Here is a 62,349-nt window from a genome sequence, read left to right on the forward strand (position 1 = left end):
ATTCACCAGGATTCCGTGAGAATCAAGTTCTCAGGTCAAGGCTCAATTTGAATCACCCAAACTTAATTGATCACAGGCAAATATAACAAGATATCACAAACTGATGTAACAGGTTACAATATGCAGTAATTGAACATATCAACATAGAGGCATATATACATAAAAGCAGTGTTTAGTGAGTGTGCAGTCATATAGGGTTCAAGAAATGCAAACCGAGGGTGGTTAAGCAATTTAACCACCAGCTGAAATCAGGAACAAATTATTGCAGCAAGGATGAATTCACTGCAGGTCACCAAGGCACAAAACGTGCCCTTACAGATTCAGGTTCCTCCAGTTTCAAGGCCTGGCAGCTCCAAACAATTAGGGTTCCAGCACAAAACGAACCCACAGGATCTCGATCTTATGGTTCTTTTACAGATCACATCGAGGATTCACAGAAAATCCCTCGCATTCCACAGTCCAGATTCGAATCAACATCACAGACCACTAGGTCAACACAAAATCAAAACTAGGGTTTCGCGATCTACGGTCGAACACCTGGAAATTAATTTTCCAGCGTTCAACCTTCAATCGAAGACTCAAGAATGAATGCCAACAGCTCTGATACCACTATTACAAACAGGATCCGAAAAACATTGATGATAACATGAAATCGCAGATTACATCATAAACCCTAAACCACAACATCAAGGTTTAGATCTTTCAATTGTAGGCTCGGACCACGCCCATTTTACCATCACAGAGGCACCGAGACTCAAACACAAGCCCTCACAATCCAACACATCAAGGTCGCTTCACTGGAACCAAAACAAAAACTGCCTACCTTCGGTCGATTACTCACACAAAGGAGAATCTCACAAGAACACGATTATCACAAAGATAATCAACCAGAAATCTCACAAAGAGAAGAAGGAAGGGTCACAAAGACAGAGAACATGAAGGTTCCAGAAGGCAGAGAGAAAGACAGAAAACAGAAATGACGATCCTAGTGCCAAACAGGGGCTAAGGATGATATTTATAGGTAATATCATCAACCGTTGATCAGCGGGTCAATCCAACGGACCAAGAGCGACTAAGATGTGTGGGCTGGGTATTGGGCTCGATTAAGTGGGCCTTCTAGGTATATAATTAATGGACCAAGTATTAAATCCATATTTGGACCTTTTCATCATTGTCTAACAGTTGGACTGAATCAAATGGCATCAAAGCCCAACAAAATCTTTTGAATTTTATTAGAAGTGACCCGCTTAGTTGAACCTCATATTTCATTCCAAAGGTCACTCACGAGACAAGCAAGTTACAGCACAAGTCGAAAACCCTAACCTCTCTTCCATCTCTCTCTCTCCCTGCCCACAGTCCCACTTCACTCTCCACGGTGCCGCCTCTCTTGTTTTCTCAGCAAATCGCCAACATCGGCAGATGCCGGTCGCTGATTGTCCACGGTCAAGGGTCGCCGGTAAGTCCTCTCTTAATTTCATGCATTTTTCGTTAATTTTTACTTTCCCATGCTTATTATTCTCAATATCTTACAGTCTCTTTTGATTTGGGGTTATTAGGAATTAACCCAGTGTTTTTAATTAATATATTCTGTGTAATAAAATGAAATCTGGTAAGTATTATCGTTAATTACAAGAATTCTGTTTTCGTATTTGAATTGATAGCATTTGGAGGTATCACTTAGCAATTGATAAAGAATGGTTATTTTTATTGATATTTTTTTCTCATGACATTCATGCTTGCTTTAGTAATTTTAAATTTTGGATATTATATAAAAATTGCTATGTATTATGTCGGCACTGGAGATGGAGTTAGATTTCTTTTCGTTTTAATTTACTTGTAAGGAATACAGATACAGATGGACATACAGAGTTAGTTGGCTAAATGAGCAGGCGTAGATGATGGGATTTGCGAACCATTAGTTGCAGGTATTTTTAATTTTGAAGGAAGCTTAATACATGGAGTTAGTGCATTTCCATGTTTAGCACTTTTATAAGTTTCAAATAAAATTCAGTTTTCTTAAGAAGTTTCAATTTTATGATGCTGGGTGGTAACGTTATTTCCAAGATACTAATAGTGTTATCTACAACAGGTAATGAATAGCTGGATTTGAGCCGATGACTTCATTTTATCAAGCCATTGAAGGATCCAGTTGCCAAGGTTTTGCCCAACTTCAATATCCCTTTCTTGTATCTTGCAATGAACTGTGAGTGCAACATCAAATGCAGCTCCCTAGCTTTTCTTATTTCAATTGACACCTACAAGTGCTAATTTTAAGGGAATTTGAAGTGATCTGGTGGCACTCATTCCTGTGTTGCTTGCCTAAAATGTCATTGAAAAGCTGAAGGGGAAAGGTGGAACATGGCCTCAATGACACCCATTAATAAGTTTACATGCTGAAGATTGATAGGCCCCAAAGGCAGGTGAATATTTCCATTTAGTTAGTCAAAGTAAGCGGGTTGTATTATAGGATTTTGTGGAATAAAGTGAATATGTGTCTAATTATAAATTGAAAGTGAGGTGTTCATTTCATTTTAGGCAGGAATTATTGTGTCAAATTGGATACTTGACATTTTGTTAGATATTTGAAGCATTACGCTTCCCCTAGTTCCTGATCTTTCATTTTAGACTTTTCCTCAACCTGCCCCAGCTTTTAGAGCTGATTTATTTTTCATAGCCAAGAAATTTAAGGTTGTGGAATATTTTAAACACGGTCAATTGTTCGAAACTGGAAAAGAATTGGAGATTATAGAAAGCGTAGTTAAAAGCCCATACCTGCTCTAGTACTGTACTCCTACAGCTAAACTTTGAACCCCTCAAAGTGATGTTACAATTTGTTGGAGGTTGATGACAGATTGCAGGTAGCATATGATGTGTAACTTCATGCATTTTCTCTTTCTTTTTCTTCCTTTTGTTGTATGTGGGTTCATATTTCCTTTTGCAGTCTTTAAGTAATGAAAAACTAAGCAATTAGTTATTAGTGGTTTTAGTTATAGTTATGGATAAATGGCCTGGTCATGTGTTTGCTACTTTGTCCATCGTTTTTATGCTACGAGTTACATATTAGACTTTTAATATTGTTGAAATGTTTTACTATTGCTTTTTTTAGATGGTTTATCATTTACGAGTATAATTTTTGTTCTCTACATTTTTCAAATTTTTTCTGAGAGTTTTTTTTGCAATGTTACTTATGAATCTCTCATATTTAGCACTTCATGTCTGATTCTTACTTTCTCCCCATCTTCATTGTTGCTGTGGCTTAGACTTAGTTCATACACATCCTACCAAATTTTAGCTGCATAGAGAACAGGAAAACGTTGACATGGCGTCACCCAACAGAATGCCTGTAGATTAGGAGCTTATGGCTTTGGTTAGAACATCTGGGATTCAGCAATTTAATGAGCAAGATATATGATCTATCTCAGTATTCAATGAATGAACTTGCTGATGAGGCTGTTACATGTCTCAAGTGTGTGAATGATCCACAATTCCTATTCTCAGCACAAGGCATTGAAATTTCAAAGAGTTGTAGTTGTGGGATGTGGAAATTCAGGCATGGAAGTGTCCCCTGATCTTTGCAATTATGATGCAAAACCTTCAATGGTTGTTCGGAGCTTGATGAGTAATACACAACACATAACAGTGACTTTCATTCATCCATTTTCTTTCAAGAAAATTGAGTCCCAGTATGTAGATTCTAATGTGGTTTATGGGTTTTCTTTTTAGGTTCATGTATTGCTAATGATTCTTACTTATTTTTCTTTGCTTTTCTTCTCGATTATTAATTGGTACAAATGTCTAAAATGTGGCATCTATCTTTATCTCCTTTTTTATAGGACAGGACCAATATTTAAGGCACAACTCATGTCGAAGATTACTGAGAAGAAAATTAAGGAGACTGATAGTATGGTTTCACTTACTACTTAGTGGGTTTTTTTTTTTTGGAAAAATGTATAGGATTTTTAGGTGTGTGAGAATTTTGGATCTGGATTTTGTATGAATATTGTTACATTTTAAAGTTCAATTAATAATGATTATTGAAGTTATTTGATATAGTTATTTTCGATTATGTTTTGTGGTTGATATATGTAAATCACTCTACAAAAAAAAAAAAGACATACAACAACGCTTGTTAATCGTTGCAGAAGCTTCTCCTTTGCAACGCTTGACAGCATTTGCAACGTTTGTTAAACGTTGCAAAAAGTCACTTTTCGCAACGTTTAATAAACGCTGCAAAAACTTTTCCCTCAACAGCAACCTCTGGTTTTTCAACACATGACGTTTTTTGGCCGCTGCAAATGCTTGTTTTTGGTGTAGCAGTCATACTGTTTGACTCAATCGACTCCAGTGTGAAGCAAGGGCATCTCGTGTCCTCTTCGCACTCTCATCATCCTCTCCATCAAAATCGGGAAGCTCTATATTCCCTCGAAGCTCCACATTTTCATCTGGCAGTACTTCACTGCACTCGATGAGAAAATTGTAAAGCAAACAACAAAAAACAATAACAAATGGAAAAGCCTCAATACATTGTTCTTTCCATTTCTTGCCCACAGCTTTCCACCTTTTCTTCACCTTCGCAATTGCCGTTGCAACCAACTCCATACCTTTACCATGCACCTCATTAAATGCCAATTCAACAGAACTCAACTCCCCATTCTTCTCATTGAAGGGCGTCAAAAGCCAAGGTAAAACGGTGTAATAGGATTTGCCCAAAATATATTGTGGGATTGAATTGCCATTGTTTAGCTCGAATGGTGGTCCGTTTAAGTACTCCTTTGAATCCACAATCCCAGAAAAGAGTTTCATTCTTTTTCAATAAATCTTTCGGTGTCTCACCACCAGGCCAACCAATTTGGCACATCCAAAAACCTCCATTCAGAGTCGACTAAAGCCTGAACTAACAACGACCCACTTTCATCCATGGAATATCCATCCAATTTGAATTCTCAATTCCAAAAACTCCACAAAAATTACGAAAGGAAATCCACCCGAACTCGACTATAATCCTATTGTTATCAGAATTAAACTAACAAATGGCCAACATTATCCACAATGGCCTTACAGATAATATAAAAAGCCCTGCAGATAGTCGGGGAGTCAATGGTGAAGCGACGGGAGATTGCAAAGAAGAGGGCAACGTCGGCTAGGCAAAAGAGGGTGGTCAAAGAAGGAGTAAGAAGCCGAAGGAGGAGTGTGAAAGAAGGCTTAAACAAATTAAAAAATTAAACCCAACTAGGATCATAATCAGGAGAGGACAAAAATTGGTAGAACCAATTTTCTTGTTGCGACTGCGGCTGCGACGATGGTGGGAAGGTAGGTGGTAAGGGGAAGGAGACGAGAGAATGGAGGTTGGTGAGCGAAATAACGGTGGAATAGAGAAGAGATTCCAAGGTGAGAGATTGGGAATGGAGTAGATGGAGGTCATGGTGGAGGAGGAAAGAATGGGCAGCAGATGTGATAGAGATGAGGAGGGGGATTAGCTCCGAAAGGTGTCTATGGTGGTAGCAGGTGGAGGAGCTGGAGCTAGAGCGGAGGATAGTGGTTTGGGGTTCGAGAATTTTCGTTTTGGGTTTGGCTTAGAATCTCTGAGCAGTCTTCTGCCGCTTCTTTCTGGTTCTCTTGGTAGCTTCGTCGGCCATGGCCATTCCAGATGTGGCTGGTTACAGCAATAAATCTTAGGATTGTATTTTGGCCATTCCAGGTCTTGGTTGGGTGCTTGCTCCAATTTCTATATTCTGGTCATATGAGCCCCGTTTGGTTATAAATGTAAGGGTAATCCACCACAAAATTTATTTCCTACACCACATTATAATTACAATTTTACTCCCAATCCAACAAAAAATAAATTAACAAAAATAATGTTGTGGTGTACCCATCAAAATCCATACCCTAAATATCTATACATATAAATAATACAAACATGTATACACATAGGCACTTACTTTGGATCTGGGAATGATATGAATCTGCTATTATATTTTCCCTGCCATAAATCAATAAATTTCCTCTATTTCATATCTTCGATGCAATTGGAAGATGTTGCTAACTTGGTTAATTGCACTGCAAGCTATTGTAGTTGCACCCATTTGTATGGTCGCATTCATGGATACATCAATAAGGAAGAAATATACAGCAAGCATTGGATCTCGAACCGTATATGCCTTGAAAGCTACAAACTCAATTGTCCCCTGCATAGCTCAAGCCTTTCATCAGTATTCCTACGCCTGCCATCTGGACGAATTAATTCGATCAATTTCATCGTTGAAACATAATTTTTTTAATCGTTATCCTTCTATGGAATCAGTTTAATTTCGATGAGAGAGATTAATTTCTTTAATGGTCAAACTTAATTGAAAGATGAATTTTGAGGGTGGGGGTTGGAGGAGGGATTGGGAAGAAGATAAATTTTTAAAGGTTTTATGATTGTAGTGGAAGAATAAATTATTTTATGCGATAAATATATTGAAAACCCACAAATGTAATTTTATTTAAGGTTATTTAAGTAAATAAAAAAATTGTGGTGTAACTAACAGTATTTGTAGTTGTAATATAACTTATACATTAGAATTTTAGTGCTTTGCCCGAATTTTATATTTTTTTGCTAGAATGGTTGACATCCTCTCATATGCTCGTGGGTCCCGCATGAATGTAAAAGTCCCAAAAAAGTGGGGCCTGCCATTGTGAAATTCGTTCACCTCCTCTTCAACAAGTGCTTAGAATAAATAAATAAATAAGAGCCAGATTGATGCCTTTTTTTTGGCAAAAAATACATTTTGGAATAGTGATTAAATGAAAAATGTATGGTTAAAAAATAAGATTTTTTTTTTAATTTATGTATAATATTATTTTATTAAGGTATGTGTGCTTGAAAAGAAGAGAAATAATGAAACTTAAACATGGCCAAAGAATGTTATTCACATCACAATTATTCCTGGTTAGCACAATATTTTAGTTTCAAAGAATACTCTTATTTTTGCTTATTCTCATATTTATATCCTCAAAATTTTTTATTGTATTTTTGTCCTTAAACTTTAATTAATACATCTTGTTTATTATTGTAGTTTCTATTCAAACAATCTTTTAGTGTACTATGAAACGAGAGGCAAATATTTTGTCGAATATGTTATGTTTCAAATAAGTCTTTATGTGACCTCCCGACGAATTTATTGGATTAAGACCGCGATTAATGAGAAATGACACTAATTAATAGAAAGTTGAAAATAAGAATGTGACAATAAAATGTGAGAGACGCAAGTACAATAATGACAAAAAGGTTAGAAACGTTAGTTGTGGTTAAAATATAATGCAGCTAACAAATTTTTTGCTATTAATAAAAATTACCCTTTTCACAAGGTTTTTGATCATTTGGAAGTACATTGACTATTGGAAAAACAATAACTTTCCGTTACTACCGTAAAACAAATTTGAGAGTGATTATTGACCAAAAAATTAAAATTAAATGAGAACAACGAAAAGTACCGTCCTAAGGATGGCAATATTTTTCGTCACCAATCCACTTATGGGTATTAAATGGATTGAGCTAAACCGCTCAACTCACCTACCACGGGGCTTGGCTCTATCCAATAGGCGATTTGACTTGTGCTTGTCCATGGGGATCGATATTGAAAATGTGTATAAACTTGGGAGTCGAACTTTAAATGCCATGGCATTTGATTTGCAAGAATACCATACGTTCAAGAGTAGTAGGTTTAAAAGAGGGCATTACAACCTCAATTTGCTCGTTAAATCCAAACTCAATTCAATGTCATCTGAACAATCAGATGTTTATCAAGGGTTAATGAGGTTTGAAAGAGGGCATTACAATCTCGATTTGCTTGTTAAAACCAAACTCAACTACTTGTCACCTTAACAACCAAACCCTTGAGACCAATAATTGTGCGGGGTACTTTTTAAAATGGCTTGGTCAAACAACCAATTTTTCAGTTTGACCATTTTTTTTTTGTATTCACCACATTGGCCTCTTGTCACTAAAAAGACAATTCTACCCTTATTCATGTTTGATAATTACAAAAGTATATCAATTCTTTAAAAGACAATAATACCCTTAATAGTTTAAATAAATTCAGTTACTTCCATACGTAAATTTCAAAATCAGTTTTGTTTATCAGTTTCTCCAATACAGTAAAAAAGAATTTTTTCCTTCCATCTGCTAAAATATTGAAATCTCCCAAAATTATCAAAGGTTCAACAAAGAAACAATACTTACAGTCGGCACTGGAAATTGATAAGTGTAAATACGTATTTTTAATTTTGTTTTAGTTAAATTTACTGTTTGAATCTTTAAATAATTTTTTTGAGAAAGGCAGATGAATTTTACAGTATTTAAACACAGATTTATAATTTTTTTATAGCAAAAATAACAAAAAAATTCATCTCTGTATGCATATATTTTACAGGAAAAATTTATAGGTGTCTGTAAAATAAATATTTAAACATTATTTCATTGAAAAAGGGAAAAAATAAAAAATTCGAGCGTAAATTTCAGATGAAACGGACAAAAAAAGTTGGGTCAAATGTTTCCAGTCGGCCCAGTTGTCTGGGCCGGATGGAAACAGCCGACTGTTCCCAGCCGATTGGGCCGGTTTTTTATTTTTATTTTTATTTATTTATTTATTTTTTTCCTCCCCTCCCCTTTCAAATTTTAGAATTTATTTGTTCATATTAATGTGTTTATTGAAATAAATATTAATGAATATTTAATTACTAATTGAAATAAATATTTTTGAAACAATTAAAATAATCAATGAATTATTTAAAGTATGAAATTAAATTAAATATGAAATGAACAATTTAAAAAATTATATATTAATTCCTTATTTTTAATTTGTGGCAGATATGGCATCAGCATGTGTCCCAATTTGTTACTTTGGTGAATTTCAAATGAATGAAAATGCTCAGTGGGAATGGAAATGGACAAGTGAAGGAGATGGGGTTAAAGCAATTTTTATAACAAGGAGTACATCGTTCGCAGAAATGTACAGTGATATACAAAACATGCTTAACGTCGATCCCTCTCAGTACGATATGGAATTGGGATTTTTGTTTCATAAGCATTCAACCATTTCAATTCCACCTATAAAAGTTACTTCTGAAGTGAAAATGAAACATCTAATTAAATTGAACCAAGGCCTGAAGTCGATTCCTATTTTCGTAACTTTATTGGGGAAGAATGTCCACGAGGGTGAACACGAAGTTTCAAATGAAGAGAATCGTAATGTAAATGATATTTGGGATACAATTCAGATTGTTCGTGAAGATGATGTGGTTATTCCCGAGACCACTGCTACTCACCATGGTCACACTGTTACGCACAGAATTCCATCGATAGTTGAAGACAACGAGAATGAAAATGCATTTGCAAACGAGAATTTGATTGCTTTATCTCGTAGGAGACATGAGTCGAGTGGGAGCTCAGAGGCCGGACCGAGTACACGGTCCTCTAATTGTTCGCGTATAGTTCTCGATGATGAAGATGTATATATCGAGCAACTATTCGAATCAAAGAAAGAATTGCAAGAAGCTTTGCACCGGATTGCTTTAAAACATAACTCCGAGTTTAAAGTGAAGAAATCAAACAAGTCATTATACACAATTATCTGCGTTGACGACAGTTGCCATTGGCGTTTGCGAGCAACTAAGATGGACACGAATGAGTTCTTTGTAGTCCGTAAGTATGCACGGGAACATACTTGCGAAATGGGTATTCGTTGAAATGATCATAGGCAGGCCCGATCATGGTTCATTGGTCGAAAAATAATGCACAAGTTCCAGGATCCATGAACGATCTACAGACCTTCGGACATCATTAATGATGTTCGACGAGAGTACGGGGTGGTCATGAGCTATCAGAAGGCTTGGAAGGCTAAAGAATGTGCATTGGAGGATTTGATGGGACTGAGGAGAGTTATGCTAAATTAGCCAGGTATTTCATTGTTTAAGTGTTTATTTCTTTGTTATTTTAAATTTTAATTATTTAATTTCAATTGTTTATTTATATGTAATTAATTATTTAATTGAATTGTTTATTTTTCTGTTCATTTAAGATTTAATATATTATCTAAATTATGATTATTTTTATTTACATTGGTCAGGTATTGCTATAACATGGGAAGAATTAATACTGGGTCGGCATTTTTTATTGAGAAGGATGACGAAAATCGCTTCAGATATTTCTTTATGGCCCTTGGACAATGCGTTCGAAGATTTCGAAATGCAATGCGACCCCTAATCTTAGTCGACGGTACAACCCTTAAGGCGAGATACGGGGGCAAGTTGATTATTGCTATATACAGGGAAACTTGAAGACCAGGTATCGAGGCAATGGCGTCGTTGCGTTGTTTAGGAGAGTTTCAGAGGCTTACAGTTTTGAAGAGTTTGATAAGTTCATGGTCGAAATAGACAGTAAATCGCATGCTGCATGGGAGTATCTAACAGAGATGGGGATTGAATATTGGGCACGATCACATTTTCCAGGACGTCGATACAACATGATGACGTCGAACAATGCGGAGTCGCTTAACGCTTTATTCAAGAAAGATCGAGAGTTACCAATTCTCGCAATGATTGAGAACATTCGTGACAAGCTACAACAGTGGTTTCATGATCGACGTGAGGAATCACAAAGTTGTGCAAGTGTGCTAACCTCGGCTCAAGAAGATAAGCTCTTCAAGACTCTAGATGTGACAAGAAAGGTATATGTAGAACCACTGGATCAATTTCGCTTCTCCGTGAGATGTGCACATAATTTCGGATACATTGTGGCCTGAATGATAACACGTGCACATGTAGACGATTTCAGTTGGAGAGTTTTCTATGTACACATGCAGTGGCAGTGGCTATGCATAGAGGATTACCACCACACACCTTATGCAGTGTGTGTTACATGACTGATTATTGGAGAGCAGCATATGCAGAAACAATATTTCCTGTACCAAATGAAGTCGAGTGGGAAGTGCCCGACCACATTCTCCCACTGAATAACTTGTTGCCACCAGCAGTTGGACCACGTACTCCTGGATGTACACGTACGTCTATAATACCATCTACCGGAGAGTTTCCCCAGCCTCGTAAGTGCGGTAGGTGCGGTGCAACAGGGCATACTAGAAGATATTGTACAAGTCAGATTCCTCTACATGACAATGTAACGGATGTGTAATTTTAATAAATGAATGAACTGTACAATATTTAAATAAATGTAAAAATATGTACAATTATTTACGGATCCCCATTAAATTCAAATAAATCACATGCTAGTTTATTTCTCCAATTTTGTATCCATGCCTGGTTGATTGCATCTACCATTTGTATGTGCCACACTCAAAAATTCTATGTACTTGATGACGAACATGCCGCAATCACCCTTACAATTAAACAATATTGTATTAGCACATCGAAAATTAGTTAGAAACTAAGATGTAAATGACAGAAAGAAAATTACAAACACTTACGATATTTGTTGCCTCGTCGTCGTCGTGTTCCGCACGGTGGCCAATCTGTTTTGTACAGTGATGTTCGCTCGTCTAACCATCATGGGAACGATCACAGACACCGACTCTAGATTTTGCTTGAGCTGGCCTTGTGTCAGGCATGAATGATCGGGGTACACATACATCGTGGAGTCGGCGAATACGATTTCCACTGCAATGTAGTGATGATTCATACATACTGGTACGTACATATGCGTACAGCCATCCCATGGCTTCCCACCGACACTCGGCCACATCCCTACGACCCATTCCATCATATATTCCGGCACCGTGTACTCGCTACCCATAGCCTGGAACGACTGGTACTCAATGTCAACGGCACGGATGAACTCGATGTTCAATATGAGTCTGCCAGGAATGTTGAACGATTTTGGATGTCTTTCAGCACGATCTCGTAGCAAATCCATGCTCAAGTCGATGTGCTACATCAAGAAACACTAATAAAGAAAGGAGTTAATCTATGAATTTCATTCAAAAAATTGATTTTGAACATACATAATAAATAACAATATTTTCATTTCACTTATATCGTCGGCGAGCCATGCCCCCGAAGTGGTGATGTCGTGGAACCACTTGTAAGCATTTGAGATCGTCTTCTCAGCAATCGTGCGACTGGCCCTGAAAAAATAAGAACAGAATTTTTAGTTATATGAAGTATACATGTGTCAGCGTCTACGTCTGCATACTATAGTAATTACATAAAATACAAAACTTACCCAGGCTGCAGTGCTCTCCACTCTGTCTCAAAGGCTTTCCACTTGGCGTGGTCCACCTCCCTGAATAAATTCGGGTGCGTCCTGTCGACGAACCTTCTCCTCTTCGCCTTCGCGGTAAAGGGAGAAAGAACGTATTGTGATGGCACCCTTGGCCTCTTGCCGACCACCCGCTCCACCACGTCAACAGCCATCGTCCTCTCCTCATGCACCTCGAGAATCTCCATCTCCCCAGCCATCGGGACGACCCCCTCGCCCTCTATCGAGACCACCTCCTGCGACACAAAGACCACGGCCGGCGAGTCTGGCGTCTTCTCGGGTACCACCTCCACCTCCGGTACCCTCTCTTCCTCCGGTGCCCCCTCGATATCCCCGAATATCCCGTGCACGGGTACCACCTCCAGCTCCAGTACCCTATCCTCCTCCGGTACGCCCTCGACATCCCCGGGTATGCCCTGCACGGGTACCACCTCCACCTCCACCTCCGATGCCCCCTCGACGTCCTCGGGTATCCCCTGCACGGGCACCCCCACCTCCTCGGGTATCCCCTCTGCATCGGGTGACGTCATCTCGGGTACCACCTCCACCTCCATCTCCGGTACCCTCTCCTCCTCGGGTACCCCCTCCACGTCCTCAGGTATATCCTGCATGGGCACCCCCTCTACCACAGGTATCCTCTCTCGCTCCTCCATCCCTATCGTGTCATCTAAAAATGAATCAAATGCAGCAACTGATGGCCACGATGAGTCAACATACCCCATCTGACCCCCTCCCCCCTGATAACCACCGACCCCTCCGTCACCCCTTCCGTCCCGATAACCGCCAGTCCCTCCGTCTCGATAGCCACCAGTCCCTCCGTCACCCCCTCCGTCCCGATAGTGACTTGTCCCTCCGCTACCTCCTCCATCTCGATAATCGCTCGTCCCACGCAGACCTGCTATGTCACCCCGTATCGCTGCAACCTTAGCATGGAGGTCTCCTAACCCAGCTCGTAACATCGCGACATCATATCGTAACTGTGCCATGTCCCCGAACTCAGCTCGTAGTATCACGACATTATCCCGTAACTTTGCCATATCTCCTCTCATCTCCATCAGGAGGTCGAACAAATCAATCGTCGAAGCACGGGGACTAGGTGCAGGAGGCGATACTGGACGGCCCTCCTGAAAAAATAACTATTACAAATGAATAACCTAACAAATAAAATAAAACGACAATCGAAGAATTATTTTTAAGTAACATACTCTATCTCGATCAACGTTGGACTCAGGCATCTGAACTTCTGGCGTAGCTGGACGTGATCTTCTCAGCGGAGGTGACATCCTCGCTGGACGTGCTCTCCTCGGTGGAGGTGATATCCTCAACGGAGGTAGTACTGAACGATCCTCCTAAAAAAATAAATATTACAAGTGAAGCACTTAATTACAAGATCGAAGCGATATTCAACAAATCCTGCACAGTGACATACCCTATCTCGATCCATCCTGAACTCAGGCATCTGATCGTCATGCGCAGTACGAAGAGGCAATTCGCGAATATAAAACTGACTCTCCTCCTCGATCGACGGTGCCAATTCAGTGAGAACTTCAAGCTGTCATTTTGATATGTCACAGTTAATGACTATGTATTCAGATTGTAAAAGGACGTACAACATAAATAGCAATTGTATAATACGTACCTCAGGATCGTCGAGGAGAGCCGATAACTGTCTGGCAAGCGGCTTGTCTTGTGCTCGCCAATGATGTATCCGAGGATAGCGTGTCTCTCCTCTCCTTGCATATCGACTAACCAAAATGGGGATAGTCTCGTACACCCATATCTGAAACAATTACAATTATTATGTATAGAATTCAATAAAAAAAAGTGTAGGTAATTCATTAACTTAAACATATACCTGCAGCGCCAACGGCAGTCCATATGCATCATACTTGTGCTCGGGCTTATCCCCCTTTGGCATTGAAAACCCCCTCCTAAACGCGCGTAATGTATCAAGAAAACATCTCCAACCCCATGGGTAGTTGTTGAAGGCATCAATATCATCAACAACCTCCAAATGAAAAATGTCAATCGATGTCTTCTTGTGATGACACCGGAGTATGCTCTCGATGATAAGCACCAATCCTAACTTCAACCTATCAGACATCCGATCACATCTCCTTAATGCATCTCCTAGCTGCGCTAGAGTAACCGTCGTCTGTCCATGAAAATATTTGTTCAACAGCCTCCTGTTCCTCGGAACACAGGCCCTCGCCTCTGCATCATCCGTACATCGTAGTCCAGTGACGAGAGCAAACTCAAATATAGAGAATGTGGCTACCTTGCCCCCAAGATCAAAATGGAGGGTGTCTCCGTCAACTGGCTTCAGCAAGCGACATAACAGGGCATCCAGCAGCTGCCCAGACCACTGTACATCACGCAACGAATACAATGGCCATAAGCATGATCGACGTAATATATCTGCGTGATCGTCGTCCAGCAAATCCAATACCAAAGCGAAGCTGGTAAAGTTACAATTCGAGGTAACTTTACCAGGGATCTGTCTGACAGCGTCGTCCAGATGATATTCCATCCTGCAAAATTTCGAATATTAGAACCCTATGCAAATAACGTTCGATAAACAAAAATATTAAAAAAATATACTAACACACTGCTACTAAATGCAATAACCAACCGATAACGGAATAAACAAAATGAACGTAAATTACTATTTTCCATATACTTAATTTACTAATTTGATCGTTTATTTTAATATTTTAATTGCTTATTTTAATTATTTATCTAACACTAAATTAACTTTTTCATTTTTAATTAATGTTTAAACACTTATTTTAATTCTTTACGCATATCTCTTATTTCATATTTACAAATTTATTTTAATTGCTTCGTAAAAAATTAATATAATTGACATTTTCATATCCTAATTTAATTGTTTATTTTTATTATTTCACAAATGTTTATATATTTATTTAAATTCTTTATGCATATTACTTATTTAACATGTAATTAATTATTTTAATTATTTTAATAACACTTATTTTGATCGTTTATTTTAATATTTTAATTATTTTTCTAACACTTAATTTACTTTTTCATTTTTTATGAATGTTTAAATGCTTATTTTAATTATTTACGCATAATGCTTATTTCATATTTACAAATTTATTTTAATTGCTTTGCAAAAACTTAATTTGATTAATATTTTAATTTTCAAATTTAATTGCGTATTTTTATTGTTTTACAAATGCTTAAATATGTATTTAAATTATATATATATATATATATATATATATATATAAATATTTCTTTTAATAATTTTACTAACACTTATTTTGATATTTTAATTGCTTATTTTAATTTTTTTTCTAACAGTTAATTTACTTATTTATTTTTAATGAAGTTTTAAAACTTATTTTAATTATTAATGTATAATTATGTATTTAAATTCTTTATATATATCTTATTTAATATTTCATTTTTTAAAATTAATTTAGTAACACTTATTTTTAAATGCTTATTTTAATATTTTAATTATTTTTCTAACACTTAATTTAGTTTTTTAATTTTAATGAATGTTTAAATACTAATTTTAATTCTTTACGCATAATGCTTATTTCATATTTACAAATTTATTTTAATTGCTTTTCAAAAAATTAATTTTTTTGCTAATTTACTTTTCAAATTTAATTGCTTATTTTTATTATTTTACAAATGTTTAAATATTTTTTTAAATTCTTTAGATATATTAATTATTTAATATTATATTATTTCTTTTAATTTTTTTACTATTACTTAATATAAAATAATTAATTAATCTAAATTAGCAACTAATAAATATTTCGATAAATAATATAACATTTACATCTTATATTTACTAATAATTTTAAATACATAATAAACATTCAAATTAAGCAATTCAAATAAATAATTACATATTAGAGAACACAATATAAACCATTAATAATTATTTAATTAACTTCAATAATTACCGGAAAAAAAAAGAAAAAAAAACCCAAGGCTTAACCGACGGCCCAGTCAACTGGGTCAACTGGGCCGACCGGCCCAGCTTCCCAGTTGACTGACTGGGCGCCCAGGTGCCCAACTCAACCCAATTGACTGGGAAAGGGCGCCCAGACGGCGTGCCCGGTCGCCCAACCTTGCATCCAGACCATTTCCGGTCGAGGAGATCGTCGGAAAACTCCATTTCCGGCGATCTCCACTCCTTCCCAAGCAATAACAACCCAAAATTTCACATTTACACAAGGATTTCTCAACAAATATGTCTAAAATCATACTTTTTTCCAAAAATAAAAATATAAACATGATTTTTTTTGTATAAATTTCTTACCTTCTTCAGAGGGAAATGGCCAAATGGGTCTCCTGTTTTTCCTTATTTGTCGGTGACTGGGTCGACTGTGCTACAGTATTTTCCCGTTTCGGCTTCTGCTTCTTCTTCAAGTGAGGGTAAAATTGGGTTTGTCTTCATTTTTTTTGGTTTTCACTGTTTTTAATAATTTTGCCTTTTTTTTTTCATTGGTCAAAGGCCATTTTGGAAAACTGGCCGGGTCAACCGGCCAACAGCCACTAATTCCTCTAATTGTGCTTTATGCCCATTGCTAAGCAAAGTATCGATACATCGGCCAATAGAAAGAATAGTATTGGTACTTTATGAAGAATTATTGAATGATTTTTCCATCATACACCTGAAACGTTGCTTGCATAACTTTCTTTGGGGAACTTGGTACATTTTGTGATCTATTGTTGTTACATTATGAGAATGTTTTTTTGTTACCTTTAAGGCATGGAATGTATCCTAATACGAAAAGAAGATGCTTTGGAACTTTATTGCAATGATGTTCATAGTTATGTACACAAGATCATTACTTGATGACCTTTAACGCACTCAACCCTTGCATTGTAGGCAGGGGCTGAGCTAGGGGATAAAAAAAAGGAATAATAATAATAATAATAATAATAATAATAATAATAAATAAATAAATAAATAAATAAATTATGCTGGGCTAATACATTTTGACTAAAAAGATCTAGGTGGGCTTGGGGCGAGATTAAAGCCCCCTCTCTCCGTACTTGATTGTAGGTGACCATGATGAACAAAGAGCTTGTTCGAAGTTTTGCTAGTTAGGTGCGCCTCTAACCAATTTTGAGCTTCAACATGTCATGGTCACTTTATGTGGGTTCAATCTTTGATATGATATGTGACGAGAATTGTGTATATATCATGTTGTAGTCATTTTATTTGTATGCTTCATGAAATAATGTGTTCATTTGAAAAATATATGTAATCGAACCCTTTATATACTTGTATGAAAATGAATAATGCAGTTGGATACAAAATAGAATTTATGAAAATGGATAAGACAAATGGTATTATTTCAGTGTAAGGAATTATAAGTTAAACTTCTTTAGTTAGCTCCATTGAGCTGAGTTTATTGTACATGCCAACTTGAGCGAGTCAAATAATGTGAGATCGAATGGATCAAGTTAACTTAGTATGTGCCAAAAAGATTCTATATTATGATATTATCAGCTTCACCGGCTTAGCTTGGTTAACTTGACTTTGATTCAACAGATTATATCTTAAAATGTCAACCAACTTTATTAAACGGAGAGGCTTTTGATGTTCTTTTCAGTCAAGAATTGGGCCTTAATCACGGCATTTTTCTCATATTTTTCTTCGTGGTCATGATTCGATATTTTGGTATAACAAAAGTAGAAGTACCACACCAATTTATCCTGAATTTGACAGTTAAACTCTATTCCAGCAAAAATTATGTAGGAAAGATTACTCAATGAATGGTAAAAAAAACTCAAGACCTCTCATTCTTATTACATTTTCAACAAGAAAAACGAAAAATCTAATCCAAGTTCATATTCAAACCATGTCATTCGTTACCCTTTAATATTTTTGGAACTGTTGTATTGATTTAAATTAAAGATCACGATTATTTGTTAAATAAGTATGTCAAATTTATGAGTAGAGAAATGGTCCCAAATATGTTCAATAAAATATTATGTAGTTTGTTTTTGAGTTGTAAAATATTATTTTGAGTTTCGAGTTTTATATTAAGTACCTCAACTCAATAATAAGTTTAAGGCTCGTTTGATAAGATTTTGAAAAAGTCAAAAATTATTTTAAGGTTAAAAATATTATAAAAGAGGGAAAAAAAGAAAAGAATATAAGAATCAAAAGTCAAGTATATCTTTTATTGAGAATTCGGACCCATATTTATAGGGTAAAAAATAAGAGTTACAATTGGAATGCAATAGATCTTTTAAAAAAGATAACAATTATCTATGTATCTTGATAACACTAAAGCCCCGTTTCATCCCCATTAAGTTCCATTTTGTTTCTCTCTTCTATCTACAATCACACAATTTTCAATAAAATAATATTACACGTAAATCGAAAAATCTTCCTTCTTTTTCAACCATTCATTTTTTAAAAAAAAAATACTATTTCACTAATTTTCATTTCAAAAAATGGGTGCCAAATGGGGTATTAAATAATCATTGATAATTATCTTATTCTTTTACAACAAAGAGTTATTTTAAAAGTTTGAATAATTTTTTATAATTTTTTAATCCGATAGAGAGTAAAAAAGGAGGGGAAAAAAAACTTTTTATTTGTACCCACATAAATCTATCAAATATAAAACTTCCAATTATCAATATGAATTATTTTAGTTGTACAATCTGACTTGATAACATAATCACGGGAAGGGGGATTTACAATTTTTTTATTCAGCATGGCTCCGGCTTCGCGTGGTTAATTATCAATGGGGATTGTTGTACATGTAACATAATTTTACCATATATCTTAGTCCCCAAGAAACATATAGACTAAACGTATGAAAAATTCTAAGTTTCTTCCTATAATAATCAATTAAATGACGACTCACACAGAGACCTTCAATGGGTATGGGAAAATTGAGGATAGGTGGGGCATGGAGTGGAGTACTGGAAGTAGAACTTGATGAATGGATAGTGGCCACTTTGAGAGAAGAAGTCGCGAAGAAATCAAGCTTAGTTGGGCCACAGTGCATAAACCTGATATCTGCAGGCAGAGTTTTGAGAGATGGTGATGGTACTGAGAAATTGAGTCAATTGGGTGTAAAAAATAATGCCAAGATTTTGGCTTCAAAGGTTTCGACTGATCAAGAAGGGAAGTCTCTTAAGGAGGAGTTTTTAGCTGAGGAGCGTTCGAAGAGACTCTCCCGGCTCAAGTTCGTGCCTCCTTATATTCTTAATCTTTTTAATCCCACGTGATGAATCTATTTATATATATGTTATCTGATTATGCGTTTTCGTTTTAGTTTTGTGGAAGTTGAATGTGATTAAAATTTGGGTCTTAGGTGGATTGTCTGTTTAATTACGTGATCAAATTTAATTATGATTTATACACCGTCAAGTTTATAATTATTTTTCTTCTAAGAGTAGAATTTGAAGGCAGTTATCGGTTCTTGGTAAATCGAATTATCAAAGTCAATTCTGATGTGCATGGCTTCCTGCGTGGGTCTATAGGTGAATTTTTTTGTTGGATCCCCCCCTTCTCTTTCCTTTTTATTCTGGTTTTGAGTATGATGATTTTGCTGTATGCTGTGGATTTTTGTTTGTCAATTGTGGACTTTGGAGTATTGTCGGCATTTTTAGGTACTTAACCTTGCACGCGGATAGTAAATTGAACTTTTATTCATGTCGTTTTTTGGTACAATGAAATTTTCATGATCCAAGTGAATGATAGATATTGTTTTGATATTTTGGTTCTGAAAATGGTCTATGCAATGAGTTTATGCATACGAGGAGGAGGAGGAAAGGGGTGGTGGTGAATGGCATTTTTTGACATCTCTGTGCACCCCCTTTTCAGGCGGTAGGTATGGATATCTTCAAGATAAAGACAGCTATTTTGAATTGAAAGTCATGACTGATTTGTTGTACTTCTAGTAAACTGTGACTCGACTTGATTAATTAATTCATTTAACAACTTATGGCGTTTACTTCATGTTAATATTGAACGCAAAGTAGATTAGGATGGTGATAAAATTTGCAGATTGCAACTGTTTTATGAGTCCCGTGCTTCATTGTAGACATGTTATTATGCATGGCTTCTTTAGTTGGTAACATGACTGGAATTACAGGGCTGCAGCCACTTCACTGGCCAGTAGACATGCAGATGGTTCATTACCAGTTGAAGACTTCAACCTGGAGCTGGAAAATCAGAGTGGAGAGAAAGTGCAATTGGGATCTGAGACTGACCAACGGTATGATTTATTATATTTTAATGTGGACAATCATGCTACATGTATATCCCCGTTTATACCCTGTCTTACAAAATTTACGCTTGGCACCATCTCACACCATCTTCTACAAAAAACACTTTTCATCTAACTGCTCATCTTCAACCACGTACACATCTGTAAGCCAGGGTAGCCATTTTCTGTACAAAACTACAAATGGCTTTAACCCTAATGTGGAATGCATAATGTTTCTGTGGTCAAATACTTATGGATGCAAGGGATTAAATTGTCAATTCACAGGGTGGTAATGATGGGACTCATGCTTCATGCAAATGCAAAAGCACTGATAAAAAGGCAACGATACAAAGATGCACTAGAAGTGCTCACCATAGGAGAGGTTAGTGTCTAAAATACTTCATGCAAGACAATAATTGATGAAATTTTCAGACATTCAAAATTATAACGCTTGTAAAAAGTATGTATGTTGTTTTCTTTAGCTTGATTTGGCATATTATGGGTATTCCTAAATTGGGATGAAAATACTAATTCTGCTTGCTTGAGCATTTTGTGGCAAACTGTAATTTGACTGTGCTTTTCATTGTGAATTTATGTATGTCTCTATAAGGCTTTTATTTATGCTAAAATGTTGAAGGGCATATATTAATTTCATCACCATCAAAAATTTTCCAGGCTTTCTTTTTTATGATGTGTACGAGGGAATATGAGCATGTTTGGGAGTGCTTAGAAGCTCCTTCCCAAACACACTCTTATCTCTTTTGACCTGTGCCTGCAATGCTTTCAATTATCTTTACTTTTCCTTTTTCTTTCCCTAATTTCTTCTAGAAATTTATAATTTGTATACCATATGGTTCCTACTTAAATGAGCTTTATTTCTTACCTACAGGAGGCATTCTCTCTGTGCAATCACAAGGTCATTGAGGTGAGAAATTGTTTCTTAAATAGAATGTTTGTATAGAGAATTTTCTCTCCTTTTCTTGAAATTTGAAGTCAAACCTTTTCATTATCAGCAGTTTCGCTTGTGGTAAGGTTGAAACTGAATGAAATTTCAAGTCATAAACTCACCTCAATTATATAATAGATTTGCTAAACCAGATATAGTAAATATCTCTTTTATTGTTGATCTTTTCGATATTACATCTTTAGCGTTGCAGAAAGCATCAATTGAATGTAGATAAGGCTATAAGCTGCTCTTAAAGTTAACCTCAACAATGAATAAATTACCTATTATGAATGGCTGGAAATAGATGAGGAATCATTTTGCTTCATCATATAGAAGAGCGGCGACACCTTAATGCACATTGTTAATGGCTTCATCCCATTTTGGATTCCAGACTATTTTGTATTGAGCCACTAAATTATACTCTGCAACTGTCTTATGCTTTCTCAACTTTGTGTTTGGACTTCTAGATGGTTGACAACGTTTCAATTTTACAAATAGACATGGTTTGGTGCTATTTTATGCTCCATGATATCAGTTGGCTTTCAGTAGCTGGTATTCGCCTTACAAAAGCTAGAGAAGGGATTGAGCATGCTCATGGGAAAGAATCTAGTCGCATGAGGGCTCTCCAAGGAGGCCGCTGTCCAGAGCTTGCCCTGTGAATATTCTTATTTGAGCCGTCTGTTACTTTTTGTTCTTTGCTGTTAAGAACTGTCCTGGTGTACTGCATTGAGCTAACAAAATTTTGTCATTCATAATTAGGTACTTGAGGCTGCAGCTGTTGGAAGGAGTGATTGCATATCACAATGGACAGTTGCAAAAGTCCAAGGAAGCCCTGACTGCTGTACAAGCTAAATACACCCAGGTTACTTGGCTTAAACTTTGTGCGAGTGATACCCCACATATGCTGTTGTGCAATAATAATAGTTAAATACGAGAATTCATTTTGTGGAAATTATAAGAAAATATGTTTTTCTAATATTGTTTTGTTTCCCCTTCTTGTCAAGGGCCATGGTTTTTGGTTTGCCAGATTTTCTTGATTTTTTTCTTTCAATTTCCTCCCAATTTTTATCTCCTTTCATAATAATCATCTTGCTTCTCCAACAGCTTCAAGTTACAGACGAAACATTGTCGCTACTAATGAGCATGGGCTACAAAGCACGTGATGCAAAGAGGGCCCTTCGCATGAGCAATCAGGATGTTGGTAGCGCTGTTGATTTTCTTGTTGAGGAGAAGGCAAAGAAGGAGCAAAAACGTGAGGAGGATCATAGACGACAACAAGAGATTCTGTGTGTTTTATATTTTGGCATTGACCTCGTCGTCTTTTATTCGTCCATTTTCATAACAGCAAGACCTTTACAAAATATTCAATTACAGGGAGCAGAAGAAATATGGAATGACTCCTCTTCGAAAACCTGTGGATCTACAAAAACTAAATGAATTGGTCTCTATTGGGTAAGTAGGTCCCGTCACACACGGCTTTCATGATCTATTTATAGTTTATATCTATTGTATGGGGTTCCGTCTCTGCACTAGTAGCATATTTGGTAAGTAGTAATGGAGAGTACTGGATGCTAATATGAACAAGAGTTTAGCCTAGTAGCATGTTTGGTACTGAGTAGTGAGTCCCAAAGATGCATGTGCTGATGTGCTGTAGTCGATCAGGAAATAGTTTCTTCAATGATGTGTGGCGCTGGACCAATTGGCATATGTCGACTTTTTATACAATTTTTTTTACTTCCCTTGAACTCAGATCTATTTTCTGAAATATGCTGATAGTTATTTTTTTTTTCCTCTTGAAATTTGAAGGTTTGAGAAAGAACTTGCTGCTGAAGCCCTTCGAAAAAATGAAAATGATACTCAGAAGGCTCTGGATGACTTAACGAACCCCGAAACAAATTCGGTGATGCAGGTAAATGTGCATGAATACCTTTTTTTATTGGATTTATTTGTAAAATTCAATCATTCTAATGTTCATTTTGCAGATTGATGTTGAATGAAGGAAAAAGAAAAGGTTGCTTCGAGCAATACCCACAGCGAATGAAGAACTTGTATCCATGGGTTTCCCTCGAGCAATAGGTACGTAATAAGCCACCGGTGCTGCTACTTTTCACACATTTATCAATTCCCCTCACTAACTGATAAGTTTATTCCAAATTTCCCACAATTTTTCTTAGAATTACAAGCTTACCGAAATTTTTGATAGTCTATGTTGGGTCGAGCATTAAATGTGTGAAAGTACACTTCTCTGCACTAGGCCTCTGACTTGAACAAATAGAACTAGATTGATATATTGTTCAAGTAGAACACACAGAATGACATTTACTCCTTGAGTTGAGATGAAAATTTATGTTCATTATGTTTCATGTCTAAGTCGGGCTTTTTATCATTTCATTTCTGTATCGTTTCTTTTGTTACCTTGCAATAGAAAATATGTAACTTGAGACCCACATGCTATATTGGATTTGTTCTTGAACACAGTAAAAATCATGGAAAAAGTTGTAGTTTTGACAAGTTGTTCGAAAGTATTAGGTACACCATTGAAGATATTCTTCTAGGTCTTCACTTTTTGTTTTGTTTTTTGGTCTTGTAGTGGATGCAGCTCTTCGCTGGTTTGGTACACAAGAACAAGCACTAAACCATTTACTTGGACAACCCAATGCAAATGCAGTAGTAGCTGGTGCAAATCCTTCAGTTCAATCGCTAAACATCTATGGTTTAGATGCTGGGCAAGGCTTAGAAACGAGTTTGGAAGAAGACGGTGGTGGTCCATCAAATAGGGAGGAAGTCGAGGATCGAGATGCAGAAATGGAGGATGAACTGACTGGGGAATTGCAGAAAGGAGATGCGTATTCAGATTATGACATTGATATTACCCTGGAAGGTGAAGCTATAAATGAGTATTTGGCTAAACTTGCTGGCTGAGAAATTTGATGACGCTATAGATTCATATTTATTAACTTGTATTGAACTTCTCCTTTGAATTTACAACTATTGTCTTCTTGGTTTAGTGGTTGGCTAAAGTTAGAAGAAATATGACCCAATGGAATTCTCTGAGGGGTATATTTATACATCAGTAGCACATGTTATAACTTGTTCTTGATCTCTCTTCTTTCAAGATCGTCGACACCAGCAAAATGTATACTTGTTTCATTCGATTTTTCTTGCACAACTTTCTTAAGCAAATGAAACGCTGGCACGAACCCCACATAAAAAGTAAGAAACACATATACAAGAGAATTAAAACAAAAAGTTGTATGTGGTAATTTATAGCCTTCAGAATTAAAACAAGAAATATAGTTCAAATACAATTGTCTTCTCGAATTTTAACCCTAAAATTTCCAAGCTATAAGCAAACGTTTGGCAATGGTGTTTGGTAGTAAGACTGAGCTCGAGGTGTAAAAGAGAGTTGGGCTGGGCTGCCACGAGATTGGCTAGGCATGCCCACCTTAGCTCGCAAAGCTGGTCAATGCAGCTGTAATGGTTGAAAATAGAAGTCCAACCTCCTAATGATTCATGTCGTGAAGTGTTCAAGTGTAAAATTGAGCCCATTGGCAAAAATTAAACATTAGTAGGTTAATCTAATATTGGCTGTCTACATCCAATTCTCAAAAGTGTGGTAACTGTGATTTCGAATAAATACATTATCCGGTCATCTGTAGGATTGGCATATTTCCCCAAAAGATTACATTTTATGTAGCACTTTGCTCCGAATACAGAAGAGGTTGATACTCAGAATCAACAGTGTGCATTTCTATGTTTCCATCTTGAGAACCTTCTTCCTTGATCTCTGGTTCCTTCTCATCTTTTGGGAGAGCATTACAGTGAATTGTGTGCGACATTGGCCTTTCTTCATGGAATAATTTGCACAAGGATACGACAACTTCAATGTGGTTATAACTTATCAAATCATCATAGACATGTAAGTAGGGGGGAGAGAGACTTACGGGTGCTTGCAAAGCGTTGGGCATTGGAATGTGAGTGCATACTTGCACGCTGATAACTCGGTGAAAGAACTTATCATAGCTCTGGGCTCTAAGCAAACAAATCTCACCTGAAAAATTAAAATTGAGAAGTTAGAATCATTACAATTATTAAGGAAGGGAAGACGTATATAAAGTGGAACACTTCATACCTCTGTTTCCTGAGGTTGATTTGTTAAATCACAGAGAGTACCATTTGTAAACAGATGAGAATAATACCTGAATGTCAAGATAATAAAATGTAACTTTCATATCTATCCAACAGTTCTTCTCTATCAGTTTGTAAAGCACTAGTCCTTTTCAATGCTATCTGTTTAACCCGTACAGCTGAAATTCATACCTTTGAGAGGCATCTTTTGAACGAGGATCTTTCAGCGTTGATATGTCAGAAAGATTCTGATTGCTAGTTTCTGTAGCTTTAGCATCATACATGCCCAAGATAAATTCTTGAGCCAACTACCAGATATTAGAGTTCCCGTATCATTTATACCAGTATTAAAGTATTAACAGTTAGGAAGAAATACATGATCAGTCTTAGAATCTCTAGACTAATATCAATTTCTGAGTAATTTCTTGATATAATAAATCAAATAAGTAGAATAAATTGCCCATTGTGGTTCTGATCACAAGATTTTATAGAAGTTATTCCTGGATCACAGTTACTCAGTACTGTGATAACATTTTTCCGAATTTCTATATTGACAACATACCGCAGCAGGCATAGTATTCAGAAAAACTTGAGCAGCAAGGATAAATCCAATATCTAAAGCATGTTCCGTAAAGCAATCTATACTCTTGTAAGTTTAGGAAAGTTACCTTATCATTCTCAAAATGAAGTTACCGCACCTTATTCTGATAACAAAATTCATATGACCACCATCCTTCTTGCTGCATTACATTTTCTTGGCAAGGTAAGCATATATACGGGCAACATCATAAAAGAGCCAAGATAAAGTTAAAAATAAAGAGTAACCAAATTTCACAAGGATATCAACAAGACAGCTTATATATCAGTAGTTCCCAAAGAAATAAGGAAATTTCTAATCATCACTAAAGGATATAAGGTGGTCCAGTTTGTTTCAATGTTTTCCTGTTTCTTTATTTTGATGGTTGAGAATCATTACCCTTATAAAGCAGCAACCCTTAAGAACTTCAAGCAGCTCATCTGGAGTCTTCAATTGGAAATGCTCCTCAGATTCCACAATCATACTGCTAATATTCTGTTCAGCAACTAGCATTCTGCCCTTGGATTGCTCCACTTTAGGCAAAAAACAGAGAAACTTTTCTCCTTTTTTGTTGGGCATAACCATAGACTCTTGATCATCATCCTGCAAAATAGAAAATCACACACATCAATTTTATCGGCACATGGAAACAGTTAAAATACCTAAGACCCAAGCACCACGGATGCCATGCAGGAACTTTACTCTTCCCTCCAAAAGCTATCCAGTCAAGATTCTCTACAGTTTACAAAAGCGTAACTAGATTATGAAAGATGTTATTTACGTATTCCTTGAATCTGATAAGTGGAGACTATTTATGGAATGCTTGGTATGCTGGATGGGACACTGGAGATGATAAGGAAAAAAACAATTGAAATAATATCCCTTGTCCCATGCAGTACTATGCACTACAGAATATCAAACACATCCTTAAGGACACAAATACATGCCCAAAATAGGGCACCAGGGATGTTCATACCACATTCACAAAACTACAATGCAACTCTATATATGAAAAGAATGCTTTGCTCATGTAGGTTTATTTCTAGTCAAAGCCTACTTTGATCTCTTATTTGTGTCCCTCATGATATAAGGATTAAGATAGAGAATTTCAAATGCTTCTCCAAGATCCCCTGTGGTTGATTTAATAAATAAAACAGTGGATTTCATATCCTCTCTCTCTCTCTCTCTCTCTCTCTCTCTCACACACACACACACACACACACACAAAACAAACAAACTAACATCACAACAAATATCACTTGATATCTTTTAAGGATGGAGGTCTGGGGACAGGCAGCGATAATAGAGTGAATATCAGAAGGCAAGAACACCATGTTTCAAGGAAAATTGTTTTAGAGATTGATTAAAGATTAGGTGGGGGCAAAGCTAAGACTAAGTCAAGGTAGCGCAGATGACTGTTCACTGAGTTTGGGGTAGGTTTTCACCAAGAAGGTTTATCGAAGATTGGATTGCTTCTGAGGTGATAAGTAGCTTGTTTGTGGGGGATGGGAGTGGGTCACATAGGAATGTGAGAGGGAAAGTATGAACTCGGTAGCCCCTTTGCATATTACTATGTTACTCAAATAATTGATTTCAAAACAAGTAGAATTGAAATGAATGGATATCAAATCCTTCCTCTGTTCCAAATTCACCAATACAACTCAATTTTACAATTGCCTTTCCTTCTTCTAAATATAAAATAAAGTGAAATGTGCATATAGAAAACAAGCATTCTAAATCAAGTCCTAGAAGGAGCACCAAAAAGACCAAATATAGCAACAAGATAACAACAAACTAAGCATAGTCCAATAAATTTTGGATTGGCTACATAAATCTTTTTTTGCGACTCTATATGCTTTTCAGATAGATCTAATGGAAGAGCAACTAGATCATTAGCAACCACAATAGATGGTGTTAATTATAGCCTAAACCTCCCTCATCTACCCCATTCTACTGAAATTATGCAACTCTTGTGGAGATGAGCTTCTCCGAGACTACACAAAGCAAGTCCTAACCACCTAAGTTATCATTCCCTTAATTTATCCTCAACTAGTACTACCTCTATTTGTTGGCTTTGTATTCTCATTTTTATCTTATCCTTCTTAATATACAGACACTTCCATCTTAGCATCCTCATTTCCTATAAATTCTTCAACAACATATGAACAAGAAGTTGTGAAATAGTAACCATGTCCTATGTTAAAGAGTAATTAATGTCTCATGAGAATTCTAGATTTTTTGTTAAGACGAGGTAGAATGTCCAAAAAGTGCGCTCATGTCTCGATATATTCTTGAAGTTGGAGATGGGATGACTACAAACTAAATTGACCTGATCCTCAACTTTTCCCATTTCTCCATAAAAGATTAACAAACGGTATACTAAAAGGGGTAAAATGTCCACATGTATAACGAAAGGTCTCAAAAGAGAAGATTGTGCTTATGTTCTCTTCCTTTCCTCCCTTCAAGAAATCATTACATATGAGGATTTGAAACAGGACACAATTGCAGTGATATGATATTTAGTGACTTGCTCAGTATTTTTTATTCAGTTTCTAACTCTGTGTTTGATACATGTACTGCAAAGTTCAGAAGAGAAAATTGTGCTTATCTTCTTTTACTTTCTAAACCCTCTTTAGAATCATTAAATATAATAATTCAAAAAAGGACCGAATCACTGCGATAATTAGCTAATTCCTCAATACTCTTTTATGTTCAAAATTCATGTTCAATATCTACCACAAGGTAAGAGTTAATAAAACTGATAGCATAGACAAGAGAATCATAATCTGTAACTAGTGTATTATTGGCTTCTAGAAAACAGACGCAAAACCAAATGTAAGTTGCTTAGGGCCAAGTGTCCAGAAGCTTTAATTAATCTTGAATGTTGAGATTCCATCAGTTCCAATTAGCACAAATGCGCGAACAACCAAACAAGAATATTCAACAACTAATATATCACATACAGGATGGAAAGGCGAGTCTTCTGCATGGAATTCAATTTTGAACTTCGGCTCTCTAGAGCTCAGACCAAAGGTTTCACCTAAAATGAAAAGCAAGATGGCATAAAAATGTGTATAAGCTCAAAGAATGATGAATTAAGAACTTAAAAGGCAAACTTTTTAACTACAACAAATGTGCAGAAGACCAAGCCAAAATGAATAATACCTCATTCACATGATATAATGAAGATAAGAATGACAGTTAACAGGAACATCCATTTGCCAGTTATCACATTTATATTCCATTAGTAACTTGTACAATATGAGCATCTGAACAATATATTAGTCACCTAAGTTATAAGAAACCTAAGAGCATATATGGGAATTGTTTATAAATAGTTTAAATTATAAATACATGGAAATAAGTGGTGGATTAAGTGAGTGGTACTTACGGATCTTTCGTAATGTGTGGATAAAAAGTTATTTGATTGTATATAAACAGTTTATAAATATGAACCAACCTAAATAATTTCTTAAGCTGAAATATATATAAGATCAGTCCTAAAATAGTTACCGTTAATTCAAACACAAATATCTTGATCTTAACCTTAACTAATAAACACCTAGTCATGATCAATAGCATTACTGCTTATTCTTTGGTCTTGATAATGCCTATATATTCTATCAAAAAAATTCATTACTGAGACTTACAACTTTATGCTCTACTGCATTTGAACAAAGAATTCCATCACTCCCTATTATGTTACCAAACCAGCACTCTTGAATGGAAAATTGTTTCCTTCAATGAACTTAAATGTTCCATGTGGTCAATACATTAAATGTTCATAACATTTTGCAGTCTCCGCTGTACAAGAATCTAGATGAAACTAACAGCAATCAAAATATAAGTCAAGCTTGAATTTTTACACAGCTAGCACTTCCACATTTCAACTAATCCTTTTTTCAATGCCCTATAATATAAATACTTTAAATTTTTCGAGTGTACACAAATTTAAGCAAAAAGTGATAATATACCTGTATGAATCGGGATGATCTGATCGGAAAAGACAACATCATACAAGAGGTCAATGGCGAAAAGTAGGGCCCACCACTTCCATGTTAATCTCATCTTAGTTTTTTTATTTTCTTCTTTGTAAACCCTAAATTTGAACAAGAACGGAGATCATTCAGCAATGGCGTCTTATGTAGAGAAAATAACATGCTGTATGCGACCTGGGTCTTTATCTTTCAACGATATTGTGAAAACGTCCTTACCTATTATTTTTTAACATTTTCACCCTTATTTTCACCTTTCATTATGAAAAGATGATTTTTCATCCAATTTTTCAATAAAAAAATATAAATAACAAAAATACCTTCTTATTTAAATAAAAAAAATTAAAGAACTTTTTTAAATAAATCCAAATAAATTATTAAAAAGGTAATTAGTACAAAACATCAATACATTTCAATATTCATGTGCAAAACATCTTTACCTTTCATTTTTTAACATTTTCATCCTTATTTTCACATTACATTGAGACAATCATCATTTTCATTATTTTTCAATTAAAAGCTGTAAATTGGCGAATATACTCTCTTGATTAAATAACAAAATAAAAATTAAATTGCAACTATATTCCCAAATTAAAAAAAATAAAATAAATGTTAATTATTTATTTTAATTTTATTTGTACTTTTTTGAAAATTTTGGCAGTATAGTTGAATATTTGTTTTTAATTTTTCTTTTTTTTTTAATTCAAATAGAATGATATATTCGTTATTTTATAACTTTCAATTGAGAATCTTGATGAAAATGATTATTTCCACAAGAAGTTATGAAAATAATGATAAAATGCCTTATTTAAATAGTAGGGTTTATTTGTCATTTTATATTTTTTATTGACAAATTAGATGAAAATGACCTTTTCGGCAATGGAAAGTGAAAATATGGGTGAAAATGTCAAAAAATAAAATGTATAAACGTTTTATACAATAACATTGAAAGGTAAAAACATTTTGTGCTAATTACTCAATTGAAATTTTCCACTTCTAAATATATTGGGACAAAATCAGTAATAGAAAACGAAAGATTATTTTCCAATTAGAGAAAATTTTATATTTCTCATTACTAGCATATATTCGGCTCTAGTTTATAAAATATTTACCACCCTTAAGTTCTACTCACTTATTTCTATCTATTTATAAAATTTACCAAGCACAATTTTGGTTAGCAAAACATTTGATTACAACTGAAATGATTTTACAAAGTAAAAAATAAAAATTAGGTTCTTGGAGTATAAAAATGTACGAAGACAAGGACAAAAGTATGAGAGAGAGTAGATAAAATATATCAACTCGGCCTAGTCGAGATTGATTAGTAGGAGATGAATTTGATCAAATAGAGAGTTAAAGATGGTAAAAATAGAATTATGTTATTTGTACATAAAAAAATGTACAATTTTGTTGACATTCAAAGAGATGTAAAAATCTATACCATTGATGGTTTTAAATGTTGTTAAAATCAATGACAAAAATGTTGGTCACCTCACACGCTGTCAGCAAAGTTATCAACCAAATTGTACCTATAGTAAAAGCAATGAAAATAATCGCCTGGCTCGTCGTTGGGGTACTTTGTCTCAAACGAGTGGAATTCCCCCAATTATACAGATTATCGAGATGGTGGAGAGATAGAGTCGGGGAAAAATTCCTCGAGGTAGGTCGAGTATGTGGTGTGGATGAGAAATATGGTCTTAACCTTTAGTTATTTATATAATTATAATCTAAATCGTATTTACAAGAATAAAATATGATTTATATTACATGTATATTATGATGTCCATAAAGGTATTTATAATGTACCAAGTGACATAACATCATTGGAGGGTAGAAAAACAGTTCTTTCAACCTTCCAATCATGAAATTCAATGTATATATTATAGACACCATAATGTATATATAGAATTATCCATAAAATATTATTATGATAAAATGTTAATTACTTAATGGAAAAACGAGGTAGAGAATGGTGATCCTCGCACGGCTGCTTCTACGTGGAGATTAGGGAGGGCAAATGGCATTAAAATCCCTAACACAAAGGAAAGTGTAATAGCCAAAAATGAAATCAAGTTGATCGGAACAAACATTTTTAGCTAAGATTATCATCTGAAAAATTATTTACTAGCAATAGTGACATAACAAATTAATTAGTAGTTAATTTAATTCATAGGAATTATCATAAATTTATTCACCTATTAGCCCTTGTTTGAGTCCCATTATTTTGGAAAAATACATTTTTCTACAGTATTTTGATATCATTTCAACATACATTCTTCAATAAAATAATATTACACGCAAATTCAAAACTTTTTCTTATTTTTTAACCACACATTTCTCATCAATACACTATTAAAAAATTCATTCTTCTCAAAAAAATGAAGCTCAAACAAGGGCTTAGTGTTCATTTGACAAAGCTTTTATTTTGTCCCTTTTTTTTCAAAGAAGACATTTTAGACCAAATTCTTTTAAAGTTCTTATAATCTGACAAAACACTTTCAATAAATTATTCAAATATGTTTCAAAGTAACTTCTTAGGATCGATTTGACAATATTTTTGACAAATCAAAAACTATTTATGAGAAGTTTGCTTTTGAATTTGATTTGATAATTTTTTGAATATATTTTGTCCGATTAAAAGACCTTTCAAAGGAAACTAGCTTAAATTATTTTTCTCAGGAAGTTCTACTAGAAAATGAACAAATAAAAAATAAATCCCGCCTAATGGGTCCAATCTCTGAGCAACTTTTAACTTGCCAAAAGTCCTGTGAAAGTAGCGTCGTGTACAATGTCACTATTGCTAACGTTGTCTAATATATCATTTCTATGTATCTTATTCTTTTTTATTAAATAAGAAAAGCGGATTTAAAGCCTAAATTTCAGAGAAATAGTTCATGTCAGTACAACACAGCCAAAAATTAAAGCACCCTTTTTATGCTTTTCTTCTCTCTCCTTTCTTAACAAGTCATTTGAATAAGCGAATTAATTGACCAAAATGGTTACTAGTATGAATCATGAAATAAACAAACCAAATTCGATATAAAACAGCCACAGAAAGGTAATGAAAAATTGAACTCGAAAAAAGAAGCGATTAATTGAATTACAGAAGCCAATCTTGTGCGTTTACGGACAGAAAGATGGTCGAGAGAGAGAGAGAGAGAGAGAGAGAGAGAGAGAGAGGACATTTTTTCGGACCCTATAGCACAATATTATCACGATGCAGTTGCAGAACGGGTAGCATTTCGCCCTAAACCGATGCCCAAACCTAAAGGAGCAGAATCAGTTTTTCTACTGTGATTATGGCTATGGCTACGATGAGAAGAATGAACATGCCCATGATGTGCATTTTTATTGTCATTCACGTCGATTGCTACATGACCATTTCCATTCGTTTGATGAGCATGGCTGATATCGTTCAACAGGTTTGTATTCCGAGCCATTTGCAACATTGAAGTCTCTTCAGATTGACTCAATTCTTCATTGTACTCCACGTCTTCATTGTATCCATTTATCAAGAAATCTGAACAGTTTTTCTTGCAGCCATGATCATATGGGTATCTGAATCGGCCCCCAGCTCCTCTGAGATAATTGTAACGCATTGAATTCGCCATTTCGTTCGTAGTAATGTTTCGAGCAATCTGTAGAAGGGATAAAATGGCAAAAACCATTAATCACAAACAGAATAAGTCGCCAACTCCTCTTAAAAGTAACTAAATAGAGTGGCAAAAACTTGTTCAACACAGACGCTGACAAGTTGGCATATTACTTTTCATTACATGTTTATTTTATAATATCTTGGCAAAATGGACTACAAATGCAACTTAAACTAGGAGTAAATTTAAACAACAATGGTCGATCAAGTGCTGATAATCATGTTGTACGTTGATCCATGTTCTTAACATCGAATATTTGTGCATGGTATAGAAGCTATGTGCTATAGAAAAATGATTTACTTCTTCAGGGGAAATGAATATGTGAAAGAACATGTCAGATCATTGAATACCCCCTAGTGACATGTTTGGGATTGGTTTCTAATCTCACTTATTATGTTGGTACTGAGATATTGCTGGTATCTCTAAAGCTTTTGGCCAGTGTAATTCAATTAGATAGAGCAGTATGAATGAAACAAGTTGCGAGAATGACTTCGCTTTCGAAATACCATGAATGCATGAAGATGTGAATGACATAAAAAGGTGAAGGTTCTGGACATAGCAAGACAAACTGGAAACTTTCTGAGAGGAAATCAGACTTTAAAAAACACTTAGTGATGTCTATACATCCTCATCTTATCATAATGTATCACCAAAACATTGTATTCTTGGGTCATATTCTAGGCTAACGAATCATAGCTCAGAGATATATCACAGTATCACAGTATCTTCCTATTATTTCAAACCATAACTATAATTATGCATTTTCGGATAATTAACTGAAAAGAACCCAAATACAAAGAAAATAAAGATCCTGGAAGCAAACCTGAGAAGCCTGTACAACAGTTAAGACTGCCACACCAGATAAGAGGAAAAAGTCGGCAATCAAAAAGGATATAGCACCAACATGCTGATTTCCAGCATGGTTCAACCATGCACCAAAGGAAGATGGAGCCATTGGGTCAGTCAGCACTCCTGCAATGTTAAAAAAAAAATTTACAACGGATAATGGAACATGAAGAAAACAAAGGACGATGAAATTATAGCAACGTTTAAATATTTCCATGCAAAGACCAAGGAAAAATATATCTCACTTGTGAGAGTCACTCCTCCAGCAACCAGCATTGCCAGAACTTCCAGAAGAAGAAACAAAAAGAAATCCCACTTGTTTTTCTGTATCAAATGATAAAATTTCAATCAGACCATTATGGTAGGAAATTAATACCCATGAATTAACAGAGAAAACCACCAAGTGGGAAGGAGGAATGCAGAACAAATAGGAGACTGTATGAGCTGACTAATCGTCTATTCACAGTTTTTCTGTCTATTTCATAAAGATCAGCATCAGTTAACCATCTAACTCATCCTCCCGTCACTTGATTCACCCATTCTTTCTCCAGATACAAGGTATACCAGTTAGGAATCTAAGTGAGCCATGAAAGAAAGAGCAGATTATGTTTTTCCTTTCTTTTTACCTTAAAAAGTTGGGATGCGAAGAGTATGGAGAACCAACCAACTAATCTCTACTCAAATCCAAGTGGCATAAAGAGAGAGAGACATTTTTTTTCCCCCTTTACCATCCTTCAATGATTTGGACATATATGATTTCTCCGAGGTCATTTAATCAGGGCAAGAAGAAGAGGAAGAAGAAGAAAAAGAATAATAATACAGAATGATATGCAAATAAATGCCATATCACCTTGCCAATGCAATTAGATACCCAAGGGCAATGATGGTCAAACTGTTCAACACAACGATCACAAGTGGAACAATGCTTCGCACGTAGGGGCCGAACAATCTGATAAAGCACAGGTCAGATGAGACTAGAAGCAATACAACTTGAACATTCAGTTAGAATACAGCTTTCTTTCCCTTTTACATAGGTATACAGGATTTTGCACCTTGCAAGTTGAGCAAAGCTGAGACCAGTTCCCAGCAAGCAAAGCGGGATTATTTATTTCAATCTTCAGCAAAGGTTCCTAAACCAAAAATAAGGGTAAAATTTAAATAATGTTTAAAGTACACAATTAAATCTATGGAGTTCTATACCAGGCAAAGCAAATTAAGAGCTCTGATATGAAAGTCAGGTAAGATAGTATGCATGGGATTCTTAGAAAGAAATAAAAGAACGGGATTGATATAAAGTAGAGCTTTCCAGCATCACTGTAGATAAAAGACGAGCCAGTGATTTTTCTATGCTTGTGGAACCAATTTTATTTTTGAACAATGGAACTGTTGGATTAGATATAAACATAGCAATTAATTGGAAAATAGCTAATAAAACAGGTGGCAACTTACATCATCTTTAGTGTTTTGTGAGTCATGTACATTCATTCTGATGTACCCTGGATCCTTGCTACAAACAACACGGTCAAACAAGTTTAGACTCGTTAACAATAATAGTAATTCCAAACAAGTTCTAATGAGTTTAATCACAACTCTTAGCTGTAAGAAGCTCAAATAATAAATAACCAAGTTACATCTACATGCACATACATTGCATATTCATGGGGGAATGTGTTTCACAATTTGAAAATGTATATCCACATTTTCAATGCTTAGACAGAACAATTAAGTTAATGGCTGAAATCATCAACTGGCAGTGCATTCAACAGCAAAGTAAAATGGGAAACTACAAAAACATAGAATCATTTTACATTCTAAAACATCCTATGTAAGAACAATTTTAACATAACGAAATGATATGGAAAGAAAATACCAAGCTACAGGAATTCATCATGAAAGTTTGTAGAAATAGTAATAAACAATCAAAAATCATCTTTGACCAGGTATACCATATTATGATTAATAAGAAAATTCGAGAAAAATCCAACAGGGAACTCCATTTCTCAAACACAAAAATAACGAAAGCATCTTCACAAGTCCTATAGACATCTAAGCCGAAAGAAACAATGACTTTATGAATGCCAGGCACACATTTGAGTTACCTGCTGCACCTATAAAACAAAACTAGTCCCGAGGATGCCAAGAACACACCCATCCAAGCAAGAAGACCAAAGCCAGCTGTTAATTTTGGCAGGTTTGATGCTGCATCCAGAAACAAGTAACAAAGGTTCTCAAGTGTAATAGATCCACAATGCTAAATAAAAAAGAGAAGCAGAAAGTCAAGAGAAATACCCGTAACAGCTGAATGAATATATGTCACAAGTAACAAAAATATTATACACCAGAGTATTGGAGCAAGTCCTAATTTCGAGAGTTTGCCAAGGCGGCTGTTTCCATCGCACCGTTTGTCAAACAACCTTCTAGCATTCCCCTGTAAATCCAAAGAACATAATAAATATATGACCTATCCCTAATGCAGACAAATATCTAAATTAATGTGAAAAGAATAAAACTGCTTGACCAACATATATTTAGGGAAAATAGGGAATTGACATTTTAACTGCAAGAAGTTACTGGGTTTATAGTACAAGAAGCGTTAAAAATCACCATTTTCATCTACAACAAGCTGTATACCTTTTCTTTTTAACTTCGTCACAAAGCTCCAATAATTCAAGAGGAAACTTTCCCTGCTTGGCCCCAATTTCTATAACTCATTTTTCATCAAACTCATTTTCAGCCACACAGTTCATGGGACCCACAACTTTTCAACCACACATTTCATCAACTTTTATCAAAATCTATTATATAATCTGATTTTTTGGGCTAAATTTCCATGCGTAATCAGTTCTAGTAATTTTCTGCATTCCCTCAACGTATCCCAAACAAAACAAACTCCATTTGGCCTCAAAAGCTCAGTTATGAATTTCCAACCAATCAGGAATTTCCTTCATGAATTCTAAAACAGTAGCTTCCTTGAATCTGTCCAGAAATTGGGGAAGAACGAACTCTTTCCCTCCCTACCCCCACCCCCCTCCCCCTCTTGACAACAAAAAACCTCGTGAAAGAAAGAAAATGAGTAAATACGCACACCCAGTTTTTTTGAATGATTTATTCTCAAAAAAAAATTTCAAGATCGTTTCCCTATTGTCATGCACGAGGTTGGACAAGTGGAGAACCAATATTTTATATAATTATTTACAGAGACACTTTGCACGCAACTCAACTGTGAAAGAGTATTGTTGTTCATAAGTTGTGCTTGGCCATCAATAATCTATGTGGCAGCTTATAACTGCCACATCCTCCTATAAAATTGGAATAAATTTTAATTCATTGGAGAATGTTGCAGTGACCATGAACACTCTTGATGAATAGCATTATTCACTGTGAAATGAACGTGATTATGTTTTCCCGATATGCCTACCAGAATAAAAACAAAGTATGTACTTACAAACTTAATGATAGTAAATCTGCAATTAGCGATGCAATTTCATAAGCATGTCTCAAGTACTCAAATCCCATATATACAGGGAAAAGCAAGAATAACTAAATTTATAAAATATTATTAAACCTCTGTTTGGGAAGAATTTATAAATAGATAGAAACGAGTGGTGCATAAGTGGATAGTACTTGTAGATCCATTGGAATGTATGGGTGAAAATGAAGTTTGATTGTATAAAAATGATTAAAATAATTTCACCAAACGGAGACTAAATATAGAACACTAGGAAAATGTCCTTAAATTAGACGAAGTTGTCTACTTTATATAATAGAGCCACAGGAGCTAATAAATGCAAAGAAGAAAAGATGAGAAACACAAAATCTTTTGCTCAAAGGAAAGAGAGAAAAAAATGTTTCCAAAAGCTCTATGGGCTTTATCATAATACATACAGACTAGTTCCCAAACTAAGAGTAAACAATACAATAATGGAAGTGGTTATATCCAACAAAATTTTAAGTATCACAAGATCATGGGGACAGGACGATAACTCTAGGACAATTAAGAATTCTGAAAAATTGTTGGTTTCTGTAACTAAAAACAAACTCCCTGACTTCAATGATAGCACTACACATAAGCAAGGACAAAATTATTTAGATACGATTTGTAGCTCCACTAATTAAGTTCCAACTGACTGAGAATACAAGAACTGCAAGATTAAGGAATACCTACAAGGAAAAAGGCGACTTGTCTGTGATTCTTATCAGAAGCAAGCTGTGCAGGTGTGAGACCAGTATTATCTGCTACCATCAGATCTTCCTTCTTCCCAGCTTGCACCAGCACAGTGCATGCTTCTAAATTACCCCTAATAGCAGCCCAGTGGAGAGGGGTACAACCTAAATGACAAAATGTATGTGAAATTTTTGAATTAAGATATAATAACATAAAATTTCGATGACATCAGTTACTCTTTAAAAATTATGAAAACGTCAGAAACACAGAAAAGTTATGGAATATAGAGCTTTTGAACTTACCTTCCTTGTCCTGACGTCCCCTATATGCATCTAGAAATAGCAAAAGACGTATGCAGTCCGCAAAGCCCTTGTATGCAGCCCTACAGAGTGGAAGAATACAATAAAAATTAAGAAGCTATAATAACTACTTCAAGTCTGGTCATTATATAAGTAAATGCACAAGATGGCCCATGTAAAAATCACTGGCAAGTTTTTTGACCGAGAAGAAGAAGAAGAACAGGAAAAAATTGCAGCATATCTATTTTAATCAAGTAAATAAATCATATTGCTGTGATCCTGATTTGGGTGGAATCTATGGATCAAAAAAAGGTTTAAACAAAGCCGTACGGCCATTATCCTTGATGAATGTAATTTACTCATCGAACTAGCACCTCTAAATCATGGTTTTTGGTTTGTTTTTGAGCATTTTGAGGTGTGTGTTTGTTTTATTTTGTAGTTTAGACAACTTAGATAAAATGGCATTTTTCGGAGCTTGAAATATAGCTAAAGTGTCATGGAAGTGGGGTCGGAATGGAGATGAAAGGAGGGAAAAATGAAGTGAAAAAGAAGTTAACGCACAAGCAAAGGAGGCAAAGCAGTACATGGGGCACTATGCGCCGCATCTAGGTGCCCAAAATCAAAGAAACTAGCAGAAGGCTGGGGACCAGGAAGAAAGGCAAGTAGAACCGCTGGCTCTCCGTTGGACACTGCGACGCCAGCAACAAGATTGTCGTGGCGTCAGCACTGCTACCGAGAAAGAGAGAAATCAAATTTTTTTTTTTTTTTTATATCTTTTCGGCTTGGTCTAACTCCAACTCGTCTTGACACATTAGGTAGTGTAAATACGAACTTAAAGACCTAGATTGGGGTGAAGACGGCTCGAGGAAAAAGGAGACAAAAGAGATCAATTGAGAGGAAGAACGACCACAAACTGGGAGAAGAAGTCAAGCGGCAAATGAATTTTGCTTAATCTTTCTTTTCTATGTTCTTTCCTTTGTATTTGATTATATGTTTATATCAATCATGAACTAAATTCTAAATCTAGGGTTGATGTAACCTAATTTGAAACATATTTGAATTCTAATATAGTTATTTCCGTTGATTTTTTCATTAATTTATTTGTGTTTATTCTTGTGTAATGCTTTCAATTACCTGATCAATAATTAAATGATTTGATGCTTTAATCTCGGCACTCGAGAGAGTAAAATGTAGGTGTAATCTAAGAACAACGTAATCTTGATTTTGTGGATTTTAAAAGTATGAAATCTTTGAGGCTTATTTCATTTAAGAACCACGTACTTGATAAGTTATGTTTCATTTGGAATAAAGACATTGGAATTAAAGAATAGAGATAAATTCTATTCGGCACTCAAGAGAGAGAATAAAATTATACCAGGCTTCTTGCCTATAAATTTAGGAAAATTTGATAGAAATAACAGGAGAAGTTGAAAAATTGTGTTGATAGAATAGTGAAATCATTCCCTAGGGCTTTCTCACTCAGATAAATCTCTTATAAATCACATAAAATTGCTTGAACTGTCATCACATCCACGTTAGATTAGAATAAAAACATCGATTCTAAATTTGATTGTCTAGATAAAGTAAAAGCTAAAATAATCATAGTATTTAGTAGAAATCAGATATTAATCCTTATGGGTTCGACACTCTATTTCCAATTTTATATTACAAAACTTAACACCGTACATTTGTTGTATAAATCACGTTATTAGAAAACGCGTGACAATTCTACACTAAATAACTGATCAAGCAATCATAGACTGATATTTACTAATACAAAATTCAAGGTGCAAAGCAAAAGCACAATTACAAGTTCACCATTAAGTTAAACGTACTGAATAGCAATTATAATCTATCATTTAGCACTAGTTATGATTAAAAGCCTAGTCTGCTATTCTTTTAAAGAAATTAGAGAGTAGGAATTGCATTTCAAAAAAAATTAAACTCAAGAATACATTTCATTCTCCCAACCAAGAAGAACTGCAGATAAAAAAAATATGATTAAAATTCCTGCATAGAAGCCCACAAGAAAACCAAAAAAACTATCCCATAGATCACCAAGCCATTGTTCTTTTCCTTCAAAAAGTTTGGAATTCCTTTTTGTCCATGTTATGATTAAAATTAACTCCCAAAGGGTTGGTTCAAAAAACAAATATTAAGTTAAAGGATATTTATATTGTAATGCCAATTAACATAATCTAGAATCACAGATACTGGAAGTAAAATGCAAACCAAATTTACTCTAATAATGAACTACTGTAGAAAATAACGATTACATTTGTCAAGTACCAGTGCAAAGGGCTTCTTCCATCATTGTCGGGAATGTCGGGATCTGCATTCCATTTTGTAACAAGGTGATATATGAAAGCTGTCTGACCATATTGTGCAGCAACATGTGTAGTCTGCAGTTAAAGTGAGTGTGACAATGCATCTACATTAGCAAGTTCTCAGCAACTTAAGTGCTTAAAATTTACAAGGAAAAAAGGGGAAAAGAGAGAGAATGCTGAAAAGGTCAGGAACACAGCCATTTCTTCTTTCTTTCCTTTAGCTGAATAGGAACTAAGGCCACTTCCAGTGAAACAATTTTTGTGCAAGAGCTACCTAACAATTTATTGGCTGGAATAAGAATCCAGCCACTGGAAAACACATTGACCTTAAGGACACAAAACAAATGTGACACGAGAACTGTTTTGGAATTGAGGGTATGTTATTGTTGCTCTTATTACTACACTTCTTCATTGTGGTTTGCATGATTCAAGTCATAAATCAGTTCTCTTATCTAAAGTTTGCAACCAATTCTCGTTTGCTTACAATTGAATTCGACTGCATTTTATCATAATCTGTTTCATGATATATTTACTTTCCATTGCGATTTTACTACTAATTATACAGTAACAAATTCTTTATCACTGAAGGTAGCTCCGCCTCCTGACATTTCAAAGCACGTCAAGTTTACTTTATCTGTCATTAGTCTACACATAGGACTCAACTCACGATTCTTAGTTTGGTGTCAGTCTTGTAAACCCACCAGTCTGGATGGTGTGTCAAGAAGGGAGAGAGACAATATTAATCGCACATATAAGTAATAAAGCATCCTGAAATTTCTTGACAAGTTACTAGGAAACTTTCCATGTCATAATAACAATCCTGTCAAAATAGTCGTTGATCAGATTTCAAATTTAACAAAACTTATCTGTATTTGCATGATCCTCTATCTATCTGATGTACACCAACATGCAAATTTTAGTGTCTATGTATGGGAGATAATGAGCTTTGGTGGATCATCTGAGGGTGGATGGAATTAAGGTCCCCCAAGCTTCAAAATATAACGTAAAAAGAAACATATATCCCAGAACAGCCATTGATGAGAAATTAACAAAACATTTGTGGCCAATATCTCTCACCATTAGACGCTGTACAAAGGCCCTAAACATGAGGTTAGACATGTTCGTCAGCAGCCAAATTATGCTTAGCGAAGAAAACTATAAATTTGAAACCTCACTACATGAAGTAACAGAGAGAATGGGCAAAAATTATGACAGTAAATGGACTAGGACGACTAATATGACTTGTGTCAAGTCTTCAGGAATGTACATAACAGCAACAGCGAGTATTGACGTACAAGAAATAGAAAAAAGACATGAAGATGGTACAAAAGTGCATATGTATGACAATACCAAACATTTAAAAGCAGAAAAAGAGTAGAAACAAAAGGAGGATGTTTATACCCCCAAGAGGAAGTACTACTGACAGTAAATTGCCGAAGATGTTAGAAACAACAATATTCATGGAGCTAATCATCATAACTGACATATCCACCATTCCGGCACTATTCTAGAGAGTATAATTCCCACACAAGGAAAAAGTAGAATGGTGCAGTTTATTATTGCATTATATTTCTATGAAATAACATACTCTCCATCGATAGATTTACACCACCACTATCCAACCAGATCATTAATTGCTAATTTGTGATGAAGAGGCGGGAATATAAACAAACCTGATAGCCATACATATCAGCGGCATTGACCCTGGCACCCTCTTGCAACAGAAGCTCAGCAACTTGGATTGCACCCCTCACGGCACTCCAGTGCAGAGCCGTCTGGCCGGTATGGTCTGCCGCATTAACATCAGCTCCATGCTGTCAAGTATAAACCACAATGTATCAAAATAGAAAACAACTGACCAGGAAATGTGAGAGAGAGAGAGTGAGTCATATTGACTTCACACCTTCATTTACAGATTGCAAAGTAACTCATATCCTATCTTCAAGAATCTACTCTTCAGTTACTCAGGTCACGTGTTAGCAGGTAATATTTTAAACAAATTTATATTATACAACTAGACGTTAAGTTATTCTTTAAATACAATGCTCCCTACAATTTTCTTTCCGCTACGTGGGAAATTTACTTCTAATAGCTTAGTTACAGAATCTTACTCAGCTCAACAAAATACAAATTTGAACTGAGATACATATTCACCAAGCAATTAATTTCTCAACGACGTCATTAACTCCCAATATACAAGCACAAATGACAAACCCAGAACCGTGTGTGTATATACAAATGTTAGTGCACCTCGACGATGTATTGGGCGGCGGCAGTTCGGTTATTGAGGGCGGCCCATTGAAGAGCGAAGTAACCAAGGGCGTCAGGCTCAGAAACGGAGCAACCCTCGCCCTCAACCAGCCGCTGCAGCTTCTCCATGTCCCCATAAGCCGCCGCCGTGTAGACATCATTCCGGAGGCTATCATCCTCCACCACCACCTCCGCCGCCGTCTGCTTCCGATCTCCGGATTCCACTTCTTCCACCACCTCGATCTCCGATGCCATATCAAATATTCCAAATTGGGAATTTTTTTCTTGGGAAATCAGAAGATTTTTCAAAGCAACGAATTGATCAACAATACATCCCTACAAACATATGTATATATCTGTATAATTGACCAAAGAATTTATTTATAATTAAGGGTTTTTCCTGGAAGGGGAGGGAGTTGACTGGATTGGTATAATGAATTGAAGAAACAGCGAAAGGCAGAAGAATCCAACTCCCGCTGCGATTCACTTATTTGTTCTCGTTGGACAATAATTTCATGAACAAATGGGCTAGAAATTTAAGTAAATTTTAAAATTTTATTTTATCATACTGAATTAGAAGAGTTAGCCCATTTGTCTCCCATTGATTGGTTTTTTAATTTTTGAAATAATATTTTTTTGAAGAATGTATATTTGAGAAAATAAAGGAAAAATTGTTTGTGTAATATTATCTCACAAAAGATTCTATGATTGAAAATAAAAAAAAAAAGATAAAAATTATAATGTGAAATAATTGGCCAAACTAGAGCTTAATTGTCCCAATAATCACTAACATCTTATTTGTGAGTAATTTTTTGGTCCAAAAAAATTAATTTTTTTATCGTTATTTTACTATTTCAGTTGTTATATTTGATTTCTTCTCTCATGGATTCCACTTTTCTCCTAACAGTAAAAAAAATCAATTCTCAAAATTACTCCCAAACAGGCTCTAAACAACTTACGTTCCTATCTCTAATTACTCACTAAAGTTTAAATTATCAACTTTTGATCATTAAATTTAGGAAAAATTGCAATCAAGATACCATATATTTTCGTTTATTAACAAACTTGACCTAAACTTTTTGTTTGTGTCACCGGAAATATCAAATCTTTGAAAAAATTGCACATTGAGTCCTAATGAATGGAAATTATTAATTTGATTGTTATTGACCCCAAAAAATAATTTTCATCATATTTACAAATGGCAAAATGATAATTTAATAATATTTCCACTTAAACAATTAAAACATGAAATAAAAAGGAAGAAAAGAAAAATAAAAAAGGGTCAACTCCTTCACCATCAACACCTCCACACCCTTTCCCACTCTAATTCGTAAGAATCAGCCATTCCTACAGTCACCCAACATCGATATCACCGATAATGACAACCACTACCACCACCAGAGAAATTCCACCAATCGTCAGCACCACCGACGATGACCACCATCGCCAGAGAACAATTCACACTCTTAATTACTTTCGAGATTAAATAGTCTAAAACTTTTCACCATTTAGTGGAATTTCACTTTTTATTGAATTATTCGCCACTAAATTCCTCTAAATTCAACATATTCCCAAGATTATCGTGCAAATAATTGAAAATTAAATTTCCAGAAACATCTAAGACTCTTAATAATATTGAAAAATTGGTTAAAAAAATATGAAAACACACCATTTATTTCATTCACGTGGTTTAATTCCTCAACACACTCGAATACTTACTGAATTTGGGGAAAGTTCTGAATCGGGCAAATTATTATTGGATTTATCAAAGGATAGAGCCTCAAATAAAGCTTGTTTTGCCATATGAACAGTAATCATTAAAGTTTAGAGATAAAAAATATATAGACAAAGATGGGAATCCCTGTGATATTCAAAAGGCTAGTGGTTGTTCTGAAGAAACGACGGACCTCTGAGTTTTGTGGAGCGTGGACAACCTGGAAGTTTTAATTGCAACCACAAATTTTGGGAGTTCTCTTATCAACCCATTTCAATTCTTATAAAGTATATTGTTTTATTTTATGGTAGTGATGGCAATGAAAGCGGTGGTGGTGGTGGTGGTGGCACCAATGTTGCCTAGTGGTTTTAGCGTTGACCACTGCTTCTAGTGGTGGCGTAAAGGGGTGGAGGAAGAACAGGATGGTGTTGGATGGTTTTTGTTTTTATTTTTTATCGTTTGATTATTAATTTATTATAATTGTGTTTTTTGTTGAAAAAATGTAAAGCTATCATTTTATCCTTTTAAATTAGTCAAATTTATGGTCAATGTCAATTCTTTGGCCAACTAACAGTCAAATTAACGGTTTTTATCTATTTGGACTCCATATGTATTTTTTAAAGGTTTAGTACTTTGGGTGGCACAAAAGAAAGTTTTGGGTCAAGTCTACCAATAAACAAAAAGCTTAGTACCCTTACTGCAATTTTTTCCCTAAATTTATCCAAATGTTGCATGTTACTCACTGACACATTATCTGTTTCAAACCTCTAATAAAATTGGTGATGAGTAGTATTCAATGTTGAATAAGTTCAGTGAACAATCAAAGACACAAATATAAATTCAGTGATTATTGGGACAATTGACTCGAGTTAAAATCACTTTTAGAATAAATAACTTTTACTTATTTGTAAGGTTTAATTAATCGTTATTGTTAAAGTTATTTTTCAAAGTAGTCATGTTAGAATAATATAATGTTCCCAAAAATAGTCACACTTTTGAGTTATTATGATTTTAAAAGATTGTAAATAGAATACTTATTGTAAAATCATGTCACAGCCCGTCAAAATTGACTTAGCTGGAAAAAAAAATCAACATTTGAATTAATACAAGTATTGACTCCTAATTTCTTTTTAGCCTCGATATACTTTGATACACCACATTTTTAATTATAGTTAAACTTTTCAATCTTTGTTTATTGTAGTAATTATTTCTTTAACTTTTTTCATGAATTTTTATTTTCCACGTTCCATTAATTATTACGTCTTGTCCTTAATGATAATTTATATCAAAATATTTTATTTTCATGTTTTGAAAATGAGGGAGAACTATTTTTTTCGCAATTTTTATTTATTTATTTTTAGAAATATGATGAAAAAAAGTTATTTTACGTCATTTTAACAAATTTTTGGACATAAAATTATTATCAAATACAAAATGTGCTAATTCTTTGAAAGTTTAAAGATAAGAATAACATGAAAATTGTTAGGGATATAAGTGTTATAATGAACAAAGATTAAAAATCTTAATTGCAATTAAAATGTTGTGCAAGAAATAAAAAAAAATTGTGGTGTGAACTACACCATATTTTAATTGCAATGAACATTCTCAAACTTCACTCATTTTTGCAATTATATTTCCATCTTTTAGCACAATCTTACATCGAACCTTCTATTAATTTACACATCTTGCCTCTAATGATAGTTTCAATTCAAAAAATTCGTTATAATTGTATAAAAAGTCTTATTTGCCTATCTCGTTTTTAAATAAACAAATAAATAACTAATACAAAGTTTGATAAAATATTTCTCTCTCACTTCTAAACAGGTTAGGGGAAAACTTTAATTTCATTGTAATTAAATTGTGTATTATAAATAAAATTACCATTTCAATATAGCAAACTCCAAACCCAATATTTTCTCAAAACAATGGACATTTATGTATTTTTAGCATCTCATGATTTTTATAAATGCATTTTTGTGTGTAATGTGAATTGACACATTTCACATTTTTTTAATTGAAATTGTATTTTACTCGTTGTGACAGTCATCTCGCAAGTCGTTGACAAATCAGCGAGCAAACAAATCAATAAGTAGCTCGCATGGGAAGTCGTTGCTCGACTTGTGAGTAGGTGAGTCAATGAACAACTCGTCACACTTAGCACCTCTAGTTTTAATTGATTGAACCTAAAGAATCAAAATTGAATAAAATTCTAATATTATTTTTTTCTCAATTAAACCAACTATAAAATAATTTTATATTAATTTTCGAATGTACATTACTACACACACACACACACACATGCTTAGTTGAACTATTAGAACTATATACTTTGCGATGCTTGATTATATGCCCAAGCTTCTTCAACTCGATGATTCCCATTTTCCAGTGCTTAAATATGATCGGAGCGGTTGCTTTCTTCAGCCAGTTAAGTTTAATTTCTCTTTTCTAATGGTTGCAATTTTTCCAAAAAAAAGTAGCTGTAGTGAAATTTGAAATCTTGCTCTCAGCATCCTAGTTTTTGTACAGGTAATTGATTGTGCTAACCTGTTCAATAAACCTGAAATCACACAATGTTTCAAATCTCAGAGCATGGTTGACAAGTTTGCTTATGATTGAATTAATAGTTTTTAAAAGAATTTTTTCATGGATGAAAGTTGAAAATAAGTTATTAAAATAGAACAAAGTAGTTATTTTGGCAATGTTCCCACCATTGAAAGCAAAAGCAATGTAGAACAGAATTAAGAATTGCTTTGTTCTTTTTTTTTTCTACTTATCACTTGAATCTTAGATTCCGTTTGATTGTAAAGATAAAATTTGGGTGGGAAGGAATTGAATTATCTAGAAATTATTTTCCTGAAAATTGTAAATTATTGTGTTTGATTAGTATAATTTTTCACGTGAAGAATGTTGAAATAAAAGTATTTTTTGTGTTCGTTTGACTTTATTTTACATGAAAATTATCTATTAAAAGGCTAAATTTTATTGGTATTGAAAATGAAATTTGTTTCCATTGTAAAAATAATAATAATAATAATAATAATAATAATAATAATAATAATAATAATAATAATAATAATAATAATAAAATCAAAAAAATCATCTATCTTTTGATGTTCGTTTGATTTTGTTTTATATAAAAATTATCCACTAAAATGAAAGAATTTGTTACAATTATTAATAAAATTTGTTTCCATTGCCAAAATATTTTTTAAAAAAAAATTTAAAAAAGCCAACCTGAAAAATGAAAAACCACCTAATACATGAGAAAATGAATTTCTCCATTTCGTGGAAAAGGTGCACGTGAGGCTGAAAGTTGGAATTTCAATTACCTAGAAAATTGATGCCATCAAACATATTTCATGGAAAAGTTGCCATATCAAACATGGCCTTACATTCATAAAAGTTGACATATACTTTGTTTTTAATAGTAGTTGAAAATATTATATCATTAAATTTCATGATTATAATAATAATTGTTCCGACTTCTGAGCTTATGGTCTTTGTCAATAATTTTTTTTCCTCAAAATATTGAAATACTCACACATCTTTTTCATCCCGCGGGTGATGACCAACAGTCTGTTTGGAAGTGATTTTTTGCCCAAAAAATTGATTTTTTATCATTACTTCACCATTCCAGCCACCATATTTGATTTCTTCTTTCATGGGTGGACCACACTTTTCTCTTAACGGTCAAAAAATCAATTCTCAAAATCACTCCTAAACAGGCTTTAAGTCATTTCAGAAAGTTTCCAGTACCAATTCAACTTGTATCTGGCATTTCATGTGCTGGATCAATGCATATTTTAATCAATTCCAATTGCTAGGATTAGACAAACAAGGGGAATATCACTATATCATTGAGAACGTAGAAATATTATCCTACTATGATGTTAATTCTGACTTTTCGATTGCATAAACAAATGGGCGTCTATGAGTAAGTTGGCTTCCTTCCTGAACAAGATATTCATTTAAAGAAAGCCAGAAACCCTCAAGTTCACTCTTAGATAAAACCTCCTCCTAAAGCTTTTATCAACGCTGTCATCTGTGACCAACACACACAAGATGGAGAGCATAAAACTTCTTGTAATTACTCTTAGCGTTGTTATCAGAAAAATCAATGACATGACTAGAAACTTGATCCTTGGTGAAGCATTGGGTGGGTATTGGTTGAAAGAAGATATGGAATGGATTGAAAGAGAAATGAGGAGAAGCAAATCCTACTTAGCAGATGTTGATGCCAAAATTTCCACCTAAGACAAAAGCCAGAGATTGCTTAATTTTACCGATGACATTACAAAACTTGTTGAATATGTCGAAAAGACTATTATAGTTTATGGGAATTTTTCAGGAAGGCGAAAGGGATTGTGTAGGTGTTTTGTAACATGTACGAGGAGCCACCATCAGTTGGTGATGAAAATAGAAAAGATCAGAAGAAGAGTAACTGAAATCACTGAAGCGAAAGCAAGATATGGGCTTCTTGATAATCCTGACAAGGATAAGAGTGATCACATGGATAGGAGAAAATCTTACTCTCATTTTGAAGAACCAAATGTTGTTGGCCTAAACAGGTAGGTTGATACATTGATTAGCATGCTGAGAAATTCGGAGTCACAAAGTTGTATCATTTCCATTGTTGGTATGCTAGGAGTGGCGAAAACAATTCTAGCTAAGAAAGTGTATAATTCAGCCAAGGATTTTATATTCTGCTCAGCTTGGGTATATGTGTCTTAGATTCCATCTTATGAAAAACATTGCTAGACAAGTCGGCTTAGTAAAGAAGCAACAGGAAGAGAACTTGATTGAAGATCTCTATTCTTTTTTGAAAGGGAAAAGATGTGTTATATTCCTGGATGACATCTGGGATACAAATACATGGGAATACCTAAAAGCCGGCTTCCCAAACTCTGACATGGGAATAAGCATTGTTCTTACTTCGAGATATAGTAGTGTAGGTAGAGGCATAGGTGGAGAAAGTTCTTTACATGAGCTGCAGCCTCTAGATCCAAAAGCAGCTGAGAACTCTTCTCGACATTGTTCATGGCTCATGAAGAAAATAAAAGTATGAACATACCATCTGAATTAGAAGTTGTCAGTAGACTATTAATCGAAAAATGTGGTGGTGTTCCTCTAGCAATTGTGGCCACTTCAGGCATGTTGAGGAGAAGAGAGAGACAGCCAGACGTATGGAGCAGGGTACTCAATAACATGGACTGTGATCAGGATTGTTCGAATAGCTTAGCCTTAAGTTACAAAGATTTACCACTTCATTTGAAACCGTGCTTTCTATATTTCGGAAGTTTCCCTAAAGGCCATGAAATTCCCGCATTTAAAATAATGAATCAGTGGGTGGCTGAAGGATTCATACATCCTGATGGCACACAAACAGTAAAAGATACGGGGGAAGATTACTTAGAAGAATTGATAGCTAGGAATTTGATCATTGTAGTCAGGAGGAAAATTAATGGGAAGTTAAAATTTGCCGCATCCATGATCTTCTGCACAATATTTGCATTTCAAGGCTACCAAAAGTAAATTGTTTTATGCCAGCAATAACAATTCTTCAAATTTCATAATAGAAGGTCATAGAACAACTAACCACATGTTTGCAAATTGTAAAATTTCCGCGAGACGTGCATTTCTTCAATTTTTGGGCGATCAGAAACTGGTGGCAGAACACTTCAAGAGTATCGTCCAAAACTTCAGATCAGGGCCGGCCCTGAGAATTTAGAGGTCCTAGGCGACTAATTAATATAAGGCCCTTCAATAATTAGGTTTACTTAGGAATCATTTTGTAATTAGGTTCTTTTTAGGGTATGATTTGGGTTGAACGATAGGAAATTAAGCAAATAAAAGACACAGTAGCAGTAAACGTTTTCAAACAACATTAAAGGACAAAACCCAGATCCAAAAATTGAAATTTAAGACAACCTCACAAGAAAAAATGTAAAGAACAAATCACTGATCAATAAATTGAAATTCGAGACACAATGTTCTCAAACGAAAATAACCCAGATCAAGAAATTGAAATTTAAGACACCCCACAAGATAAAAACAGCAGGATTTCAAACAGCAGTAAAATGCAAAACCGAAATAGAAGAAGAAAACTAAAGAGGAAATTTTAGACTGCCTGGAGATTAAAAAAATAAAAAAACATAAAATGTTAACAAACAACATTAACAAGCAAGTTCAGATAAAAAAATGAAATTTAAATGGACAACTCTCACAAGATAAACGCTGATGTTTGCAAAAATACCTGCATTTTCAAGTTCAGGATCTGCAACAACATTTTCTCCAAGCTTTATTCCTGGAAGATATTTAACATTCTCCTACGTAAGAAGACATTTATAACAGAAAAATAATTAGGAAGCTACCAGAACTACCAGTTAGCCTCAACCAGCTCACTTTGGTCGGCAGCAGACTACAGAAAGATCCTATGATGGAGTTAGGGAAACGAATCAATTTGAAGAAGCTCCAACTTCGTGCGAATTCCTATATCGGAAGTGAAATGGTGATTTCATATTCCTGTTTCTTCCCCAGTCTAGAAGTTTTCATACTAGAGCATATGCCTGCACTGAAAACGCTAAAGGTTGAAGGAGAAGTGATGCCAAAATTAAAATGTCCACGGATAAATTGCAAAATCAAGTTGGAGATACATTCTGAGAGGTTGAAAAATATATTCACTGAGTTCAACAATTACCTCAGGGGAATGAGCTCTCCCTCTGTGTCAGAGATTAATTTTGCACTTCCAGGCGACTATTTTTCTTAGCATGAAGAGGAGGAAGATGAGATAGAGGACTTGGTTATACAACTGACAAGCAGGATCAAAAACAAAGGGAAGGATTTATTACATGAAGAAGAGTCAGGAGAAGAAATTGTTGAAATCCAGACCGCTACACTTGAACCAGGTATCACTACTCCAGTTTTGCCTTTTGCGATATTAAACAAAACCAAGTAAATCACTCATCAATATAGTCTCTCATGTTCATGTAATGCGATTAATCATTGTGCTTCGACATTTCATTATTAGTTTACCTTCTTCTTTGTTTGTGTTTTATATTTGAAAATGCTCATTAACGTTATTACATAGATCTCGTCACTCCTGCCTATATCAATACTGCACAATGTAGCTTCCAAAAGAAACGGCACGATGAGTTATTTCAGAAGCAGCTTGAGCTAGAAAAGCACAAAACACAGTCTTCCATGGCACAGGCTTAGAGGAAGCTTATATTAAAGAGTTGGAGGAGCAGTTGAATGGTAGTGCTGGGACGGATACTGTCCAAGGAAAGACCTTCGATTTTNTTCATTTTTCATCTAGATGCTTTTTTTGTAAGCTTAAGGAATTAAGTTTAACCAACAAGTACGCTTTCATCGACCCAACAATTGCATCAAGAGGCTCGGGCACGGCTGAGAATAGAGCCCAAGATCTCAACTCTAAATTGGGAGTTCTAGTGCCTGGTTAGTTGGAACTTATACCCTTTAATATAGGGTAAGCATTTGGTTATTTTAGAGTTCAATTTTTAAGTGTTGTAGATTCTAAAGATATTTTTTCTAAAATTTCATCGACTTTTTTAGAATGCATTGGGTGTTACTTGTGATAGAACCCTATGCCAACACAGTACACATATTTGATTCTCTAAACAAGGATGTGCACCAAGAGATAAAAGACGTCCTTGATCTGTAAGTTTATATATACATAATAGCATAATTTTCAAACCGATAAATTCGTTATCGAAGTGATATATTTTTCCTGCTAATTAGAATGTAATGCATGAATGCTTATATATTTATATTGAAAACAGGGTATTCAAACATTTTGACACTACTAAACAATTGAATTTGTGCAGGACAATTTCTTACGAATTTGTACGGGTAAGTTAGTATTTATAAACTAGTGTTGCTTTACATTTTTTTTTGTTTTGATATAAAATAAACGTTATTTCTATCATGTGTATTCACAGTGTCCTCGTCAATCTGGTAATGCAGAGTGCGGATATTTTGTGATTCGATACATGAGGGATATAATAACCTAGAATGATACCCCGTTAATGTCATTGGTATGCATTGCTTTCTTTTTCTTTTTTTTTTTACTATCTTTGAGTACATATCCACTAAACGTATTATTGTTCTTGCTAAATTTCATTTCTACATTTACAGTACAATAATAGTGTGGCATTTTCCCAAGATTTACTTGACGAGGTCTGGAATGAATGGATTCAATTTTATAGAGAAGTCAAATAAAATTCTAATTTTGATATATAGTACATTGTTTTATTGTTTGTAATAAGTTTTTGTTTATTTATTTATTTTGATACATATTATATTTTGATGGTTTGTTTTTATTTGAAAATTTTGTTTGTGGTATTGGGATTTGGGAACAATGCTTAATTAGTTTCTTGTGATTAACTTTGTTCTCTAGATTGTCAATGTTTGGTTAGTGAATGTCGGTAGATTGTTCAAAATTGTCTGTGGAATTTTTTTATTGTTGTTTAGCGGTGTTGTAGAATTTGTTGTCATTGTATGTATGAATTTTCACAAGTTTTTTTTGGGTTAGATTGAAGTGTTGAAGATTGGAATTACGGCAGATATATATGAGGAATTTTATTTAAAAGTTCGTAAGAATACTTTTAAATGCTTTTTCGCTTCCTTAAAAAGCATTTTCCAAGCTAGTTACAATTTGGACCTCGTAAATAGGTTTTCATCCTCGCTATGTTCACTACCCAACATGATCTTTTCATCCTCGCTATGTTCACTACCCAACATGATCTTTGTCTCGAGTATTGGCAATCCTTTTTCTTGTTATTTGAATATGCCAACAGACTTGTAACAACCCAGGATTTGTGCCTTGTCGTTCCCTTATATATTGTCTGCATTGGGAGGAAATCTTCTGTCTTACCCTCTCACAGCTTTCTATCGCTTGTTTGAATCCTAGGGAATGCGATGCTTTGAAGAGTAAGAGGAAAGATTTCCTCCTAAAACGGACTGTACATAAGAGAACAGTCGGCAAGAAACCTGGGTCGTTATAAAAAATGCACATTTTTTTGTACCGACCTAGGACGTGACAGAAAAATGCACCCCCCTCAAAGCTTTCTGTCGCTTGTTCGAATTCTAAGGAATGCAACAAAAAGCCTTGAAGAGTAAGAGAAAATATTTCCTCCTAAAACAGACTTTACATAAGAGAACGGTCGGCATGAAATCAGGGTCGTTATAAAAAAATGCACATTTTTTTGTACCAACCTAGGACGTGACAGAAATTCATAAGGTGTAAAATGAGCTTGGACTCTCCTAGAGTTGATAGTATGGAAATTAACGGTTTGGACACAAAGACCAAATCATTTCCCCACAAGAGAGACAATCGGTACTAGGATTTAATTTAAGTCTATCTTAAGGGAAGGTCATATGTTCGAATTTCCATTGATAGAAAAGAATGTATCAATGTGCTGGAAGCCAAAAAAAATGTCAGTGCTATTGAGATGAAATTATACAGTACAAGTACACACAGGTACCTTACACATTGTTATCATTAGTAGTGTGCCTATAATATTTGCAATTTGAAACTTGAAGAATTTTCCATTGTAAATTAGACGCTATTTGAAGTTAGTAAAGTAGTAAGCATAAATCAATGGGAACCTTTTCGCTTCCTTGAAAGGCATTTCCGGGCTAGTGACAATTTGGACCTTGCAGAAATATTTTCATCCTCGCTATCTTCACTATCTGACACGATCACTGTCTCGGGTACTGGCAACAGTTCTTCCTGCTGTATGAATCCACCAGCAGACTCCTCATCATGAACTCGTTTAGATTGCTGCTTTTCATTGTACCTGTCATCACACGACAGGTGCAGGTTCCTAGAACAATTTGTAGAGGATTTTTCAGAATGCAAGTCAACCTGATTATTACTCCCTCTCAATTGATCTAGAGGTTTCAATGGCAGCTTTCCAGATTGTCCTTTTGGTTGTGAAGGGGGCAAGGTTTGGAATGGAGCTTGATTCTCTTTGTTATCCTCTAAAGGGCGTCGGCTTGAACTCAGAGGCCCCAAGGATGGTTTCCTTCTGACCAAACCTAGTCTCATGCGCCTGATACTGGCAGAGCCATTCCCAATCTGATCGAAAGGATTCTTGTACAGATTTATTCCATTGTGGCTGCTACTTTGAGAGACCGTCTGTGGAGGCATAGCGGTCAGTTTCTCAACACAGTGGATACTTCTCTTGCTCGACTCGAGAGATTGTAGTGACTGTTCTGAAGATTTCTCCAAAGTAATAATTTTGCTGTCACTTAATAACTTACATACTTCACTTTTAGGGGGTTCTTGCTTGTGATTGTCAGCAGTCTGCAGCAAGGACACTGAATAATCCATTGAAGGGTTTCGGGTTTCCATAGCAGAGGGACCTTGTTTTGGCACCTCAATATCTACGCTGTCAGCATTTCTAATGTTGGAGACATCATAAAATTTCTGCTGATATTTATCCCTAGTGACTTGTAGATTGTCACATTCTCGATTGCATTCAGTGGCAATTTCTTTATTACCTTCCTTCAGTCCAACATCCATCTGGTTTCCAGGCACATCATAGGTCCTCTTGCCACTGTCCGATTTCATAATCAAGCCTGAACACTCTAGTGACAGCTTCCTGCTGCTTCCACTGAATCTCTTATGGCTTACAAAATACTCATTTTCACACAATGATACATCTGATACATTCATTTCGCTCTGTACAAAATACACAATAGTATTAAAAGTAGGCACTTGCATAAATGATAAATCCAACCAAGTAACCTTACTTGTAAGGTGCTTTGATTTGTGTGAGATTGAGATCCTTGGCCACCAGTAGCACTTTCACTTTCTCCAGCTCTGGCGTATTTTTCAGTCATGGATCTTGCCTTATGATCAAATGCTGCTCGGTTATATTTGTACTCCTTGCTCTGCACAACAACTTTTATGTCTATAAAAATCCACAGGCACTCTCCTAATTAGCTTTCTTAGTAATTCATACGGACTTACCGCTTCATGCATAAGGCCATCATCAGGGTTTGGTTCACTTAGCAATAGTCCAAGGCTTGTTAAGACAGTTGAAATATTTAAAGATGGTTGCCAGGCACCCTGCTTCAGTTAAAATATGATCCATGAATTAACTACAAAGAGCAACAAAATAAACATTGAAAATTGTCAAAACAGGAGATACACTTAATTAAACAAAGCCTTATCTTGAGATACTCTTGCTAGCAAACATTTTAATAAGCAGCTCATTTATTATATAGATAATTGTCTTGCTGAAGTTAAACTCAATCATGAATAAGGCTGACACCTTCCCAGTGCCGGAACGTCGAGAAAGTTGGTGACACGATGAAAGGGTAGCCAGCAACTGAAGTCTCGACATCCATAACCAGTTGGGTAAGTTCCTTACTGAGTTCTGGTCTTAAAGTAGCTTAAAAGCATGATTTTGACAGCAAGCGCCCATTTAAGCTTAGCCAAACGTGCTACTGATCAATTTCGAACTATTCTTAGCATCTGCCATTTAAGATGTGGCGATTACATGATGGAGATACATTAGAACTGCAAGCTACGCTCTTAACACTTTCTTTTCAATGATCAAACTGGCTAATAGCCTCCGATTAATTTAAGAACTAATTAAGAATCTCTTTGTATTTAACACTGAAGATTTTAACTAAGTTCATGCAATAATTATACCCGGTTGTAATTGAAAGCAATGAAATGAGACACACACCTTAGGAGGAAGATTGAGGATATCCAAACAAATTCGGCCTCCAGTGTCTATATTTGGATGGTATATCGGCGTAGCAAACGTCACAATAGGAGGCTGAAATGGATACCTAATCAAGAGTACAATGGAAACCCACCTCACCAATGAATACAGAAATCAAAATTCAGGAAAAAAAATCAAAATAAATAAAGTAATTTTAAAGCAGAAAATCATACCTTTCAGGAATTTGAATCTCAACTTTGAAAATCCCAGTGGCATAGACAGTCCCTTCAGGTCCTTTAACATCTGCATTACTCAAAATTAGAATTTCCAGTAACTCAAAAATAAGTCTACGCACACTATTATACACAAATACGGTAGATGTAATATGATGAATCTGATCGGCATACGGGCATTAATAGATGTGAGAGAGGAAGATGGAGAAGAAGAGTCATCGGAGAGGGAAGGAAAAGAAACGCCGTGAGGTGGGTCGGTGAGTAGGAGCTTCAATTCCTTCTGCATTCGGAGATTCAATCTTGCTGCGTGCGCCATTTTTTTACGAACTCGGTGAGTTCTCGGATTACTGGATTTCGATTTGAATTTAGGGCGCGCGCGAGCGTTTCAATTTTTAGAAAATTCTTTAGAAGAAAGGGGGATAGCGTACTGGCATGTTTGGCTGAACATAAAAAGTTTGAAGTTACTTAGAAGTAAAATAGGTAATTTTTTGGCAAGGAAAAAAAATAACATATTCTAATAATGCATTTTGAAATAGTAGATTGATGGATAATACGTGGTTAAAAAATAAGAAAATGTTTTGAATTTACGCATAATATTATTTTATTGAAAAATGTGTAATTGAAAAGAATAGATGAAAATGTATTTTGAAAATAATAAGGATCAAACAGAGTCTAATGTGTTTAGGAATGGAAAACGACTTAATGCAACCATTACTTTTTCTTAATATGTATGAGAAAAGTTTTAGGTTCATGTATAAAATTATTTTATTGAGAGAATGCATAATTGAAAATGAGTTTGAACTAAGTTTCATTCTTGCACACGTTGTCTACCTTTGTAACGTGCGGATAGAACAATAAGACATTTTACCTGATGTTGATTTTACTGCATCAACTAGTAACCCCAATTGACCTTGTGTTATTGTTCTAACATCGACGGAGGATATGGAATTTGTTGACCTCGAAAATTGGACCTTCTATGTGGCCAACTGAGAGCTACTCCACGTATTCCTCCCTGCGCACAATCAACGCACGGTTAGACATACATGGTCGAGACTAGCGGTGGCGGTCATATACACTCCGACGGTCAAGTCAGGTTCAGATGGTCGGAACAGTACCCAATGGTTGTGCCAAATAATTAAGGGGGAGGAGAAAATATATATATTCTTGCTATGGAGTGCTATGTAGTAAGATTTTCATTACCTTTGCCTTTTGCCAACCCTTGGGTATTTATAGGTGGGATGAACCGTTGAATGTGGGGCACGTGTATACATTTGACGGTATGAGGTATCTGCTCATAGGCGTCAATCAGCCACGTCTGTAGAGTGGGCGGGTAATTGCTTCTCCCGAGTTGAATTGACATAAAGTTGATAAGTCACATCAACTAGCCTCATAGAGACGTCAAATCAATTTAAACCTAAGGGGCAGAAAGGATCTTAGCAAAGATCTCCTTCTGAAATTGGTGGTGGATCTTCTGACAAAGGTCCCCGCAGTGCACTTCGCCTCGGCCTCAGGGGCGAGGGCGCTTCGGTCCATTCAGTAGGATCGCATATGTCTCGCAGTGTGATAGCAGGTCGTTGATATGGAGAAGATCACTTCGAAACCACTTTGGATAGGTGTCTAGCATGTCAGAATGTGTGGTGGTGGACATTCCGAGGAGGTTCAGATAGGGGCGTAACAGTGGTCCCCCAAGTCCAGGTATGAATATTTATATCATGGGTGGACTTGCCTTCCCGACCGGATGTGTGTGCCTCGGTACGTGGACCATGACTTGTGGGAGTTTGTGGGCCGATCTTCTGCATTCGCCGAAGCGATGATCTTAGGCAGATGCTTTAAAGCTTTGCCACTATGTAAGGAAAACAATTACTCATGTGGGACCGAAGTGCTGCAAGACTGGATGATGCGTAGGAAGAAGGTCAACGCAGCGACCGAGGCGATGACCTACAGTATACTCGCTTCAAGTGCGTCTAAACTTTATAAAGTTGAGTGAGGCACCCATCTGCCACCGGTGCGCTGACCCACTAGGGGCGACACGCTGGGAGATGGCTAAAACTTTGTAAAGTTTAGGAGAGAATGCGACTAAGGCGATGACCCACAGGGAACTCCGCGTCAGGTGCGTCTAAACTTTGTAAAGTTGAGTGAGGAGCTCATCTGCCACCGGCAGGGGACGACGCGTTGGGAGATGGCTAAAACTTTGTAAAGCTTAAGAGAGAACGCATCGACCGAGGTGATGACCCACAGGGGACTCCGCGTCAGGTGCGTCTAAGCTAAAGTTGAGTGAGGAGATCGACTCGAGGCAGGCATTTGGCGTTAAATGATTTGACAGTCGTTGCGTATTTCCAATGTGATAGTTGGGTGTCATACCCATTCCCCTAAAAGGCTGTTGCGACTACTTATTGTCGACAGCTGGTGGTGACTGAGGTGATGCGTTTTACGCGAGCGTGAGGGTCACAGCAAGATCTTAGGCGTAGATTAAATCTGGCGTTTCATTTCAACGGCCTAGATTGATGATGCGACAGAGGGCTTGGATTAATTGTATTTGAATTCAACGGTGGAGATCAGCTGGAGCGTTCTATAAAAGGCGGACTTTGAGCGTCTTTAAAGCTTTTCATCCTTGTGCAAACAAAAAATTCACTTTGCTCTCAAATCATTCACGATTTTTGGTGTTTTTTGAGCATTTTCGTCGAGAAAATATCAATTTTCGATGACCTTACACCATTTCCTGACCATTTCCGGCTGGCGAACCCTCTGAACTCGTAAGTTTCAGTACCTTTTGGGATTTTTACTTTCTGAAAAATGGCTTCCGAGGGAAGTTCTGGCTCAGGGAGGGGGCTAGAATTAGTGAGGATGGACGAGCCCATTGTGGCGACCTCCTCTGATATAGCCGAAGCGATACTTGGGAGGGAGAATATGTGGAAGAGGCCGGATAGCCCGGTTGATACTTCTGTGCACTGGGGGGCGTTGGATTACCCCTCCAAACTAAAAGAGGCCAACCTAGGGAGACTTAGGGTAGAATATATGATTCTAGATAGCATAAATCCGATCCTCCCCGAGCCTGAAGAGAGGGCCTGCTACCCTAGGTCGAGGTGCGTGGCCATAAGCGAGGCGATCCTTAGAGCCGGCCTAAGACTTCCAATTCACCCTTTCTTTAGGATGGTACTTAGGTCCTATGGATTAGCTCCGACCTAACTCAATCCGAACTTCTGGAGCAAAATGGTGGGCTCCTGGATGTTGTGGAAAGAGACGTCACTTGGGGTTGAGATGCCTTTCTCCATCTTTTAGACCCTTTATATCCCTAAAGTAACAGCCGGGGAGGATAAGACCCGAGGGTGGTATTACCTTACTTCATGGGGTTCCCATGCTCTATTCGTGCTCGATTTGCCGAGCTCCATCAAAGAGTGGAAGAGCTCGTGGTGCTGGGCCACATGACGATGGGACACGATGGAGGGGGACTCCCTAACACCTCTTACAGTCCCCACGAAGTACTCGACACTTAGTGAGTATCGCAGTTGCGTTTCTTTATATTTCTCTTTGGTTTGGATCACGACTAACATTTGTATTTCTATTGAAGGTACTCTTCCTCGGTGCGAACTGTCTTCTGAAAACTTTGACACTATTTACATCATCTATCAGTTGCCTTAGAAGAAGAGGTCATACCATCGGCTGATCAGAAAATATCTACAAATCGTTACACACGACCTGATGGCATCTTAAGGTAACCGTCCCGAAGCCTTTACTCTTTCAATATTTCTGAACTGTTTACACTTGTACTAATTCATCTTTTGTTCCTTGCAGACAACTTCAACAAGAAGATGCTCGTGCTTCCCGACTTTAAGACCATCCAAAGGATGATGGCAGAGGCACGGGTGCTGAAGGCCTCCTCCTCTACCTACAAGAAGCAAATGGAGGAACAGGTGGATGCCAGTAAAAGGCTCTAGCCTCCGAAGGAGGAGGAGGTGCCAGAGGACCCCGAGGTCGACCTGTTGCGAAAGGGCAAAAATAGTACGATCCCTTTAAAACGCCCAACTATGGCGAGGCCACCCCCCATTCTGAAGCAGACTACAATCCCAATCGGGGTGGCCATTCCGGAGAAGAGGCCTGCACCAACCAGGGTTGCTACTACCTCAGCCACTTCGCCATTTGCTGCTGTACCTATTGCTCAAGTGCCGGGGCAGTAGAGGAGAAAAAGGTCCTGTCCCTCTAAAGAGTTCGACTTCTTGAGCGTCAACCCAGAGGAGTCGGTGAAAGAAGTGTTGGAGGCCCTTCTTCTAGAAACTGCTGCGGTGGCGGTGGTCCACAACAAATATTGAACCGAAGAGTGGAGGGACCACAACGCTTTCTGCACAGTCGAAGACCTGGTGGCAGCCAACAGCGCCTGCGTGGCCCGGGCTTTTAGCACCAGCATCCAACTTGAGGGCTTGGTGAAGGATCTGAATGCTAAGAGGGAGGATCTAGCCAAGCGCCTCGAGGAGGCAATCCAGTATGGGGACGTTGTGAGAGAGGCCCGGGCCAAGGCCACTAAGGAGGAGAAAGGACGGAAGGAGGCCGAGGCTCTGCTGACTGCCACCAGAGTAGAAGTGGAGCGGCTGAAGAAGGAGCTATACGAGGTGGAGTGCCAGGTGGCTGCCATGAGTCGGCGAGTGGATCACACCAACGAGCACCATCGGCTCGCCACGGAGGCTCTGGAGGCCTCAAACAAAGAAAAGGCGGAGCTGAGGCAAAAGGTGGAGGCTCAATCTGAGGAGATCGTCTCCTTGAAAAAGGAGTTGAAGTTGGCAAGGGAGGTGGCGGTTCAGAATTTCATTGACCACTTCGAAGAACACCCCCTGTACGACGACTTCGCCAACTTTTGGGCTTCTTAGAGCGCCTAAGGCTTGCTGGGTCGGCTGAAAGAGGTCCACCCCACTCTGAATATCTCCTCTTTGGAGACAGAGTTCGGGGGACCAATTGGAGGTCAACCTGATAGGTTTGCTGAAGAAGTTCCGGAGGCCCCAAGGGCGGTCGAGGCATAAGCAGTACGAAAAGACCCTCCAGTA

The 62,349-nt window shown here is 35.9% G+C and overlaps 4 protein-coding genes and 1 long non-coding RNA gene across 10 annotated transcripts; 2 read left to right on the forward strand and 3 right to left on the reverse strand.

The window, feature by feature from the left end:
- Positions 1 to 1,251: 1,251 nt before the first annotated feature.
- Positions 1,252 to 4,050, forward strand: LOC111381607. 4 transcript variants are annotated; one of them, XR_002700372.1, is made up of 4 exons: positions 1,252 to 1,456; positions 1,850 to 1,925; positions 2,090 to 2,420; positions 3,834 to 4,050. It is a non-coding gene; the product is annotated as an uncharacterized LOC111381607 (long non-coding RNA). The 4 variants fall into 4 exon arrangements; XR_002700370.1 differs by having other exon boundaries at positions 1,253 to 1,456; positions 2,090 to 2,157; positions 2,276 to 4,050; XR_002700371.1 differs by having other exon boundaries at positions 1,842 to 1,925; positions 2,090 to 4,050.
- Positions 4,051 to 4,317: 267 nt separating this feature from the next.
- LOC111381605 (protein ANTAGONIST OF LIKE HETEROCHROMATIN PROTEIN 1-like) lies at positions 4,318 to 4,803 on the reverse strand. The gene has a single exon (XM_023005404.1). The coding sequence runs from the start codon at positions 4,801 to 4,803 to the stop codon at positions 4,318 to 4,320; it is 486 nt and encodes a 161-aa protein (XP_022861172.1).
- A 14,350-nt stretch (positions 4,804 to 19,153) lies between these two features.
- LOC111381606 (NEDD8 ultimate buster 1) lies at positions 19,154 to 24,352 on the forward strand. The gene is given in 11 exon segments (XM_023005405.1): positions 19,154 to 19,458; positions 20,371 to 20,493; positions 20,770 to 20,866; positions 21,374 to 21,409; positions 21,898 to 22,085; positions 22,190 to 22,292; positions 22,535 to 22,716; positions 22,805 to 22,882; positions 23,237 to 23,339; positions 23,413 to 23,506; positions 24,021 to 24,352. Coding segments are annotated over 11 exon segments (1,641 nt in total).
- Positions 24,353 to 33,145: 8,793 nt separating this feature from the next.
- On the reverse strand, positions 33,146 to 44,204 carry LOC111381601 (protein S-acyltransferase 24-like). Of its 2 annotated transcripts, none has more exons than XM_023005400.1 (13): positions 43,671 to 44,204; positions 43,094 to 43,234; positions 41,383 to 41,495; positions 39,097 to 39,176; positions 38,795 to 38,958; positions 36,919 to 37,057; positions 36,729 to 36,828; positions 36,079 to 36,136; positions 35,682 to 35,759; positions 35,480 to 35,578; positions 34,875 to 34,953; positions 34,607 to 34,755; positions 33,146 to 33,768 (listed from the first exon to the last, which is right to left on the reverse strand). In XM_023005400.1, the coding sequence occupies exons 1-13, from the start codon at positions 43,923 to 43,925 to the stop codon at positions 33,343 to 33,345; spliced, it is 1,881 nt and encodes a 626-aa protein (XP_022861168.1). In that variant the 5' UTR covers positions 43,926 to 44,204; the 3' UTR covers positions 33,146 to 33,342. The 2 variants fall into 2 exon arrangements, with proteins under 2 accessions (XP_022861168.1, XP_022861169.1); XM_023005401.1 differs by lacking the exon at positions 43,671 to 44,204 and adding an exon at positions 43,324 to 43,434.
- Positions 44,205 to 54,781: 10,577 nt separating this feature from the next.
- On the reverse strand, positions 54,782 to 57,735 carry LOC111381612. 2 transcript variants are annotated; one of them, XM_023005411.1, is made up of 6 exons: positions 57,491 to 57,735; positions 57,317 to 57,386; positions 57,105 to 57,210; positions 56,381 to 56,479; positions 56,161 to 56,301; positions 54,782 to 56,089 (listed from the first exon to the last, which is right to left on the reverse strand). In XM_023005411.1, the coding sequence occupies exons 1-6, from the start codon at positions 57,630 to 57,632 to the stop codon at positions 55,001 to 55,003; spliced, it is 1,647 nt and encodes a 548-aa protein (XP_022861179.1). In that variant the 5' UTR covers positions 57,633 to 57,735; the 3' UTR covers positions 54,782 to 55,000. The 2 variants fall into 2 exon arrangements, with proteins under 2 accessions (XP_022861179.1, XP_022861178.1); XM_023005410.1 differs by having other exon boundaries at positions 56,381 to 56,482.
- Between the last annotated feature and the right edge of the window lie 4,614 nt (positions 57,736 to 62,349).

Source organism: Olea europaea, unplaced genomic scaffold (genome assembly GCF_002742605.1).
Source record: "Olea europaea var. sylvestris unplaced genomic scaffold, O_europaea_v1 scaffold2339, whole genome shotgun sequence".
NCBI classification, from domain to species: domain Eukaryota; kingdom Viridiplantae; phylum Streptophyta; class Magnoliopsida; order Lamiales; family Oleaceae; genus Olea; species Olea europaea.

Bases quoted from the DNA above. Each gene is read 5' to 3' on its own strand.
- LOC111381601 (XM_023005400.1), bottom strand. From the start codon at position 43,925: ATGGCATCGGAGATCGAGGTGGTGGAAGAAGTGGAATCCGGAGATCGG. The intron at 38,959-39,096 runs GTAAGTTCAAAA...TTTGTCATTTAG, and splicing joins GGGACGTCAGGACAAGGAAG to GTTGTACCCCTCTCCACTGG. The intron at 34,756-34,874 runs GTGAGATATATT...TTAACATTGCAG, and splicing joins TGGAGGAGTGACTCTCACAA to GAGTGCTGACTGACCCAATG.
- LOC111381605 (XM_023005404.1), bottom strand. From the start codon at position 4,803: ATGAAACTCTTTTCTGGGATTGTGGATTCAAAGGAGTACTTAAACGGA.
- LOC111381612 (XM_023005410.1), bottom strand. From the start codon at position 57,632: ATGGCGCACGCAGCAAGATTGAATCTCCGAATGCAGAAGGAATTGAAG. The intron at 57,211-57,316 runs GTATGATTTTCT...ACTCTTGATTAG, and splicing joins GAGATTCAAATTCCTGAAAG to GTATCCATTTCAGCCTCCTA. The intron at 56,302-56,380 runs GTAAGTCCGTAT...GTTGTTGTGCAG, and splicing joins ATGGCCTTATGCATGAAGCG to AGCAAGGAGTACAAATATAA.